At 44.5% G+C, this 72,089-nt stretch overlaps 2 protein-coding genes across 6 annotated transcripts; both read left to right on the top strand.

The window, feature by feature from the left end:
* Positions 1–15,187: 15,187 nt before the first annotated feature.
* LOC130198459 (sal-like protein 3) lies at positions 15,188–24,899 on the top strand. 2 transcript variants are annotated; one of them, XM_056421637.1, is made up of 5 exons: positions 15,188–15,429; positions 17,439–17,491; positions 19,602–22,418; positions 22,513–22,853; positions 24,097–24,899. In XM_056421637.1, the coding sequence occupies exons 1-5, from the start codon at positions 15,296–15,298 to the stop codon at positions 24,487–24,489; spliced, it is 3,738 nt and encodes a 1,245-aa protein (XP_056277612.1). In that variant the 5' UTR covers positions 15,188–15,295; the 3' UTR covers positions 24,490–24,899. The 2 variants fall into 2 exon arrangements, with proteins under 2 accessions (XP_056277612.1, XP_056277616.1); XM_056421641.1 differs by lacking the exon at positions 17,439–17,491.
* A 1,126-nt stretch (positions 24,900–26,025) lies between these two features.
* On the top strand, positions 26,026–70,682 carry atp9b (ATPase phospholipid transporting 9B). Of its 4 annotated transcripts, XR_008833026.1 has the most exons (31): positions 26,026–26,120; positions 30,735–30,908; positions 33,693–33,843; positions 35,034–35,147; positions 35,699–35,807; positions 36,386–36,444; positions 38,049–38,100; positions 40,936–41,030; positions 43,213–43,293; positions 44,781–44,856; positions 47,033–47,109; positions 50,149–50,309; positions 50,587–50,729; positions 52,902–53,014; positions 55,556–55,810; positions 59,296–59,457; positions 59,662–59,754; positions 61,674–61,757; positions 62,027–62,197; positions 62,305–62,403; positions 62,528–62,617; positions 63,302–63,446; positions 64,066–64,130; positions 64,263–64,418; positions 64,518–64,582; positions 64,785–64,893; positions 65,001–65,058; positions 67,534–67,737; positions 68,770–68,802; positions 69,002–69,201; positions 70,458–70,682. XR_008833026.1 is itself a non-coding variant. In XM_056424782.1 (30 exons), the coding sequence occupies exons 1-30, from the start codon at positions 26,041–26,043 to the stop codon at positions 69,136–69,138; spliced, it is 3,411 nt and encodes a 1,136-aa protein (XP_056280757.1). In that variant the 5' UTR covers positions 26,026–26,040; the 3' UTR covers positions 69,139–70,431. The 4 variants fall into 4 exon arrangements, 3 of the variants coding, with proteins under 3 accessions (XP_056280757.1, XP_056280883.1, XP_056280960.1); XM_056424782.1 differs by lacking the exon at positions 70,458–70,682 and having other exon boundaries at positions 69,002–70,431; XM_056424985.1 differs by lacking the exons at positions 26,026–26,120; positions 70,458–70,682 and adding an exon at positions 26,476–26,616 and having other exon boundaries at positions 69,002–70,431.
* Positions 70,683–72,089: the final 1,407 nt, after the last annotated feature.

The raw sequence follows: 72,089 nt of genomic DNA, 5'->3' as shown, positions 1-72,089 counted from the left end.
TACCCTTGAGGTCAATATGACCCCAGCTATTAAAATCTCCAGAAAATTATTAGAATTAATATTGTTTTCCCAGTTTAAGTGTGAGGTACTTTATGTTTGTTTGTTGACTCCCGAAAGAACACCGACATTAAACATTGAATCGGGTCAAATTGACCCGAAGGCGACAGGAGGGTGTAATATTGAATCGGGTCAAAATGACCCGAAGGCAACACAAGGGTTAAGAACATTTTACTGGTAATAACATATTTGACTGAATTGTATTTCACATTTATGTGTTGGTACTTTTACGAGAGTTAACAACCCGAGAAAAATAACTTTAACATTTGGTCTCCTACAAAACATTTATATATACATATACAGGACTGTCTCAGAAAATTAGAATATTGTGATGAAGTTCTTTATTTTCTGTAATGCAATTAAAAAAAACAAAAATGTCATGCATTCTGGATTCATTACAAATCAACTGAAATATTGCAAGCCTTTTATTCTGATTTATTGCTGATTATGGCTTACAGCTTAAGAAAACTCAAATATCCTATCTCTAAATATTAGAATATCATGAAAAAGTATACTAGTAATGTATTAAACAAATCACTTGAATTGTCTAATTAACTCGAAACACCTGCAAGGGTTTCCTGAGCCTTGACAAACACTCAGCTGTTATAAATCTTTTTTTTTACTTGGTCTGAGGAAATATTAAAATTTTATGAGATAGGATTTTAGAGTTTTCTTAAGCTGTAAGCCATAATCAGCAATATTAAAAGAATAAAAGGCTTGCAATATTTCAGTTGATTTGTAATGAATCCAGAATGCATGACATTTTGTTTTTAATTGCATTACAGAAAATAAAGAACTTTATCACAATATTCTAATTTTCTGAGACAGTCCTGTATATACATATATATATATAAATATACATGTATATAGAGACACAAATATATATATATACATATATATATACACACACATATATATATACATATATACTGTATATATACACACATATATAAATATACACACATATATATATAAATATACACACATATATACACACATTTATAAATATATATATAAATATACACATATATATATAAATATACACATACACACACACATATATATTTATATATAAATATACACACATATATTTATAAATCTACACACATATATATATACACATTTATGAATATATATATATATAAATATACACATATATATATACATTTATAGATAAACATATATTTATATATATATATATATAATATACACATACATATATATATATACATATTTAAATATATACACGCACATATATAAATATATTTAAAAATATACACATATACAGGACTGTCTCAGAAAATTAGAATATTGTGATGAAGTTCTTTATTTTCTGTAATGCAATTAAAAAAACAAAAATGTCATGCATTCTGGATTCATTACAAATCAACTGAAATATTGCAAGCCTTTTATTCTTTTAATATTGCTGATTATGGCTTACAGCTTAAGAAAACTCAAATATCCTATCTCTAAATATTAGAATATCATGAAAAGTATACTAGTAGGGTATTAAACAAATCACTTGAATTGTCTAATTAACTCGAAACACCTGCAAGGGTTTCCTGAGCCTTGACAAACACTCAGCTGTTATAAATCTTTTTTTTACTTGGTCTGAGGAAATATTAAAATTTTATCAGATAGGATTTTAGAGTTTTCTTAAGCTGTAAGCCATAATCAGCAATATTAAAAGAATAAAAGGCTTGCAATATTTCAGTTGATTTGTAATGAATCCAGAATGCATGACATTTTTGTTTTTTTGATTGCATTACAGAAAATAAAGAACTTTATCACAATATTCTAATTTTCTGAGACAGTCCTGTATATATATATATAAAGGTTATTCTTTCCTCTTGTTCCACCTCCTGATCCACCTCCTGTTCCACCTGAGCCCCGAAGTGGCCGCCGCTGATGATGTGAGTAAATCAATGGCGGTCACTCCGAAGGCTCTTTGAATCTTTGATTCTTTGATTCTTTGATTCCGTTTCCTTTGGCAGAACCGAGCCGACAAGCGACTCGAGGCGGCCTCCAGCTCACCGTCTGCACCGTGAAGGAGCTTGTGTGTGTGTGTGTGTGTGTGTGTGTGATCATTCAGACTCGAGGTTCACAGGCGTTCAGACGCATCTCATTGCTCGCCATGTGTTCTTTTGAGGTTTGGGTGGAATTTCTTAAGAAGTTTTTAGATTCCTGGCTTTTCCTGTTCAGAATTTTGTGCTGCAGGTTTTTTTTCCTTTTGGAAATCTAAGAACTTTAGGGAATGCAAAATCTTGAAAGGTATTTCTTTCAATGTTTTGATGTATTTTAGGATTTTCATGATTTAAGTTTTTTCAAAAGTTTGTTTGTTTCAGTCAACACAGGTGTGACAGTATCAGTCTAGACTCCCAATGTTCTCCTCCTCGTGGGCAGTGACCCCTGACCCTTCAGGAGGAGTCCTCTCCATCGTGGTCATCTCCGTGGCGACGCGCCGGCACAGACACGCCCACCGAGCGCCGCTCCGCCTCGGCTCGTCTAGACAACAGGAAACGCAAGATTGCATTTTGTTTACAGCCTCGTGGAGCTCAGGGCGGGCGGCGGTTTCAAACGCTGGAGAGCCGAGGAGGAGGAGGAAGAGGAAGAGGAAGAGGAAGAGGAGGAGGAGGATGCCGCTAGTGAGAGTGACGACAGGCGGCCGGCTCGGCCCCCGGATGTGCATAAAAAAGCTGATTGGACTGTTTTCTGTTTGCATGCTCTCTCTCTCTCCCTCTCTCTCTCCCTCTCTCTCTCTCTCCCTCTCCCTCTCTCTCTCCCTCTCTCTCCCTCTCTCTCTCCTTTGACACACACACACATCTGTGTGGCGGTGTGAACCAGGTTTAATGGAGGCTGCGGTGGTCTCCCTCTTCCTCTCTCCGTAAACACCAGGCTCAGTCAAGAGGTGTCAACGAGGCCTCTGCGGCTTCAGGGTATCACAGACACACAGAGCTACAGACACACAGAGCTACAGACACACAGAGCTACAGACACACAGAGCTATAGACACACAGGGCTACAGAGCTACAGACACACAGGGCTACAGACATACAGAGCTACAGACACACAGACATACAGACACCCAGACACACAGAGCTACAGACACACAGAGCTACAGACACACAGAGCTACAGACATACAGACACACAGAGCTACAGACACACAGAGCTACAGACATACAGACACACAGAGCTACAGACACACAGAGCTACAGACACACAGAGCTACAGACACACATACACACAGAGCTACAGACACACAGACCTACAGACACACAGAGCTACAGACATACAGACACACAGACACCCATGGCTACAGACACCCAGACATACAGACACACAGAGCTACAGACAGACAGCTACAGACATACATACACACAGACATAGCTACAGACACACAGAGCTACAGACACACATACACACAGACATACATAGCGACATACACACATACACACAGACAGACAGAGCTACAGACATACAGGGCTACAGACACACATAGCTACACACACATACACACAGACATACATAGCGACAGACACACATACAGACGGAGCTACAGACACACAGACAGACGGAGCTACAGACACACAGACAGACATAGCTACAGACATAACATCGTCCTGATGACAGATCGTGTCAGTTGTCCAGCTCTTGATGGTCCTCCAGCAGCTCGTGATGGCCTGCTCCTCTGGCTGAGAACACGTCCTCACCATGTGACCTGCACCATGTGACCTGCACCATGTGACCTGCACCATGTGACCTGTGGCTGCAGGTTCATCAGATGAACCCGATGCCGCGTGACCTTTGCAATTATCCGTTACCCCGAACCTCCCGCGCCGCCTCTCTTTATTGCATCATCAATACGCGGCTCGCCCGCCGGGTGTCGGTTGACTTCCAGAGGATCTCATAAGAGACAAAGTCACGGGGACCGGCTCACCCTGAACATCAGGACTCAACATCTGGTGACACCTCGTCTTCACCTGAACTGTCTCACTCTACATCTGCAATTATTAACAACCATGAATCTCGTCTCCGTGAATTAGTTGCTCCGGATTTCAGCTTCAACAAGCAAACACCGTGAGTCACGAGTCTGATTAACCCTCCCGGAGCCCTTCAGGTCGGATCAACCGACCACGAGGTCACAAACACACTCGTCATTCGTCTCTCGAGCAGAAATCGATCTCACCTGCAAGTTCGACCTTCACATCCTGGTATTTTCGGGGTCGGCCCAACGAAGCAGCGGCAGCCTGCGGGAGGCCGGAGCCCGACTGAGAGCGGCGGCGGCGCCGTAGCCCTGGGAATGTGTGCCATCCTGCGTGATACATATCAGGGATGTGCTCCAGGCCTCAGACTGTTACTCACAGGAAGTCCCTGTTTGAGTGGTTTACACAGATGGAGACCATTCTTAGTCAACATTCACATAAAAATCAGTCTGGGCCCTTTTTTTCTTCTTCTTCTTCTTTCTTTCTTCTTTGCTGGCCTCCTTTTCTCTGTGTGTAGACAGTGGCGGAGACTTTGCTGTTTTACTGGGCGGGAGACGACACCTTTATTTGTTCGAGAGCTTTAAACAACTTCACACGGACACGAGGAGGTTCGGCCTTCACGTTCTCACAAAAGGCTCGAGACCTTTTTGTTTCTACGCGTCTGGGAGTTCTCTAAGCCGACGCTCGTGTACGACGGACGACCGGTCCGCCTGTCTTCGGTGAGCCGGAGCCCTGAGAGGTGAGTGAGCAGGACTACGACGTGTCTACTGGGTTTATCTCCTGGATTAGGACTTTAATTCAGGGGGAAAGCAAAAAGAAGTGTCTCTCTCTCTCTCCGTCTCTCTCTCTCTCTCTCTGGCCAAAGATCCCAGCCCACCATTCCAGTGATGATCTCTCATCCCTCAAACTGACCCAAATCTCCACTGTGTGGTGTTTACAGTCCACCGTGTGCCAAAAAAAGAAGAAGAAGAGGTTCTTCTTCTTCTTCATTGTGCTATATATCTGTAGAAACAGGATATGTTTAGATGACTTTAAAAAAAAGGTTTTGGCTCTATTTTTAAACTTTTATCCCGATTCTTTGTTTTTGTAATACTATTTAGACGTTACAGTGGTGCACGTCAGTATATTGTGGCTAAAATGAGTATTACAACAATAAACATTTATTAAAATGAACCTCTTCAAAAACCTTTTTTTTTCCACCTGTTTTCACTCATTGAAAAAATATTGTACAAAGAAAAATTATCCTGGCCAAACTTTTTTTTTTTCCCTGCAACCATTGAAGTCATAAACACAGGACAGAGAATAACTTGCAGCAGGCTCAGAAGAGGGATGACCAGATTTTGGCCTCCCAGGGCTTCCATACGGAACGTAGCCCGTGGCTCGGCGGCGTTATTGGCCTTCTGGTCTCGGTTAAGAGGAAACTGAGTTTCACCTGATGAGCTTCAGGATGAGTTTCCTCATCACTGCTCCGCTGTAATGAGAGCCACGCCGGACCGGGAGGCCGGACCGGCCTCACATGTCGCTTTAGCCTGCAGGCCTCGCTCTGTGTCCTACGCTGGTGATCCAGGGTCTCTCAGTTAGGCCGTTTTCATTCATAGCAATGACACGTTCTGCCCTGAGTTGATATTATAGGTTATATTCAAAATGTTTGTCTGCTCAATAATAAGTAAAAAGTACAGTTACCATGAATGTTATCAGGTTAGAGGAAATAGTAATGCTATGCATAATTATAGTAAAAAAATTTAGGAATTAATGCAGCATTTAAGGGATTTTCAAAGGTTTTTAAAAACAGATTTTTAGGATATTTACATTTTTAAGGAACTATTTTTAAATGCTGTTTGGTGTCAAATGTAAAGTCTTGAACTTGTTGACTTCTTTGTGACAGCGTTTGTGATATTTCATTTGACCTACTCCTGTCTGACTCTTTAGACTTCACTAAGAGAGAACAACACGTGTTAGCATTTAAACTCAATCTGTGTATCATTTCAACTCATTTCTAAATGTTTTACTCCAGTAAAGTATAAGTACCTGAACAGTGTACTTCGATAGAGCACTTGAGTCCTCGTACGTAAAAACAGATTTTTAGGATATTTACATTTTTAAGGAACTATTTTCAAGGATTTTTAAAATGCTGTTTGGTGTCAAATTAAAGTTCTGAACTTGTTGACTTCATCGTGACAGCGTTTCAACATATTTCATTTGACCTGAACAAGAACAACACGTGTTAGTATTTAAACTAAATCTTTTACATCATTTCAACTAATTTCTAAATGTTTTACTCCAGTAAAGTATAAGGACCTGAACAGGGTACTTCGATAGAGCACTTGAGTCCTCGCACTTAATGTGTCACAAGGACACTTTTTTAGGATATTTGCATTTTTAATGAACTATTTTCAAGGATTTTGTTTAATGTTTAAACTTCTTGACTTCTTTTGTGACAGAGTTTGAACATATTTCATTTTACCTACTTCTTTCTGATCACTAAAGGAGAATGAGAACAACACGTGTTAGCATTTAAACAAAATATTTTACATCATTTGAACTCATTTCTTAAAGTTTTACTCCAGTAACGTATAAGTACCTGAACAGTGTTGAGTCCTCATACTTAACTTGCGTCACACGGTACAAAAAACATCATCCGTTGTTTTTTTTAAACAGATTTTTAGGATATTTACATTTTTAAGGAACTATTTTAAAGGATTTTTAAAATTCTGTTAGCTGTCATATGTAAAGTCTTGAACTTGTTGACTTCTTTTGTGACAGCGTTTGATCAACTTAGTGAGCAAGAGAAATTTATTTGACTTACTTTTCAGTGGACTTCACTAAAAGAGAGCGAGAACAGCACGTGTTAGCATTTAAACTAAATTTGTACATCAATTCTACTCATTTCTTAACGTTTTACTCCAGTAAAGTATAACAACCTGAACAGGGTACTTCGATAAAGCACTTGAGTCCTTGTACTTAATCTGTGTCACACAAGATTTAAAGTCCTTAACTTGATGACTTCTTTTGTGACAGCGCTTGAACATATTTCATTTGCCCTGAACGGGAACAACACGTGTTAGTATTTAAACTAAATCTTTTACATCATTTCAACTAATTTCTAGACGTTTTACTCCAGTAAAGTACAAGTACCTGAACAGTGTTGAGTCTTCGTACTGAACCTGCGTGACACGGAGCTGCTGCAAGGTAAAAAAAAAATCCGTAATTTAAAAAAATGACGATTTTTAAGGATATTTATATTTTACGGGACTATTTTAAAGGATTTTTAAATGCTGTTAGCTGTCAAATGTACATCTTGAACTTGTTGACTTCTTTTGTGACAGCGTTTGATCAACTTAGTGAGAAAGAGAAATGTATTTGACCTACTTTTCAGTGGACTTCACTAGAGGAGAACGAAAACAACACGTGTTGGCATTTAAACTAAATGTTTTACATCATTTCAACTAATTTCTAGCCGTTTTACTCCAGTGAAGTATTAGTACCTGAACAGGGTACTTGATACCTCGTACTTAACCTGCGTGACACGGAGCTGCTGCAAGAAACAAAACCAAACTTATCATCCGTTGTTAGCGGAGTTCTACCTTTAAATATAAAAAGCATTTTGTTTTCCAGATTAAGCGAAATGCAAAACAGCTAGTTTGTGGGAGTTGATATGAAATGCTGTTTCCAGCTAACGCTGGAGCTGAAACAAAGAGCTACCTGTGGCTCGCCCGCTTTGTTAGTCGGCCCTGAAAAGACCTCATCCCTCCACTTTGATCTGGAAACACCTTTTCTTATTCGAGACATTCGCGCTGTCTAATTGTCTGAGGGAGAGGCGTCCTGCTGGCGCATTCAAGGCGATCTCCTCTTTTGTTTTAAGTAAATCTATTGGCCTGAAAAATTCCCACTGCATTTGAAACGAGACGCTTTTGTGCCCAAATGCCATCAGTAAATCTGGTGAAAAGTGTCACAACAGACTGGTGTATTTCATATGATTGTTGTTTTTTTACCTCCACCGGCCTCAGATGTTACACTCGCTCAAAGGTTGTAATAAACAGTTTTATTACAGCCATTGTTGTAATTGGCACGCAAGTTTTGTAAGAAGGAATCATTTCCTCCCGGCCCCCCTCGACATTTGCAGCTTTTTTTCCTTCTTTTTTCGCCGTTAGCTTGGTTGTCATGTGAGCTCGCACGTCAACAAAGTCCCAAACACATCATTACGGAGCTTTTATGTGTCAGAGAAACAGCAGCGGAAGAGGTGTTTTTAATCTGCGGCCCCGGTTCTCCCAAAACTGCATCTAAATGGAGAGATTATCTCAACACCTTCACCACAGGTTTCCTCAAACAACAAAAAAAAATTACCCGGGGAGGCAAAATATTCTCCTTTTTTACGAAATAAGTTTAATTTACACCCATTTCTTACAGCCCCCCCCCCCCCCCTCCATTTCCTGATCCCAGTCCAGGCCGGTATCATTCAGCTTTTTTGCTCATTTACGGCTTGAAGGCCGATCCTGACACCCGGGACGTGTCACGTGACTCCATGAAGGACAGGAGGCAATAAGTCGGGAGAATAGCGGCAATCTTTCGGGGGGAAAAGTTCTCCATTCACTCTCCGTAGTTCTCTGTTCCTCTTATCCAGCCTTGAAGATAAAGAAAGAAGAAGAAAAAAATCAATACAGAAACACAGTGTGAGATAAAAGCGGAGAGGTTTTGTTGGGGGGGGGCGAGCCGAGTCGGGTCGAGTGAATTAAAGCGATCAGAAATTTCCCGGCCACTCAGCCCTCGGTCTACATAACCGAACAGGCCTGTCTCGAGGCTGTCGATCACTCCCAATCCCCCTTTGTTCACTTTTGATTTATTTTCGGTGTGTTCCCCGTTGGCTTTGTGTTTTGGGATGAAGGCCCCGCTCCCCATTCAGCGGCAATAACTGCTGAGTGAAGGTTTTGGATATTGCGACGGGGGCCCGTCTGAGCCTCCATCGCGGCGTCGGCGATTACCTCTCAGGAGGGACGTGAAGCCGCACCGGAGTGACCGGGCCCATTTGGGTTTAGCTCTGTGGACGTGTCGGTCGGTCCAGGCTGAACCTTCTCAACGTCTGGTGGAGATTTGTTTGTGCAGACATTCTTTTGACGTCGCACAAAGTAGTTTTTAAGTGAACTGAAGTGAATCCATCTTACCTTCCTGATCTAGAGGTTCAGGTTTGAGTGGAACGTCCCGACCACCAGGCCGATTGAAGAGGTTAGCATGACAACGCTCATGTTCCATTGGGGATGATCGGAAGCTGGATGGTGATCCAAAAATATTTAGCACCATTGTCTGGTCAAAACACTTGACATTCCCATCAGGTGTCGAAAGCTAGATAACATTACCTTTAACATGTATAAGTCTTTGACCAAGTCTATGGCTGATTGGAAGATGGCGGTCCAAATTAAATTCCTATCGTACCACATTTTAAAGTAAATTTTTACTTATAGTGAAACCTCAAGCTGGAATATGAACCAGAACCGGGACTGGCCATAGCAGAACCTGCTGCAGTGTAAAAAGAGTTTTTTTAAACGGACTCTGGTGCTTGAGGAACACTACCACTTCTGACCACCAGGGTCGCCAAAGTCACCACACAATGAAAGTACCTTATCCTAACTTTTGAGCGTCTTGGTGTTGTCTTATACATCTTAATGCGTTTGAGTGAATTATAAGTATTTACAAGTATCTGTAAAGGAAAACATTTACGATCGAAACAATACTTTAACTTTGCGTGTTGTTATTGCCCTGAACATTAGCGTGTAGCCCAAACACCGCCGCACAGCGCTGCTCGCTCGAGCGTCTTTGTCTTGTTTTACCTGCAGGGTTCGTACGCTTATGGAAAACCTGGAAAAGTCCTGGAATTTGTAAACAATTTTTTTTTTGAAAAGTCATGGAAATGTGATATATTCATATGTTCATTTTCACATTGAGTTTTAAATAATGGATATGCTTTTAAAAGAATGACAACAAAATATAAGCCGGCAAGTGAACGCACCTTACCTGAAAAGACAGAAATGTTTATTCCTTTAATTAAACTATTGTCTCACATTCATTTGGGTCATTTAAGCTTATATACTGTATGCTTTGGAATTCTCATTATTAGTTTAAATACCAAATGTTATCACTTTTTCATGTATACACTGAGATTTCACAAAATGTTTGGTCATGGAAATTTGGTTTAAAGTCCTGTAAACCCATTAGTCAACGTGTGTGACCCCTGTATCTGCTTCTTCTTCTTCATATATATATCCACCCTCGTCTCTCAGTCTCAGGTCCTCCAGCTCCATCACACTGACGTCTGATGAGCTGTAAAAGACATCGGGGTCATGTGACGCTCTGCAGGACGTATTTCAAAAGGGGTCGAGGTCATATTTCACCGTTCCCGGTCATGTATTAATTAAAATCCAAATGCCCTGTATTGATCGTGTTATCAGCCTAGTGCAGCCTGGGCACGGCATATTGATCCGGCCTGTGATTTATGATCATTTTCGAGGGAAAAAATCATTTTGTGTGACTATAAGAGGAAACAGAGCTTGAGTGAGTGTAATTCTTTTAGATCTCAGTAGCGCGGGGATGATGGCGGTGTGTGAGACAGACTGCCACCCTGAAGCACAACGCAAGAGACATATTTTTCAACGAAACAATAGTTATGATCCAGATGGTTTCATTGAAACGTGAATCAAAGGAGGCGGTGGGCTCGTGTTACAGAGGGAGGCTGAACTTCTTACTGTTGGACACTTCTAATCATCGGATTTGAATACATTCCCTCCCTGAATACACTTTTAAAAAGGATCATTCAATTCTCAGGAGGCATATTTGTCTCTCATTGATAAGATCATCATATTTATATATTTCTAAACGTTACGTGACACGTTTTTTTGCGGAATGTCTACAGAGTAAGATATGCAGAATCCACCAATATTTAAGGTAGCAAAGTATAAGTACGTATATAATATGTATTATAACGAGTAGAACATTCAAGGTGGGAGGGATGACACATGGGTCAAACAAACTCAGGACTTTCACCAGGAGACCTCTGATTATGTCCCATGCTTTGCTCGCGTGAGTTTAGTCGCTTGATAAGTTGTGGTTTATTCGCTTCAATCGCGCCTTAGAGGAGGCGGGGCTTATCTCTGTGGCTTATCTCCGTGGAAACAGTTATCGTTTCCTTCATCCACCAAGAAGAACTAACCACTAGTTCTGCTTCATACTTGTTGAGGACATCCCACAAACGTCTCAACATGTAACGCCCTTGTGTTCATCACATTAATATTATATATATACAGTATACTATATATATATATTCATGACATCACCTGTAGGCTCACACAGCTCGAGGACTTTCACCTCTAGTCTGAATGTCTCTTCCAGCTCCACTAGAGCAGCAGTTAGATTCAACGGCGGAGCAGCTCAACTCTGATTGGCTTTCGCAACTCAGTATCAAGCGAATATTTCGCTAAAGTTTAAATACTTGAGGCGAATGACGTGAATTTTTTACTTTGCTCAATTCGCGTCATTCGCGCGCCGGGGAAAATTCACGTCAATCACATCCACTCGCGTCTGTGTGTGGACTTTAGTTATGGGATCTATACTCACACGAAAAAATGTGCAACACTTTTGTTGTGAACGCAGCTTTAGGATGTTGTGTTATGTAAGAATAAATGAGCTAACGGTCTGGATTACATTGGAGAGAAAAGATACTATATCCCAAGATCTTTTTTGTATCTGAGTGCGCTATGGTAACGTATAGGGAGTGTGTGTGGCTTCTTCTTTTTAAAGCAAACACTCTCATGCCCATCCACACCCGTTCATTCTGCCTCGAGTAGGACACAACACCGCCTCACACGGTGACACCGTCGGCACGTTTTCCAACGTGAACATCATTTCCACAGATACTCGGTTGCCTCAAAGTACTAAAAAAATGGCCGCCAACAAAGTGTCTTTCCTGAACAGACCGGATGAGACCGGTTTTGTTTTTTTTCAACTGTGTAACACAACCAATGTGCTTAGCTGGTCTCTTTTTATCCCCCCTCAAAGTTTCCTCAGAATTCGAAAACTGGTTTGACTCCATGTTGTCTGATAATGTCACAAATATTCTGTCCCGGGCTGACGGAATATTCTAGAAAATATCTCACATATTTGTTTAGGGTCTCCACTAGAATTTAAAATAATATTCCTGGGGTGTGAACAACCTTTGGGCCGTGAGCTCGTCACATCTGGATTCATACCGCGCGGAATATTCTTTATTCTGCGGAATGAAAATCGTCACTTTTATGGACAAAACTTCCTTCTTGGAGCTTAAATTAAAACTTAAACTAAATACATTCTCAACCTCAAGACAAATTAAATGAAACATATTTGTATGAATTGCTGTAATTCTCCATGAAGCCCATGTGTGCAACCCCCATTTAATAATCATATTTCATGTGTACTTGATTTGTGTGACAGTTACGTGTTCAGTGGAAATAGTTCGCCACGGATAATAAAAACTTACATCAACATTTATTTAAGAAATGTAGCCTCGTGATGTCAGATGATGTCATATACTGCATGGAATATTCCAAAATAGTCTTTGTGGTTTATTTATAATTATTTGTAAATAAATAAATGAATTAAAATGAACTGTTTACTTCCTCTTGAACATAAGAGATGTCACTTAGTCTGGATATGATTACACGGCTGGAAGGCTTATGGTCCGTCATGTCCAAAACAAAGCAGCCACATTCCTTCCTGTAAAAGCCTCCTGACGGAGTCACGACCTCCGTATGTCGGAGTTCCTGGACATGACCCGGTGTGTGTGTGTGTGTGTGTGTGTGTGTGTGTGTGTGTGCAACGGCTACAACGGCCTCACAATTAACTGTGGAGTTAAACCATCTAACACTTTGAGCGTGGCAGCGGCGCTCCTAGTTCTGCCGTTCGTGTAACTTGATGCTTTAATTTAAACTTCCTGCAACACTTTGATGAACTGAAGCGTTCTTCAGTCTGAATGTGTCGTAGTGGAATGGAGGAAGGTTCATCTGGTTGTGGGTGTGTTTTTTAACTGAGGGACGTGGAGCTGTGTGAACTGGGGTATGATGACCGTGGGTGACGGTGGGTCAGTGGTTAGGTCTGTCTTTCAATCAGAGGGTTGTTGGTTCAAATCCCGCCCTAGTCGATGTGTCCTTGAGCAAGACACTTAACCCTGAGTTGCTCGTGTGTGTATGAATGTAACATGATTGTAAGTCTCTTTGGATAAAAGAGTCAGCTAAATGACACATATTATAGATGGTAGATAGATAGATAGATATATACTTTATTAATCCCCAAGGGGAAATTTGTCGTATAGGAATGTAATATGACATTAGTTTTGGTTTAACTCATGCTGTGATCTAAAAAAAAAGATTTAAAAAAAAAAAGTTGTCTGTCACTGTTTAATGTGCTACTGCTGTCTCGGCCAGAGATTTTTTAAAATCTCAACGAGGCTTTTCCTCCCCTCAGATACAAATCTGTCGCTCGTCGCACTAAAAACACACAAATTGCTCGACAGTTGTTCCTCTTAACTGATGATGACACTCAAGAGGTGCTCTCTCTCCTGCAGGCCGAGTTAGAGTCGGGAAGAGATCACGGTCAAGTAGTTGCTAGTTTGATTTTTGGTGTGTGCCGACGCCGGTTACAGAGAATCAATATCGAATCAAGGGTGTGGTGGTGGTGGTGGTGGGGGGGGGGGGGAGTTTCCAGATAAGCCCTCTCTTGGCCACTCTGGCTATTCATCATAAGTCTGTAGCAACCTGATAGGTCAGGAGAAATGATATTCCAGCCGCAGCAGCGGGGCCTCCTTATCTCTCCGGAGCAGGGGAGCGGCGGACACGCCGATCAATACCAGGCTGTTGTGTAGTACTTGCAATTATCAACAGCTGATTCTGTCCTTCCCCCAGCTGCATCTTTTAATACCACATCATTACACGTTCTGGGACAATGCCCGGTGAAAAGGAGGATTACGTCTCCGGTGAAGTATCCGCTGCGTTCCTCTCTCGTCGTTTGATACAGTCCGAGGAAGAGACGGCGGATCATAAAGTGATTTCATTATGAGCTTCGCACGCTGGTATTTTTGGCGCCATTCACCGCTCTGGTCTGCCGGTGAAAGCTGCCATGACAGTTTTAGCTGAGAGCTGTGACCTGTGGTCGGAGGTCTGAATGGCAACAAACAACCCCGAAAAAGTTCAACAAAAGAAACGACAAAAATGAAGGTCTCGTTTCACCCCTCTCTTATGAAAAGGACTTGAGTGCCGGTCGGTTCGCCCTCCTCGCATCTCTGATCATCTCAAAGAAAGGACTTCTTTTTTTTCCAATTTCGAGACTTTTTTCTTCTTCATTCCATTTATGGCGCCAAAATTGTGGGAGGTCGTAACAAATGAAGCAAGGGCTCCAACACCTCCTGTGGTATCCTGGCAGTAGCCTATCGCAGGCGGCTGAAGGACATCTAATGATGGACCGGAGGCGGAGGCGGAGGCAACGGGCAGAGCGCCGGTGCCTCGGATGAACCGGGGGAGTCTCACTTCCGACAGCCACCGGTTTCAGATCGGACCTGCGCGAGACTGCCTGACGCACAAAGTTTTGACTTTTACGCACGTATTTATACTCCGGTCTTTTGCGCAAGAACTGGACTTTACGCATCTTTTTGGGGACTCCGCATAGAGACTATATCCTCCTGTGGAGGGTCACCGGCTCCGTGACGTCTCCCGCTTGTGTGTTGCTCAGCTGTCTTGAGTGTGTGTGTGTGTTGCAACCGGGACGTCCATCCACATCCACAGCGTGACAAGTCTGATTTACTCATCCAAGAGCGCGCAGAGGAAACTCTCAAAACCCCCAAAACGGACCACACCGCCATGGCAACGAACCAAGCCGCCCACAGTGACTTCATGTCGGACTGAACCATGCCGGAGATGCTCGGAGAGTTGTGCGTAAAAAAAAAAAAAGGAGAAAAAAAGAAAAGAAGCCGCAGCGCATCAGACAGGAAGTGAACTAATTATTATTAAACCCCATCCCTCATTTCCATATCTAGCGTGAGTTGGCTGGACCACAGCCAACACCCCACCCCCTCCCCCCCCTCCCTGAAGTCGTAAAAGCATTATCCTTCCTCTCCCATCACAATCACACTGACATGCGCAATCTGCGCGCGGGCATCGACAGCAGCAGCAGCCGCCGCGGTCCGCTCATCGCCGCCGCGGCCCCCCGCTCCCTCCGAAGGGTCCCGCCGGCCGCTCGTGGATGAGCAGGCGGACGGAGAGAGAGAGAAGAGAGAGAGAGGAGGGAGAGCAACATGTCCCGCCGCAAGCAAGCCAAGCCGCAGCACCTCCGGGCAGAGGACGAGGCGACGCGGAGCGGACTCCTCCGCGCCAGTGGTAGGCTTTAAAGCACTTTCACCGGGTCTCGTCCCGCCGCGGCTCCGGGGCAGCTGCTCCGGTTGTTCACCGGGAGGAGGGCGGCGGGTCCGGAGCGACTGAAGGAGTTGAACTAAAGTGTCTCGCGAATTAAGTAAACGGGATTCAGGTTTCTTTACTTCCTGTTTTCTTTTACCCGACTCTTAGATTATTATTGTGATTATTTGTAACATTATTTCACGTTTTGAAGTAGAACATAAAAATATATATATATTAGGCCTATTATTGTTTATTTGTTTTAATGTTACGGTCACAAGAAGATAATTAAATAGAATTGGAAATCGTTTTTAATGTTTGTTAAAAAAAGAAGAAGAAAAAAGATCCAAATCCAAATGTTTTGGCTTAAATGCTGCACAAAACTATTTAATTAAATTTGTTTTAATTGTTTATAGAAACAGGGCCTTTTGTACATTTTTGCTAAACCCATCAAAAGACAGAATAAACCCACCGGGCCAATAATGACTTGTCAAAGGGTTATTATTTATTATTTGTTCACGTTATTCTGGCTCGAGGCCTTCCTGTCAACTTTTTTATTGAGGAGAAAACCATCTGAAATAAAACTGGCTTTGATGAAATTACTAATTTATTTATGACCATGATAATGTATTCAACACAACATTTGTGTACAGTCTCTAACTGTTCCCTATAAAACAACCAACAGAGATCAGATTAAATACTTCTGTTTCTGGATTAAAAGAAACAGTAACAATCTTCACCAGATTTAACTTTATCATATTCCCAGCCTTTGTTACCAGAAGCCTCAACTAATTTCTAATTTTTTCATATTCAATGAAACAATTACATTTTCTCCTCATGTATGTAAAGAAGCCTTTTAATCAACACTAACAGCTGAGGAGCGACTCACACTAGCTCCATTCATTTTAATAATTACATTAACCTTTACTCTGTCCGTTCTGAAAGTGACAGTATTTTAAATTGAGTTTGGCCTACGCTCCTTAAACGCAGCGCTTTGAGAGCATGGCTCACCTGGCTTTGACTGTCCCAAATTAAATGAAACCAAATGTTAAACAGATCATTTTGATTCATTTGTTGTATTTATATAATTATCCACCTTGTTCCTTATTTACAGCAAAACTATCTAAAGCGAAAAAGGCCTGAAAACCAAATCCAGGCATCCATTTAAATCACCGCCACCGCATCACTTACTCATATGGACTTGCCTCAATTTATTAAGAATAACTATTGTTGTTATTATTAATATTATTATTTGTGGCTGTGAGAAGGTGTTGAGTGAAGAGGCCCTCCTTTTCTCGGGCCCTCCCACAGCCCTGTAGTGTATGTGTGTGTGTGTGTGTGTGGGGGGTCTCCGCCATTGGGAGATGGGCTTTGATTGAGCCTGCTGACTTAACCTCTGTGAGCCTCACCCTGCGAGGGGCAAGTGCTCCGTGTCTGGATCATAATACAATTAGTACATGCGAACCGCTGACCTCCGCGGCCTCGGAGGTCACACACTGAGAGGCCGAGACTGAGCAGAGTCTGTTCGCTTTTCAAGCTGCAGACCCCCCCCCCCCCTCCCTAACCTCCCCCTCCCTCTCTCCTCTCATCTCCAAACCACACAGCAAGAAAACAAGACATAAATCTGTTTTCGGATCCCCGTCGTTGGACGGATTCTGAGCGCCGGTGACATTTCCTGTCGGCGTTATTGTATTTGGAAATATATCCTCGGAGCTTTAAATCAAAGCCGATCTTTGCTTTGCTTTTCCTGGAAGTAAATGTAAAAGAAAAGAAGAAAAAAACCCAGAGCAAAGACAGTGAGAGTGTTTTGGCTCCCGTGTTTGCTGAATCGCCTCGGTGATCCTCGGACCACCCACACGGAGAGCCGCCGCTCTGATTATTTACCTTTTATACGAGTTTGACTTTCAGGCCGATTCCCCCGCTCGGCCGTGATCTCTCTCTTTTCGTGGTCTCTCTCTCTTTTGAACACTTTTCTTTATTCTTTATTCTTTAAGGTCTCAGATACCAGACAGTTGTGAGCTAAAGCCTGTGATGTGTTACACGACAGGTGAGCAAAATAGTTCATGACATCGCCAGAACACTTCCCCGTTCATGACAAGTTTTATGGCTAAATATGCAAATTAGTTTATTTTATATTAATTATCTTAGGTGCTTATTCTCAGAATCTTCCTGAACAGAAATCTGGACACTTTCTAAAGACCAGGTTCAGAATTATACTTTAATTATGTTGTATTAGAATTAAAAGGTTTTTACAGAGGGAAGTTTTATATTTATTAAATTATATTTTTTAAATATGTATTTATATTTTATTTTGTAATAAACTGTATAAATCCGTCTCTTGATGATATGAGAACACACTCCTCTGGGATAACACTCAGAGTGTAGAGAGGAAGGAGTGTGTACAGCAGGTGATGTAAGAGCTGCTGAAGTGGAGGAAGAAACAAATTTAAAGAAAACGGCCTTTATTATCTTTAAAGGCCGTTTTCTCTAAAATTAGTTAATTGTTAAATAATATATATTATAAAAACACAACAGGTGAATAGGGTAATAATAAATATATAGTAGATATCATCATGAAATCTCCCCAGTTCGTGACGCAAACTAAGATAATTGTTTTAAAAGTTTTACTGAGAAGTTATGTTTAATATGTAATGAGTTGTTATCTCTAGCTCACTTTGGGTGAATTTTGGGAGAAATCTAAAGGAAAATAGACAAAGTATAAAAGTTCTCTTTCCCCTGATCTGATGTAATGAAAGTAAAACACTGACAACCGGAGTGTATTGACTGCTTTGGAAACTCTCACACACACACACACACACACACACACACACACACACACACACACACACACACACACACACACACACACACACACACACACACACACGTATTCATATTAAATTCCGCACAAAGACGTGCTCGTTAAAATTGTCCTACAGCGTATTTAAGAACAAAGGTGCAGCAATGTGTTGGCACACACACACACACACATACACACACACACACACACACACACACACACACACACACACACACACACACACACACTAGATGTAATTATGTAGTGGAGAGAAAATGACTTTTCATGAAAACACAGTAAAGTATTTTTCACATTGCAAACAAAAAGATGTTGAATGAAAAATAAATCTAATTGCATATTCAGACTTCAGACCTCACAATATCTTTGCACTTCTGGTCCTTTTTTAATAATATTGTTAATGTCATTGAGTTTGTTGAGGGGAAGCCCGAGTGTATGCAACAATAATGCACTATTGATTCCCGAAATCTTTCCATCTGCTATTGCTGTCTGTTTCCTAATGGGCCGCAGCCCCAGCAGATGAACGGGGACTCTGAGTGTCAGACACACCAGATTTATAAGTGTGTTAGGCATGTCAGGTGGTGGAGAGACACTTTGTTTCTTTCACCGTTTTAACCAATAATTTGATTTAAAACACAACAGTTGATTAATTTCCCAAAGCCACGATCCATGTGTTATACATCCACTTCAAATCTCCTCCTTCTTGGTTGATTCCAGTTTGATGACAAAGTAAAGTTGGCAAAGCGTGTCAATTAGGTTTCTACCGTAATAGAAACACTAAATACACCTTCGATGGCCCGGAGTTATGTAATATGAACACGAGCTTGATCAGTAATAATCAGGAATAATAATAATCAATTTACAGCACGTGTTTCGAACTAAATTAACTTTTCAACATGTCTTCTTTTTTCAAACAAAATGTGGAAAGCGACACATTTTTGTGCATAAAGATGAGACGCATTACTGAAATGTATGAATGCACAGGGGGGGGGGGGGATCAATGTACAGTACGGGCTTTCATTATCCGTCTGAATGCACAATCGAGAGGCCAGATAACTTTGTTGAACTCTATAGATTTTTTCTCGGGGAGATTATTAACATCTGCAAATGGGGGGGGGGCGAGGTTGAAACCTCGTTATGTTGTTGCGGGGCACGAATGTTTTCTTTAACATCAAATGGTTTGTTTCTAGATGCATAACCGCTTTGTAAATCAAGCTCGACATTTTGGGCTCCGCGTGTCGGGCAGTAATTACAATGTAATGAAGGGAAATGCGTCCCTGTGGTGAAATATCAGCACGATAAACAATCAATTAAAATGTGTATTCTCTTTTGCTTTCAGGCATCATAGAGGGCACCGCCGGCGGCGAGGACACGTACGTCTGTGACAAGTGCTGCGCCGAGTTCTTCACTCGGACTGAACTGAGCGGGCATCGGAACCTCTGCACCGAGGAGCCTCTGGTGCTGATAGTGAAGGGCGACGGCGGGATGCCAGATCCAGAGGAATCTCCCGTCGGACCCTCTCCGGTTCCCAGCGCGGCGTTCAGCAACTCGTCCGGCTTTGAGACGCTGACGGTCGGCGTGGAGGACGAAGAGGACGGCGTGGAGCGCCACGCGGCCATGGAGGTCGAGCGGGACGAATGCGCGGCGACCTCCGGCCCTCGGCCTCCGGTCGCGGCCGAGTCCGGCGGCCTCGGCGCGCCGAGCACCAATGTGACGCTGGAGATCCTCCGCGGCACCCGCGTGGCCGTCGCCCAGTTCTCCCAGGGGATCGGCGGCGCTGCCGGGGGGAAGGCGGCCACGGCGGCGATCCCGCTGATCCTGGAGCACCTGCTGGCTCTGCAGCAGCAGCAGGTCCACCAGCTGCAGCTCATCGAGCAGATCTGCAGCCGGGTCGCCGTCATGAACCGACAGCCGACCCAGGTGGCGCTGAACCCGGCCTCCAGGCCTCTGTCTCTGGCCCCGAACCCTTTCCCTCCTCAAGCCCCGCCTCCCATCCTGCCGCTGTCGGGGACGATGCCCTCCGCCGCCAACGGGCAGGCCGCCGCCGCGGTGTCTCTGTCCTCCGTGCTCCGGAGCTCCTACGGCCTGCCCTCGCCCACCGCCTGCGGCCGGTCCACCTTTAGAGACGCGACGCGCACCTCGGCGCCGTCGGAAAACTCGGCCCCGCCTCTCTCCGGCCGCGGGAGCGGCGCGTTGCTGCCTCCTGACGCTGGCTCGCACAGCGGCAGCACGAGCTCCTCCAGCCCGCTGCGCCTCCTCGGCTCGTCCTCCAGCTTCCCGTTTCTACCTCACAGCCCCCCCAACGGCGTCATTTCCCCAAACCCCTTAGCGAGCATCGCCGCCACCGCCAACGCACTTGACCCCCTCGCTGCCCTGATGAGGCACAGGAAGGGCAAGCTGCCCGGCGTCGCCTTGTTCCAAACCGAGCCCGGCCCGGAGGAGCCCTTCTTCAAGCATAAATGCCGGTTCTGTGCCAAAGTGTTTGGCAGCGACAGCGCCCTGCAGATCCACCTGCGCTCCCACACCGGGGAGCGGCCCTTCAAGTGCAACATCTGCGGGAATCGCTTCTCCACCAAGGGGAACTTAAAGGTGCACTTCCAGAGGCATAAAGAGAAGTATCCCCACGTTCAGATGAACCTGTACCCCGTGCCAGAGTATCTGGACAACGTGCCAACGAGTTCTGGGATTCCCTACGGAATGTCCTTCCCCGCGGAAAAACCTGCCTCTTCATGGCTGGAGAGCAAACCCGTTGTGGCCACTCTGCCGGCCACCGCGGGCCTTCCGCTTCCCTCCACGATTACCAGCGGCGGCGGCTCAAATGACCCTCTAAGCGTAACACCATCCGTTAAATCTCCCTGCCAGCCGGCTCTCGGTGAATGTGCATCTTTGTCGCCCAGCCACCGGGGCAGCGAGGCTCATCTCTCTCCCGTTTCACCGTCTCCACAGTCCCACCGTCAGACAGAAGCGTCCAATATGCTGCAAACGGAGGGGGTGCACCTGCCCCAGAACTGCTCCCGGAGGCCGAGAGCCGACCCAGGAACGGAAGCGACCGGCACTACGATCCCGCCCTCGGCCGCCACGCCTGAACCCGTCCCCTCGGCGTCCCCCGCCTCCCGCTCCCCGGCCCTCTCGTTCAGCTCCGACGAAGCTACATTCCCAACCGGCGGCTTCCTGGACTTTATGCAAACGTCCGAAACCTCGAAGCTCCAGCAGCTGGTGGAGAACATCGACAGAAAGATCGCCGATCCCAACCAGTGCGTCCTGTGCCACCGCGTCCTCAGCTGCCAGAGCGCGCTGAAGATGCACTCCCGCATCCACACCGGCGAGAGGCCCTACAAGTGCAGGGCGTGCGGCCGGGCGTTCACCACCAAGGGCAACCTGAAGACGCACGTCAGCGTGCACCGGGAAGACGCCCCGGTGCAGGTGCAACACTCGTGTCCCATTTGCCAGAAGAGGTTCACCAACGCCGTCGTCCTCCAGCAGCACATCCGCATGCACATGGCGGGCCAGATTCCGGACTCCACCCTGGTGGACGGGCTCCGGGAGGCGGGCGGCGATGCCGCCCTCGACGAGAGGAGCTTCGACAGCCTCAGCAGCAACGGCAACGACCTGGTCGACGACGTCTCGATGGAGGACGAGGACGAGGAGGTGGAGAGCATGGAGGAGGTGGTAAACCCATCCAAACCCTTGATCTTCGAATGTAATTTCCCTCCTAAGTCCCCCAGCGTTGTTTCGAGTATCGCCGCGCTGGAGAACCAGATGAGGATGATTGACTCCACGCTGAGCCTGAGCCACGCCTTCGGCATAAAACCCCTGAGAAACGGTTTCAATGGCGGCGGCCAGCACTACATTAAATGCTCGCTCTCGGAGAAAAGGCCGGAGTACTGCAGCCCGAATCTCTCAGAGTCCTCCCGTTCGCCTCGCGTTTCGGGGTCCGCAGTGCAAAGCAGCTCCGAGGGCGGGACCATGAAATCCCCTCCGGTGAGCAGCAACGGGCCGGAGCCCCGAGAGCCTTCGGCGGCATCGGTGAAGAGAGAGCAGTCGGAGTCTCCGACCTCTGCAGCGGCCCGAGAGCCGAGAGGAATACCGGCCGGCAAGCCGTGTGTGAAAGAGGAGACTCCTTCCAGCATGTCGTTCCAGCTGAGCAGAGACAGAGGTACTTCATGATGTCATTATTACGGTCGGCACTGAGCGTCCTTCAATGTGTTGGTTTGAGGATGATGTCACAACACTTTTCTTTTCACCTGCAGGTCACAGCGTTCCCAGCCTGGTGTCCAGCACGTCGTCCGGCCTCATCAAAGCCGAGGCCGACTGTCACGGTCGCCAGCACCACCCGTCCGAAGGGCGGCGCCCGCCGCCATTCGGCGTGCACGTGCCCCCGGCCTACGCGTCAGCCGGCAGCCCGGGCATGGCCTCCCTGCTCGGCCCCGCCCCTCCCCGGCGAACGCCGAAGCAGCACAACTGCAACGCCTGCGGGAAGAACTTCTCGTCGGCCAGCGCGCTGCAGATCCACGAGCGCACGCACACCGGAGAGAAGCCGTTCGTGTGCTCCGTCTGCGGCAGAGCGTTCACCACGAAGGGCAATCTGAAGGTAGATAAAGATGGTGTTGTCTGGAGGAAGTCAAGCTGATGGATGTATTTAGTGGTAAATAATACATGGATCGTTAATAGGTTTAGTGGGTCTATCTCTGGGTTGCGATTGGACCACACCTCCTGGGAATGTGCTTCACTCACATGTTGTCTTCCCAGGGATGAAAGTCCAGAAGGGAAAGAGAAAGTAAAGCACGTTTGTGAATTTAAACTGCTGGTAAACGTCCTTTTTGAAACACAGGACAATCCCTTTTCATCAGAAATTTACATATTTTACATTTCAACTTATTTATTCGCACAAGAATTTGTTTACCTTTGAGCAAACGGAAGAAAATTAGGAACTCGGAAATGTTAGGTTTCCCCTTTCACAATAAAAGTCTGGGCTAAATCCACATAATAGGGATTTTTAATGCCCTGGTCATAATGTATTGCCACATCTGCCCCATGATGTGTGATTCTCGGACAAAAAAAACAAAAGAAATATATTTAAAGTTGTTGTTGTGTATTTTATTGAGTCAATAATTGCAATACAATATTATTCTATATAATATACAAAACAGAAAAAGTATCGGCAGAAGCATAAATGCTTATATATTCCTATCCTAAATTATTATCAAATAAATTAGAAAATTAACAAAAACTAACATAAAAGTAAAGAAAAATAATAAAGAAAATAAAAAATCATATATATTTATATATATATATATATATATTTACATAAAGCAAACCCGAAAAAGTCTTTTCAAATCTACATAATTATTTCCCCCACATCTTTAGTGTCTCAGCTGCAATTTACAACTATTTCCTCTCATTGATTACTCTGCTGGTTATTTTCCTCTATTAAATAATTAATTGTTTTATCATCATCAGATGTCAGAAAATTATTTAAAAGGTAATTTCTCAAAGTGACATTTTTAAATTGTTTGTTTTATTGAACCGTCAGGACAAAACCCGACGCATTTATAATAATATAATAAGAAAAAGAATAATAGAACATCTTGACCTTTGAGAAGATGGAAACCTAGAAATATTTGACATTTTTACTTGGAAACTCACGAGAAAAAAGTCTCGCTAACTAATTTTCTTTTGTTTAATGAATCGTATGCCGTTGAAAGATCGATCAAACAAATGGATCTGAAGTTCTTTCAAATTCAGTTTGACTTTTTGTAATTATTCTAATTAATATTTACTGGCACCTCCCAAAAGCATCCACCAAATCTAAAGTCTGTGGCGTCCATTTTCAGGTCCATATGGGAACTCACATGTGGAACAACGCGCCGGCCAGGCGAGGCCGGCGGCTGTCGGTGGAGAACCCCATGGCCCTGCTGAGCGGGGAGGCGGCCAAGTTCGGAGAGATGTTTCAGAAGGACCTGGCGGCTCGGGCGATGGACGTAGACCCCGGATTTTGGAACCGCTACGCCACGGCCATCGCCAACAGCCTGGCCGCCAAGAACAACGAGATCTCGGTGATCCAGAACAGAGGCATCTCTCAGCTGCACCCTCTGACTGCGGGCATGAACAGAATGAGCGCCGCGGGAGGTCCAATGACCGGTCTCACCAAGACGGGCCTGGACCTGGGGAACAATCGGCATTTTTCTATGCTCGTCGATGACAGCAAAGAGATCGGAATCAATTGAGAAGATGAATGGAGACTTGATACTTATGCAATCTATTATGGACATTAAAATATTTGTAAATCATCTCGTTTGTTCTTATGTATTATATATAGACTTAAAAAAATAAACTTTTTATGAATTGACAAGAGAATTGTAGGGGATTCACATTTGACTCTTTTACTTTGCCGTCATTTGTGAATTCTTTTTTTTCTCGTTAAATAACTTGTACCTGAAAATTCCAACGGTGCTGAGACGTGTGGTTGCTCTGGAGAAGGGGACATATGTTCAAATCAATAATGCAAAGAGTCTGTTATCTCCTCCGGACCGCTGCCCAATGCTGCTAGCGGGTGCAAAGCACAAAACATGCTCGTACATGCCCACAATTACCAGTTGTGAATGTTGGACCCGAATAAAAACTAGAACAAAGCGTCTGTATGTTCAATTCACTTCCTCACTCGGTTTAAACACGTGTCTCAATGTTGTTTCAGTCGATTGTTATTGCATTCGAAGATCTGTCGAATCGAAAGTATAGGTAAGGTCTGATTTTGCCAACTTTACTTTATTATGTTTTCTGCAAAAAGTTAAACAGGAGCGGTCAGACATGTGCAAACATGCAGTCGGAGACAAAGTGCATTTGTTAATATGTTTTTTTGTGTGTCTTTGTTGTATTGTATGTTGTTGTAGGCCAGCAGCAATAGTACTAGCCTACTACTTTTAATTATAATAATAAGTTTGGGTGCCATCGGTTTTCAGTTCGCAAAAGCAGGAATCCATTGTTTTATTTTAATTGTTTTTATATTTCTTTGATGATATAAACACATGCACATCCTGCTGTTCATCTCCACTTAGAGTGAAGGAATACTCATCAGAAAGTGGACGTTATTCAAGTTAGAAAGGAAATTGCAGTTTCTGCACCGATGAAAAACTAAATAAAGCCGAATTTATTTTTAATATTATCTGTTACTAAATGAAAAATAAACAGCTTTAGACTTCTTGGTAATACTAAGGGTGGGTCTAGGGATGGCCTAACTTGTTTTTCTAACTTATCAACTTTCACTCATAGGTCTACGGGGCGCTTCACTGCAGGCCACTGTTCCTTAATTAATTACGAAGGATGGGTTACATGCAGAGAATAATTTCCCCACTGTGGGATTAATAAAGGATAGATTATTTTATTACCTTTCGTGGAGCTTTCAACCGCATTTCGGGGTGTTAATCAGCATTCAGCAAATAGGTTATCTTCTCTAAATTAGTTGTCAACGGGTAATATATGCTGCATTCGTCGACTCTCGAAAAGCGGAAACTCCCAGCGTGACATTAAATTAAGCAAACATTTGCAGATTATTTGGTTTGTTTCAAATTCGTTGCACCCACTAAATTGTGCTTTGGTGATATAGCAACAGAGAGAACATTTAAATACGCCCTTCAAGCTATTTAATCTTCGCGTAACAGTACTTTTCAGAGCGACATTCATAGTTACGACATTTCGGCACAGTAAGTGAACGCATCATAAGTCCGAAACGATATTTTTTTTTTTTTACGCGACGTCAGGATGTGTACTGCCCAGCCAAGATGGCTGACAGCATCCCGTTAAATCCAGTACGGACGAACGCGAAGCGAATACTGTATTACAACTCAGCCAGGTTTTCAAGGTATGGAGGGGCGCAGTCGGGCGGTTCTCTTCGCTTGTGTACTAATTAGCCGTTTCACCCAAATGTTCACATTTCGCCGCCCGCCCGCTCGCTCGCTCCCGCGGGAGAGGGGGTCGCTCGCGTGTTTGTGTAGGGGTCGCGGCTGTTAGCTTGTGTTGCTAGGGCCGTTGCTAACCTCTACTTCCTGCTTGACAGCCGGCCGGCTCGCGCACACCACCGCCCGTAGAGCTCAACGTTACTCTGCTTCTTCTCGTGAACGCCACACACTCCGTCAACCGCTCAGTGCGCGTTATCGTGGCTGATATCCGTTGAGCTCCCCCCCCTCTCCTCCTGTCATTAAACTCGCAGTCACATGACAGCTCGTCGGGGTTCAGCAAGTTCGTCACATGCTACACGAAGTGTTTGTTGCGTACTGTAGTCGTCATTCACCGGCTTGGTCGTTCTTTCAGACCGGACGAGGATGAGCTAATAAAGCCCTCAGGGTCAGGATTGGAAAGTAAGTGGATTAGTTGCATGACCAGGTACTTTTAGACCAAGTAGCGAGCAGCTGTGTTCCCAGTTGACTACAAAGTGTAGCTAAGTGTACAGGCAAGTGTGTCTACTGCGCGGGACTCGGCTCTGACTATGAGCAGGTCCATTTACCATGCCACCTTCTCAACCTGCAGACCCGCATAGCAGCTGCGTTTCTGTATCCAGACTGTTTACATGTCCTGGCTCCTCAGTGGTGGAACGAGCTCCCCACTGACATCAGGACAGCAGAAAGTCTACATCTTCCGCCGGAGACTGAAAACACACCTTTTCCGACTATATCTGGATTAAAAGACAGATTTTCACTTCAGTGGCACTTAAATAGCTCTTATTATGGTACTTTTGTAGTTCGACTATGTTGAGGAAATGTTACTTCCTGTATTCTTGTAGTTCTTAGTTTGTACTCTAGGTTGATGCACTTATTGTAAGTCGCTTTGGATAAAAGCGTCTGCTAAATGTCATGTAATGTAATGTATCTCTTGGTCTCTAATGAGATTCCTGTGACAGTTAATTGGGCCCAGGAGGTAGTCTGACCCCACCACGGTGGAGGTCCTTCCTGCAGACTGCTGGGTCAGCTGCAGTGAGTGGTGCTGATGCTGGTAAAGCCACGCGGATGAAGCTTTTGTAACGCAGGAGAGAATTGTTGCCCACGAGAGAGCCAGCTAACCTTTCTGTTTATTTATTTATATTACAAACCAGCCCACGTCTCCACTGGATTTAGAGTTGTGTTGTGTAACCCGGCGTGGGAGCCCTATAGTAAGAGTGCGTCAACAAAACGGTGATAAAAAGTTGCTGGTTGCCTCGAACACAGCGGTTGATTTGTCGGTTTTGAATAAAATCCAGTCCGCTTTTAGCTTACATTTTGTTTCGTCATCCCTTCGACAGTTTCTGGCTTAAAAACTAATCTTCCACTTGTTGTGTAAACCCTTTTTTTTTTTCTTCACACGTTCACGTACATTTCTTTGCAAACAGTCTAGTTATCCTCTCGTTTGTCGTGAGGCCTGCTCCGTATTTTAGTTTGATGAAAGACAGACTCCCTATCTTTCAGATTTTATGTGGTGACGACGTTAACCCTCTCTCGACGTCGCACACCTTTATTAGACCAGCAGAAGTAAAGGTGCGTTCACACCTAAAGCGATTTTTCGCGTCGCCCAAAACGCGTGAGTTTCCTCGCTCGACCGTTCAACGTGTTCTCGCCATTAGCGTCGAGACGCTCCGCGAGGGGCGGGGCTTATCTCTGTGTCTCGTCTCCGTAAAGACGGTTATCATCTCCTTCATCCACCAGAATAACTCACCACTAGTTCTGCTTTATACTTGTTGTGGACGTCCAACACACTAACACCCTCGTGTTTGGGTTCATGACATTAATATCATATATATATATATATATATATATATATATATTTATACATGACATCACCCGTAGGCTCACACAGCTCGGTCACTTTCACCGATGAAGTTACTGAAAGACTTCCGCTTCCAGCGCGACGAGAGCGGAACATCTAAACGCTGTTATTGTATATATAATATAATATATATGTTATTGTGTTCATAACATTATAATATCTAATATATGTTACTGTGTTTATAACATTATAATATATAATATATGTTATTGTGTTCATAACATTATAATATATAATATATGTTATTGTGTTCATAACATTATAATATATAATATATGTTATTGTGTTCATAACATTATAATATCTAATATATGTTATTGTGTTCATAACATTATAACATATAATATATGTTATTGTGTTCATAACATTATAATATCTAATATATGTTATTGTGTTCATAACATTATTATATATAATATATGTTATTGTGTTCATAACATTATAACATATAATATATGTTATTGTGTTCATAACATTATAATATATGTTATTGTGTTCATAACATTATTATATATAATATATGTTATTGTGTTCATAACGTTATAATATATAATATTTGTTCTTGTGTTCATAACATTATAATATATAATATTTGTTCTTGTGTTCATACCATTATATATATACTATATGTTATTGTGTTCATAACATATATATAATATATGTTACTGTGTTCATAACATTATATATATACTATATGTTATTGTGTTCATAACATTATATATATAATATATGTTCTTGTGTTCATAACATTATATATATACTATATGTTATTGTGTTCATAACATTATATATATACTATATGTTATTGTGTTCATCACGTTATTGTCCTTCTTGTTCTGATTCGACAGCGGCGGGACCGCGATGACGCTCGGAGCAACTCAAGAGCTGATTGGCCCGAGTTACGAGATGACCGCCTCAAAGTTGAAATATTTCAACTGGGGGCGAAAATTGCGCCGCCCACATCGCGTCGCCCCAAACGCGCCGTCCGGAAAAATATCGCGTCTATCGCAGCCACACGCGTCTGTACGCTGACTTTTCATGGGATTCGGTCGCGCGAAAAAAGTCCGTCTCTCTCGGTGAGGTACAGTGATGTCATGGTGGAAGGGTACACAGTGAATAATGATCCGGTTATAGAGACGTCCTCTTCCTGTCCGCTAGAACGCGGCTGCTCTATAAGGTGAAGTCAACCTTAATACCGGGAGACGAGCAGCTCTGAAGGGACGCATCGGGTCGATCTTTAGCTCACATTCCCGCTGATGCAGATTTCTGTAGGGACACTATTTCATGTACGCCCGAGTGATCTTTCAGCACGCTTATATTCCAGAGTTTTCAAAGTTTTAGATTTTCTTTTTAATATATCAGGTATGAACATGGATGTTTTCACAGCGCCGCATCGGTGTGACCAACTTTAAACCAGACGGCTTCCTTTTCCTCCCATGAACGATCAGACGTGGGTTTAATATACAATTCATATTTCTCAAACGGCGGCTGTATTCTCCTTGTTTGAAAACCCAAACAAACTGTCCCACAAACCAACGACATGACGGAAACACACTTCACTGCAGCTTCAGGCTCAGAGAAAACAACAATAACAACTCTGTTTCAGGGTTCGTACGCTCATGGAAAAGTCATGACATTTTAAAATGGTCATTTCCAGGCCTGGAAAAGACCTGGAAAAAACTTAAATCATAACATTTTGGAAAAAGTCATGGAAATTTGTTATAATCACGTGTTCATTTACGCCGAGTTTGAAATAATTAATATGTTTTTTAAAGAAAGACGCTCAAAATATAAGCCGGCGTACGCTGTCAATACGCAACATGTTCTACATTTTTCATGTTTATACCGAGATTTCAGTTTGGTCATGGACATTTGGTTTAAAGTCCTGGAAAAGTCCTGGAAATCCACTGGTCAAAATGTGTAAGAACCCTGTGTCTGTATGGAGACCCGCTCGCCTTTTGTGCCTCTTGAGTGGGAAGTGTTTAGCATGGTTAATATTTCCGGGCGTGGATATGGCTGCTGGGGTTTTAAACGCTCAGCTACCCGACAGCGGGAGGGGAAGTGGGCGGGGCTTAAGCGTAACCAAGAGCGCCGTTCTTCTTCTCCTGACATCCACTTTGCTCCTCGATGCTCGCTGCCGCCGCTGAACGGCCTCACGTCTCATTCCTCAGTGTTCCAATAGATTCACTCATTGAAAGATCCACGTGTTACACATACGAGATTACTTTAACTCTTTTGGTTCGTCTTTGCTTTTCAATATAAGTTGGCTGTGGTTTGATGAATAGGGTCAGTGTGTGTGTGTGCTTTGCAGGTCCTCGTTGCAGCGTGTTGTAAAGTGTTTATCTCAGGATTTACTTGTAGATTCAATTCAAGTTTTCTCTCCATAATTCTTCTTTTTTTAACCTTAAATTCTCCGCCTTTGACTGGAGAATTTACTCTTTTTTTTGTTTTTGTTCTTGTAATCTTTTTACTAAAGTGTGTGTGTGGGTGTGTGTGTGTGTGTTCAGTTTGTCCATTGCATCACCATGTAGGTTTTTATTGTCTGTCTACAGACTGCCTGGTTTGGAGTTTATTGTAATGAGAGTGCAGGTAAAGCTCTGGTCCTATTGGACAAAAAGTTAAATTCAATGTGCATTTTTCCGCGTTGTGTCTCTGTGTCTGACGCGCTCTGTCCTCACAGGTACTCCGTAGAAGATGAGTCCTCCAACCTGGACGAGATACCTCTGATGATGTCGGAGGACGGCTTCGAGAACGACGAGAGCGACTACCAGACGCTGCCGCGGGGCCGAGTCCACCAGAGGCGGAGAGGCCTCGGCTGGTTCCTCCTCGGCGGATGGAAAGTCCTCTGCGGCAGGTACTTCTGCGCCATCGCTGCGATCCTATTGTGGTGTTTCTAAGGGCGCATATCGACTCAAGGAAATGATGGGCGACTCTCAGCCTCGTGTAGCGGGACCCTTGCTCCCTTGTTCCCTAGTTCCTTGTCCAGTCCAAGTCTAAAAAGAAACTGTATAACAATTTCATCTGTTTCATCTACTAACTATAGTCCGGGTGACCTTGGGTATTTTCTATTTAAAGTTTGAAATAATACTCTTACTAATACATTTATTGTTGTTTGAGATTTGTATATTTCAAAGATCTCTAAACATAGATGCCAGAGTATTGGTTCACGTTTTATTGCATGAATGATGTTAAACATTCATGCTCCATGAATGGTTGCGAGGTCACGGAGTTTCCAAGAAACTGACTATATATCTATAAATATATAAAAATACATTCCTGTGCTGCAAAGTCACAGTTATTGTTCTCCCAGTTGTGTGTTTGTGGTTCTCTGTATGTATGCGTGTATACTGCCAGTCGGTGTGTGAGTTTGGCTTTAGCTGTGCGTGAAGTGCAGAGAGGATGAAGCCGTGTTTTTTTTGGTCGAGTTCCTCGATGCGCACCGTCAGCCCAAAAAGATGTTCAGCTCCAACACAACGCTGCGGTTTATTTATTATCCAGCTAATGATTCATTTGACAGGTTTTGCCCTCTAAAGATGCGTGTGTGTGTGTGTGTTTTCATGGCTGAACAATAACGTGTGATATTTATAATCAGATTCAAATGTTTGCGCAACTCCACCAAACCCAAAACAGAAACATTTACCAATGGATGAATTTCATAAAATATTCTGTTTCCTTCGCGCCCGGTCGTTAGTGGTGCGTCTCTGGTTGAAGCTGCATATTGATTTTGCCCCCCCCCCCCCCACACACACACGACCCACTAATGAACAAATCGGATTTTTCACAGCTGACCAGTTTGATGCTTTCCAGTAATTTTCTGTGTGCGTAGTGTGGGATTATAAAACACAAATAATTCACGCTGAATAAGCCCCGACTGTTCAAATGTCATATCATTTGAATAGTATTCATTTGCTCAAATAAATGTCTCTTATGAAACTGAACCGGCGGTGCAGAGGCAGAGACCGTCGACGCCAACGCAAACAATGACTTTATTCAGTTTTTTTTCTACCAGAGTTGATTTATTGAGCTTTGTGTTTTGCCAACTTGCTTAAAAAGTGGAAAAGCCAAGTCGATCAGCATGACGGAATACACTGACACTCTGCCCCCCCCCCCAGGTCACGCTCACAGCTGCTCTCATTGTAATTTACACTCACCTCTGTTTGCGTTTGATACCAGAGATGCTCGATAAGCCCCCATGCAGTCATTAGCAGGTTGATGGAAAGTCGAATACTTTTTTCCCCAAAAAAGTGAAAGTCGACCCACAATCCACCTCTTCTCTCCAATCTCTTCGTAGGACTTTTGATAATTTCCCAAGAATAACACTGGTGTTGTTTGCATGTTGGAGTCGACATGAGGGGAATTCCCTCAAAAGAAGCCTCGAAGATCTCATTAACACTCACAAGAAAAGATCATCTATAATCGTATTAAACATAAAATAATGTTTTCCAGTGAAACCTTTTTTCATTTTAAATTTCGATGACATTTTTTATTTCTTTAGGTCCCATGAATAGTTTATTTTGCTTCACCTTCCCTACTTTTAATTATGTCATCAGGTGACAGCTACACTGAAAAAAACACTACCTGAAGACTTCAGGCTGTGTTTTATTCACTCGGTGAGCGTGTGGGACAAAAACTGAGACGATTGGTCCATTTAGGGGATGAGTTGATGAAATGCCAAAAGGTTTCCCAGCTTCTGGCTGTCACAGCTTCCTGCTTTTCTTTGTCTTTGTCGTGGTGCTGCGAGGCCCATTTGTTCACCTCGGGGACTCGAGCACGAGCAGAATCATTCGTGTTCATATGCGTCACTCACGCAAGTTGAGGGACTCCGAGTCTAGACCAACAACATCAACCGCGGTCCAAATAACATCCCAATGCATGTAAAACTAGAACGGGCTCTCGGTAGAGAGCATACCTTCGCATATCACAAGATTGGGCATTGAATTATGAACATTTTGGCATTAGTTGCATGCCAATTGGATAGAAATTGACCGTGCTATGGTAAAAAGAAGATTTGACCTTTTCACGACCTTGACCTTTGACCCGATCGATCCCAAAATCTAATCAATTGGTCCCCGGATAATAACCAATCATCTCACCAAATTTCATGCGATTCGGTTTAATATTTTTTTAGTTATGCGAGTAACACGCATACAAATAAATAAATACACGGTGATCAAAACATAACCTTTTCGCATTTTCAATGCGAAGGTAACAACCAAAAGGCCTCCCGAGTGCATTGAGTTCACTACAGCGGTACTGAACCCCAAACAAACCCATTTAAATGTGATTTCTTAGCAATAAACATATCAAAAGCAATTTAAATATCCCCCTACATGAGGATTTAGTGACTGGCGTTTGCATGGATCGCAGCGGCGCTAAGCTAACGTTGTAGCTGCTCCACCGAAACTCTGTGTGTGTGTGTACACAGAACGAGACACTTAAAGTTGTCGCCAAAGCTTTTGTTGAATTCTATTTATTTTCGTAACGTGTCTGGACTTGTTCCATCAATCCAGAACGTAACCGGCGGATTAATTGAAGATTCGGCCGCATGGCTAACCGCTCGTTTAGCTCCGTGCCGATGCATCTGGCAGCGTGTGGTCGGCGCCGTGTTTCCACTGACTCGGCGACGTCTTCCCCTCAGCTGCTGCGGCTGCCTCGCCCGGGTCTGCCGGAGGAAGAAGGAGCTGAAGGCCCGGACGGTGTGGCTCGGCTGCCCGGAGAAATGCGAGGAGAAGTTCCCCAGAAACGCCATCAAAAACCAGAAGTACAACATCTTCACCTTTGTGCCTGGGGTGAGTCGGACTACGAAACTTTTAATTAAAGAATAAAGTCACTAAACATGCCGTCAAAGCCCAAATAATACAGTCCCGTGTTCCGCAGCTCAGAGAGTAAGAACAATACTCACGAACATCTTTTCCTTCAGTACTCCTAGCTAACGAACTTTTTGCAAAGTCATGTAACGATATGTACATCTACTTCCGGTCTCCCCGGAAGAACTTCAAAATAAAAGGACCCAAAACATACAAAGTCACTTATAAAATTAAGTCACCACATTAACACAACCTTTTCAGAGTCCTTTAAATTAAAAATAAAATAAAATTAATAAATATATAATATAATAATAATAAAATTACAATTAAATATTAAATATAAAATTTTAAATTAAACAGCCATAACTGTGGCTTTTATTTTTAATCTAAGTTCCCGCCGTTCTTCCCCTTTACAGTCCCCTCAGCGGCACGCCGTCCCTTCCAGTTGAAATGTGTCTCACGCTAACGGCGTGTGTCGCAGCGGGCGCCGCTTCTAATTGTTAACTGTTCTCATTCAGATTGAGGGTTCACCCCGTCGGGGACCTTACAGATCCATCACACCTACTTATTAGGAAATGGTTCCGTGATGAAGAGGAGCCGCCTTTAGACCCCGGGCCATGAAATGTCAACTGTCTGTCAGAGACGCAGATTTTCTCAACACGCCGGCTCTGTTTTCCGTCCCGCCGCCATGAATTATTAAACACACGCAAATTGAGTTCGGCAGTGGCCGTTTTTTTTTCTTCTTCTCCCCTAAAGGTCACGGGGGTTCATTAACCGCAGAGCGCCATCCATTGATCGCGTCGCCTCAGATAATCTGTGAGGAGATGCGAGGCTCTCATTATTGCAAACATTATTCAACATGTGACCTTAGCTGAATGGAAGAGGAAGGGGTCCGCGTTGATGGATGGCCCATTAGCAAAGAGCCCTCGCCACGTCGCAGCTAGCGCCGCTTCCAGGAAGTTGTCCGGTTCTCCTCCGCCATTCATCATCGCGGTTATCTGTTTATTCTGCAAAGCTCACGCGCCAACTGTACCAGGTCCTCGTGGGCTTCCATTAGGTTAATGTAAAGTTAACGGCATTAAGTCATTACACCAATGGAGCGGCGTGCAGTGACTCCACCCCGTCCTCTTTCGTCTTCCTCGCCAACATGTCCGCCGTCTTCTGCTCCCCAGGTTCTCTACCAGCAGTTCAAGTTCTTCCTCAATCTCTACTTCCTGGTGGTGGCCTGCTCACAGTTTGTGCCGTCTCTGAAAATCGGATACTTGTACACGTACTGGGCGCCGCTGGTAAAAATTAACTAAAAAAAAAAAAAAACTGAAGTGATAAGTTGATTTAATTGATTTGTGAATTGCCAATTTTTTGCTTTTCTGCTCGTCGTTTGTCAATGAAAATATGTCAATTATTTCTAGTTTTTTTTAATGTATCTATTTAATATCTTTGGGTTTTGTTTTAAGGACGTCCCCTTGGGCTCTGAGTGAATCAACATTCTTGACACTTTGTTGGCTAAACAAATAGATATTTCTACACTCTAACTCACTTTGACACAATATACGACTTTAGAAAGTCAGAGAATATTAAAGTTTTTATCTCAGGATTTCCTTGTAGATGCAATTCTAGTTTTCTCTCCATAATTCTTCTTTTTTTTTTTTTACCTTTAAATTCTTCGGCTTCGACCTGAGAATTTACTCTTTTTTTTGTTTGTTCTGGTAATCTTTTTACTTAAAGTTAATAAATTGAACCATGCGTCTGTGTCAAATTAGGCTTCCTATGTTAATGTCTTCTTGTCTCATAGAAGCTTTCTAAGTGATCATTGTGTGTGTGTGTGTGTGTCCCTCAGGGCTTCGTGTTAACCGTGACGATGGTGCGGGAGGCCGTGGACGAAGTGCGTCGGTACCAACGCGACAAAGAGATGAACTCTCAACTCTACAGCAAGCTCACAGTGCAAGGTGAGCGAGAGACGTCGTGACTGAGGCTCCTCTGACCTCAGGGGACGGCGCTCCACTCGACCCACACGCGTAACACAACTCTCGCTGCATCGATTCCCTCCTCTCTCGGTTCCTCCACGCCGTATGACCTGAGCTCTTCTTGTTGAATGTGTGGTGAGACCCTCCCCCGTGTGGTGAGACCCTCCCCCGTGGTGTCTGTGACCATGGCCTCGCTCTCTCTCTCCACGTGCTCCCGCGCATAGACGTCTATTGTGGTCGCGCCCAGTAAAGGAGGAGACGGTGGATATTGAGGCGATATATAATCGAGAGTGACCCTGTGTGCCGTTGTTGTCGCCCCGAGATGAAAACAGAGGGGTGTTACATTCTCATGCTGTGGGGGTAATCGATCCCTAAGAAGGGGGGGAGAGAGAGAGAGAGAGAGAGAACTGTGGTTTTCAGAGGCGGCGTCATTTTCAAGTGCCCGAAATCAATACCAATATTTAATTTCATAGCCGTTTAAAAATTCATAGCATATCTCAAACGACTCTGATGTGAAGCTGCTGTCATTCAACCGGCCTCTTCTTCTTTCCCCTTTTTAGGAAAAACTCAAGTGAAGAGTTCAGACATCCAAGTCGGGGACCTGATCATCGTTGAGAAGGTAACCCCAGGGTCCCTTAGAGCTATCAGAAGCATCAGTTTAGAAGAAGAATATACACTTTTATTAATCCCCAAGGGGAAATTAGTTCTCTGCATTTAACCCATCCTTAGTTATTAAGGAGCAGGGCGCGTGAAGCGCCGGGAAAGGGGGGGGGTTCAGTGCCTGCTCAAGAGACTTGCAGACAATGGGGAGGGGAGGGAGGGACACCCACAACCTTATTGGTGTTGCAGACTGCCCCCTACCCCACTGAGCTAAAGCCGCCCCAAAGCAGTTTCCTGAGACAATAATACTCTCCCAAATACTCTCCCAAATACTTGATTACGGGTGAATAGCAGAGCTTTGGTTTGCTGAGCTGCAGCTTTAGATGGTAGTTTGGCCTCCTGTCGTTCCACACTTCTGAAACTTGGAGTTCCTCCTCTTCAGTCGTCATTATCTGTCAGTATTCAGTTGTGAACAACGAGGTACTTTCATTGCATGCATCACAGGTAAAAAAATAAATAAACATTATTTGTCGCATACATGACATTCAAATAGCATTTTAAACATAGCATATTCATTCAATTAAGCATCGTAACAAATGTCTGCCCTGCTAAAAGTAGCAGCTTCAGCGTTTAGTGTTTCCTTTGGCTTCGTTGTAAGTGAAGATAATAGCTGGCGTGTCTGTATACGTGTGTATGTGTGTGCACTGCCTATGAAGTAGTTGTTGCAATAGCTTATTGTTCTGCAGTTTAGGTTTTTGATGACAGTAGTGTCATAACCAATGAGTCTTTAGCCTTGTTGTTACACGGTTATATTCAAAGAGAAAGTGTTTCCAGAGCGTTCTGCTTGAGAACTGCTTTAAACTTTAGACTAATAAGACTAATAAAGGAATATCTAATCTAATCTAATCTAAATTTAAACATCCGTTTGCATCACTGGTGGTAGAGTCGTCGTGACTGACTGCAGCTCGTTCTATGATCAGTTATGTGGCACAAAAAAAGCGAATGAGGGAATTACTCCGCCAGCTTCTCAGGTTTCAGTACATTTAAAGGGACAGTTGACCCCAGAATATATTATTTTCTTTCACCCGTTATGCTTTTATTGATCTAGATATCATACATTGTAGCATAGTTAAGAGGAAAACATTTATTTCTTTATTTTGGGGGTGCGGAACGGATTTCTCCTTCTCTAATATTTACATTTTTGTGAAAGTTTTCCGATTTTCTTCTCGCATTGTTTAAAATCTGTGTTTTTCTGCATCACTTCACATTCTCTCCACCTCCACAAGGAAAACGGTGATTTTGGAAAGCTGACTTCAAAACGTGATTTGAGGCAAAGTGTTGATCACAGTTCAGCTTGATAACCCGATAAAGCTCCTTTACGCCATAAAGCTCCGCTCGCATGTTCGCCGTGTGGTTCTTCGGTTTCAGCTCGGCCAACGTGAAATGTAGCCGCCGCTAAATGTCCATTACTGTGTGACTTTAAAAAACGGTTTCTGCTTCAGCCTCTGGTCAAGGTATTGACCTTGTTTAATTATTCAGGGAGATTCATGTGGCTCCGGTGCCGCTGCTCAGCCACACGGCCGCATTCACACGCCTGTCGCTCTGTTTTTCCTTTTTCCGTAGAACCAAAGGATTCCTGCAGACATGATATTCCTGAGAACATCGGAGAAAAATGGTGAGCAGCCGCAGTGCCGGAAAGACGTGTTATATTTACTATATCGCTATTTGAAATGTCCCCACTGTGGGACGAATAAAGGTATATCATATCATATATATATATCATATATTCTACCACACAGGAAGTGCTGGTCTTCAGTAGGGATGGCTATCGTTTGGGTTTATTCCGATACTGGTGCTAAACCGTTACTTTTAAAACGATACCGATGCCTGAACCGATACTTTAAAAAAAAATTAAGCAGAAAACGACGATTGACAATGACGACATTAAAAAGTCTTCGGCCGTATTCCCTGTAAAAGCCGTTCTCATGGAGCACTAAAATAAAACGGATATCAGACTGTCATGCTCGTAGCTCGTAGCTTGTAGCTTGTAGCTAGCTTAAACATGGTTATAATGGCTAATTTATTATTTGTGGGCCTACTTTTATGAATGTAAGACTTGCAATCAACGTTACGGTCCTACTCTGAGTTCAGGCTGCTCGTCGTCATCGGTCTCCCCATCGCGCCCAGCCTGACGCTGATGTCGGGACAGTCAAACACGGCGCACGCCTCCGCTTTCAAAATCTAATATGATAGGCTATCGTAACCTGCTGACAGGGCGGAGTCACCAGAGAAGTTCAAAATAATAGTTATTTTCAAATTCAATCCATATTGGCACCGCTTTTCGGTACCCAGCCCTCGCCATCAGTCGGTCATCGATGAAACGAAGCGTTTAAAACACCAAAGTCACACAATGACACCAACTAATCAACCGAGGCCGCGGCACACCGGCAGTATCCACGTTCTGTCACTTTAAATGTTTCCTCAATGGAGCCCGGTGGCTTCGAAGAGAGGCGACGGCTTCAGGTTCCTCTTCGAGAAGGCCTCTGTAAATATAGCGCACATTTAAACTGATATTGATTAGATTATCCGTGAGGAGGCGTGGATCTGTTTTCTGCTGCGGTGCATTGCTCTGCTCCTCGTTATGAAACAACACATGTAATATACAAAAAGTATTTTAAAAAATCCAAACTCCTCCTTTTTTATTTCAAAAAACATTGATGGATTCATCGCAATTAATAGTAATGCATAATTAAAATGCCTTAAACAGACAGAATTCCTTCCGCCTGAACTTTTTATGCCTCGCGGCACTTTAACCGACAGTCTGGAGATGAGAAATGTGGCGTTCCCCCCCGCCCACGCACTCCGACATCATCTCCACGGAGGCCCGTGATTCATATGATTTATGTCCCATTCTCCGGTGACCGATGATGCAAATTCCAATTAATCAATGAGGTGCGTCAGGTCCCGGCTCCTTTCTGAGGCAATGTTCTGAGGACTTCATTTCCATCCATCTTTGATGTGTCAATATGCTTGGCAGGGAGTTGTTGATGTCTTAATGCCACACACACACACACACACACACACACACACACCTTTTATCTTTCACAGATTCTGTCTTCCTCACACACACCTCAGCGTTGCGATGCGAGTGCCACCGCAGCCGAGGGAAGGCATGAATCTTCCTCCCGGTGTTGATGTTTCCCATCATAGTTCACCCTCCAGGGAGGCTGTACAGCCGCCCTCTGCCCCTCCGTCAGAGAGCTGCTCTCATCCATCACTTTCCTCTGTAATAATACCTCGGATCAATACGGGTCGCGCTCGCCGGACGCTCGCCGGACCTCGCGGCGGCCACAGCGGCCCCGGAGCGCGGTGCTGCTGGCGCTCGGCCGCGCTGGTTTATTAGAGTAACGTCAGTTTTACGAGCCCGATGTGTTGTGCTGTGTCATTGTGCGCTCTATTTAACACGCACGCACTCGTCTCTCCATCCGGCCCGACGTCTGTTGGTGGTGGATTGATGAAACCTTCAGGACCTTCTGGGTTCTCAACAGTGTCGACCTTTACCACTTGATGAACAGTGTGTGTGAAGCCACCGGTGTGGCGTCGGAACAAACCTCCAGTCCTCTGATTTAAAGTGAGAGTTCAAACTGTAGAGGACGAAAACATCGAGTCCCTTTTTAACAAATGAAAAGATCTGGAGCTGCAAACTTCTCTTCACTCGTCTGACCGCCATCTTACCGGAGCTCATGTTGGACAACCACCGAGGCAATGCACTGACTCCTCTTCTGCTTGTTCTTGTTCTTCTTGTTCTTGTGCTTCTTGTGCTTCTTCTTGTTCTTGTTCTTCTTGTGCTTCTTCTTGTTCCTGTTCTTCTTGTTCTTGTTCTTCTTGTGCTTCTTCTTGTTCTTGTGCTTCTTCTTGTTCTTGTTCTTCTTGTGCTTCTTCTTGTTCTTGTTCTTGTTCTTCTTGTGCTTGTTCTTGTGCTAGTGCTTTTTCTTCTTGTGCTTCTTCTTGTGCTTTTTCTTCTTCTTGTTCTTGTGCTTCTTCTTGTTCTTCTTGGGCTTCATCTTCTTCTTCTTGTACTTCTTCTGCTTCTTCTCCTTTTTCTCCTCCTTATTATTGTGCTTCTTTTTCTTCTTCTACTTGTTGTTGTTCTACTATTAGGCTGCGTGTGTAACATTTACTCCTCCGCTGCATTCCCAGCAGCCCATGAGGCGTGGTGCCGGTCGGGGCTGGTGTGGCAGCTCCACTCAGACGTCCCTCTGACCTCTGACCTCTGTACTGACCCGTTTGATCCGAGTGGCTCGTTGATCTCCGGTTAGGTGACTGGCCTCCGCTGCGTGATGTCCAGCTGCGTATCTCTAACACTTTATTATATTTCCCTCCAATAAACCCACATTTAAATGAGCGGACTGGCGGTTTGTTGTTGTTGTTGTTGTCATGTAATTGCAGCATGTGGCCAACACACCCTTCCACATCTTGATGGCATTTCTCCCCTTTTCTTCTTCTTCAGGTTCATGTTTCATCAGAACCGACCAGCTGGATGGGGAAACGGACTGGAAGCTGAAGGTCGCCGTCATCTGCACGCAGCGGCTCCCCGCCGTGGGGGTAGGGACGCCGACCGGCACCGCACAACCCGCGTTCTGTTATTACCGTCGCATTGAAAATGCGGAAGGTTATGTTTTGATCGCCGTGTATTTATTTATTTGTATGCGTGTTCCTCGCATAACTCAAAAAGTATTAAACTGAATCGCATGAAATTTAGTGGGATGATTGGTTATTATCCGGGGACCATTTGATTAGATTTTGGGATTGATCGGGTCAAAGGTCAAGGTCAACGTCATGAAAAGGTCAAAATCTTCTTTTTACCATAGCACGGTCAATTTTTATCCAATTGGCATGCAACTAATGCCAAAATGTTCATAATTCAATGCCCAATCTTGTGATATGCGAAGGTATGCGCTCTACCGAGTGCCCGTTCTAGTTATCACATGAAGTCGCCTGTGATGGAAACCTCACAGATCCACTCACCTTCTGTGAGGAGGCCGATCAGTTTGGTGCGATGGTTCTCGGGCAGATTGTTTCACAGTCTTCTTCTAAAAGGCAAATACACGTTTTAGTTTCCCCATGGTCTCTCTGAGCGTCCTTCAGGAGCGTTTCATTATTGCTTCAGTGGCTTTCAGCCCTATTTCTCACATTTTTGTGTCTTTTAAGGGAATATTTTATGACACCAGTCCAGTATTGAGTGAGAGCTGCAAACTGGCTGCAGCTCCTCACCGCCATGGACAGGCCTCTGGTCGTTGTCACAACATGAATGATTTATCGTCTCGCTGAGGGACACCTCGTATTCGGGGGAAAAAATAATCTCATCCACATTGTCAGAACCGTCTAAATATTCGACCGTAAATCGTCTCTTTCTGTACGGCCGTCGCATCGAACGCTCCGACTGTCCCCCACGTTTCCGCCGCTGGCGTCCAGACGCGAGACGTGCCGCTGAACGAGAGAGAGTCGGACACGCAAAGCACCGGGCCGGACCGAGCGGCCGCTCCGTTGCATGTGACGACATCGAAGTCGCCCGTAGGAGCCGCTAGTCGAGTCTGGGTCTTATACGAGTGTGGAGCAGAGCTCAGGTTGACCACATGTGGCAGGTAGTTCATACATGGGGCACAGGTGCAACTGACACGGGTAATGATGCGTGGGTGACGGGGAGAACGCACTTTCTTTAACGCAAGCGACACACACACAGCTGAATTAAACGGGAGCCTCAACCAGAGACACACACGGCATCTCAGGATCAAAGAACACGATCTCCTCCCGCGCCGAGGACAGAGGTCCGTCACGACGTCGCCCAAACCACCGACGACTTGAGAGCACCGACACGCTCGGAGGGGAGTGAGATCGTTCCTCTCACGAAATAATTCGGGTCTCTCTGGACGCCGCCGCCGCGCCTCTGGACGATGCCGGAGCAACTGGACTCTCCACCGGGGCGGCTCAGTGAAGTCATCTCCCCGGCTCGCCTCTTAACCGCGCTGCCCGTGTTCTCACCAGGAGAACACGATCTGAGCACGACGGAGGGCGGCCTGAATAATTTATTATTTACATTCAATGAAGAGTTCCACTCGGGGCTCAAAAGAGAAGAAAGTCGCCGGTGAGCGTCTGACGGTTCAGTCTTTACTTCTGAGTCTTCGGTTCTGCTTTTCAAGATGATATTTAAACTGCTTCCTGGTCATTTCTGTTCAGCTGCGGCCACAAATAAATATCCAAATATTTATTCTCGAATAAAAGAGTGCAGTACCATTTAGCACCAGAAGGGAGAAAATGTTGTATATTAATATCTGAAGGTCCACTTGACTTCTTGTTGAAGACCATGAGATGTTCCCGAAGTGAACTGCAACTATATTGATTATTTGATTAGTTTGAGCCATTTAAAAGAAAACAAATAGTCAAAAGTCTGATTCCAGCTTCCTAAATATGAACATGTTCTGGCTCCTTTGCTTCCTCTGTTACAGTAAACTGAACATATCTTGAGTTGTGGACACAACGGGACGTTTGAAGACGGCATCTTTTATCTTTTAGGAAACACTGATAGACACTTTTCACCTTATTTCTTCTATCCTGACATTTAACGGACCAAACGGAGACAAATATTTATCTAAATAATCGTAAGTTGCGGTCTTACTTAGACGGGACGAAGGGAAAATGTTTGTCGCTCCGACCGGAACAGAATCCCCAGCGCTGGTGACGGATGAGATGAGTCTGATGTGTGTTCTGTCATGCCTCCATGTCTCAGGACTTGTTCTCCATCAGCGCCCAGGTCTACGCCCAGAGGCCTCAGCTGGACATCCACAGCTTCGAGGGGAACTTCACACGGGTACAGTAACGCTCCCACAACCCGATAAACACACACACACACACTATCACTGTAGCTACTGGACCTGTGTGTGTGTGTGTGTGGTCGCCCTGTCGCTATCTCAGGCGGCCATTCCTCTTCCATCCCTGGCAGGTTCTCTCCATCCATCCTGCCTGTTGCTCGGTGAATTTGTTCTTCTTCTCTTTTTTTTCCGTCCTATTTTTTTATTAATAGCAGATTAGCGCAGCCCCCACGGAGAGCCGAGCGCCGGGACAAAGGGAGTCTTTGTGGCCCGTCTTCACTCTTGGCCACACACCAGGCTTAGTGAGCGAGCACTTCCTCCGCTCATTCATCCTCCGCGGCCTTCCTTTGCATAGCGTGTGCTTTTAGTCCGAGCAGGATGGGGGAAGAGGAGGAGGAGGAGGAGAAGAAAAAGAAAAAAAGAGGGTTCCCACAGACCCCGCAGCAAGTGAACTCACCTATTTATGAGTTTTTTTTCTTCTTCCCCCCCCCCCCCCCCTTGAGATGGATATGGTGGGTTTTATTTCCGCAGTCTTTATGGAGACGGGACCCCTCCGCAATGTCAGCGCGGTCCAGAGCGCCGCAACCGTATTTTTCACGCACCTCTTCCCACGTCCGAGTGGATTGACAGGATGTGGCTGCTTGGGTATCATAATTATCATATCGGGGAGGCAATGTGAGACGGAACTGGAGCCTCGACTCTTGCTCTCCTGACTCTGGCCAGCTCTCCAGCGTTCGTCTTTATTTAAGAGAGAGGGGTCAAACACAGGAGGTGGGGGGGTGAAACAAGAGGCTCTCCGGGGACTTTTTATCACTGAAATCTCATCTAGGTGTACTCTATGCTGTTTTTTCTTTTTTAAAGGAGCCTCCATCGCCATGCCAGTGCGAGAGTATTGATAAAGGGAGCACTGTATTGCTGCACTGTGTGAACATGAATGTCACGAGGAGCCGGTGGCTCAATTCTAGACGGCCGACATTTTTATTTTCCGGCACAATGTGGTTTGCCTTGAAAACGAAGAATACAAATGGCAAAAAAAAGATCCGTGGAAGATGCGATTTTAGTGCTTTTATGTGAAATGTGGTTTTTCAAAACCAACAACTACGGTATCATCACACAGCTGAATGCATCGGTGCATTTAAAAGCAGCTTGACCGTAAGACTTCTGTTTCTTAACGTGAGCCAAGGTTGGAAATATTTTACCACTTTTATAATAAATATAATATTGTAATTGTGAAAGTCGAAATCTGTCGGCTTCTGTTTTTCTTTTCTTTTTAATCCACATCAAAGGCTTTTTTACTGTCTCAAAGCTCAATGTATTTTCTAATTTCTGAATACAATGACATTTCTTGAAGCAGGCGTCGCTCCTCCGCCCCTCTTCTGTGTTTCACTGAGTGACCTTTCTAAGACAAACTTGTTTACTCGTTAATTTGAGGTGAAACATGTCGTACGAGCATAAACAAACCCGTCTTCTCGTCTTCCCCCTGCAGGAAGACGCGGACCCGCAGGTGGTCGAGAGTCTGAGCATCGAGAACACGCTGTGGGCCAGCACCGTCGTGGCATCCGGTAAGCGAACGATGACGACTCGGATCGCACGTTTCTTATCTCGAAATTTAGATTGAGAGATTCCCTGCAGCCGCAGTGCGTGTTAATAATAATAATAATTCAAACTTATATAGCGCTTGTGTTGGTTTCTCAATAACATTTTATTTATGACCTTATTTATTATTTATTTATTTATGACTCATTGAATCTACCGAACATACCGTGTTTGTCAGGAGGTCCTTTCAAAATCTTTTAGACAACATTAAAGCTACTACGACTACGAAGTTTTGTGTTGAGTTTGGCGTACCCTGTGGACGAAGTCGGTACTGCTACCGAGCGTCGGAGTCTCGGCAGTCGACCACGTAGTTTTATAATATATATTTAATTAAAAAAAGACCTTAAAGTGCATTAAATGGAGAGAAAAAAGGAAGAAAAAATAGATCACAAAAACATTTCATGTAGAAACCACCGAGTCCCGCCTCTCTAATTCAAGTCATTCTGGGACCATTACTGGCAGCCACAAAGAGTCGGGGTGCTGGGAGCGTATGTAACCTCACCGACCCCGGTTCAAGTCTAGACAGCCCCCCCCCCACACACACACACACACACAGCAGGCTGAACATGGATCACAGGAGACACATTTCTATTCACATGAACCAGCCGATGGCTCTAAACCCTCTTCCCTCCTCGTCATCGTGCCCGATGAGTCACGTGATCCCGTCAGAGTCGTGGCGTTGGGTTTGATACGGCGCGGTGAAGGCGTTGAGGTAATCCTCCCTCGATTCCCCACAGCAGCGCCGTGTCAGCTGAGAGCGCTGGTGACGCTCGCGGCGACGGCCACAGCATTGATCTGCGGTGTCGCTCTGCCCTCTGGCCTGACCTTGACCAGGAGAACACACACACACACACACACACACACACTAGAAAGCCTGACTTGGACCCCTTACATCATCTCTGCTCGGGAATGTCATTGTCCTCCAGAAGCCTCCTTAACAGACTCTTCACAGCATTCCGGGCACTTGAGTCGGTCATTTCCCTCTTTCCCTCTCTCCCTCTCTCCCTCTCTTCCCCTCTCCCTCTTTCCCTCTCTTCCTCTCCTCCTCTTTCCCCATTTCCCTCTCTCCCTCTCTTTCCTCTCCTCTTCTCCTCCTCTCTTCCTCTCCTCTTTTATTCTCTTCCCTCTCCTCTCTTCCTCTCCTCCTCTCTTCCCTCTCCTCCTCTCTCCTCTCTTCCCTCTTCCCTCTCCCCTCTCTTCCCTCTCTTCCCGCTCCTCCTCTCTTCCCTCTTCCCTCTTCCCTCCTCCTCTCCCCCTCTCTTCCTCTCCTCCTCTATTATTCTCTTTCCCTCTCCTCCTCTCCCCCTCTCTTCCCTCTCCTCCTCTATTCCCTCTCTTCCCTCTCCTCCTCTCTTCCTCTCTTCAGGCCCCTGTGCAGCTGTGACCAGAGCATTGGTTGTTTCAGATTGAAGCTCCAGAACATTCGTCTCACACTCGTGTTTCTGAATGTAGAAGTCAACGAGAGCAATTTATCACCTTTGTCCTCACGACTCGTCTCTTCCTCTTCTTCTCTCTCTGCCTGCTCTCTTTCCATCTTCTTCTTACTCTCTTCTACCTGGTCTCTTTCCATAGTCCTCTTCCTCACTCTCTACATGTTCTCTTTCTATCTTCCTCTTCCTCTCTCTACATGTTCTCTTTCTATCTTCCTCTTCCTCTCTCTAACTGGTCTCTTTCATCTTACTCTTCCTCTCTCTCTACATGGTCTCTTTACACCTTCCTCTCTCTCTGCCTGCTCTGCTCTTTCCTCATTTATGTTTTTTATTTATTTTTTATAGTTTGGGGATTCCAGGAGGTGTATTTCGTTTATTTTATTTTATTGCCTCTTCCCCATTAAGCTCATTTAATATTAATGACCCATTAATCCTGTGTAATAAGGCCACCGTAATGAATTGGCAAATAAAGATGGCAGCGTATTGATCGGGCTTTATGAGCTGAAGGCCCCGAGACTCTGAGCATATTAAAATGCTGTCGGATGGCTTGAGTGGCAACGAGACGAAACGGCCTCAGCTCGGCCTTATTGTGTTTCCTTTCATGCAGTTTATCTTGCTCCACCAAGGTGTGTGTGTGTGTGTGTGTGTGTGTGGGGGGGGGGGGGGTGCAGTTAATGAGCAGCATTACTTTCCTTGTCTCTGTCCTTGGCAGGCACGGTGATCGGGGTGGTGATCTACACCGGCAAGGAGACCAGAAGCGTACTGAACACGTCCAATGCCAAGAACAAGGTGAACACTTTGTTTTCAATGTCCTGATGGGTTTCAGGTTTTGGTCGCAGATGGATCACATTTAAGTTTTTTTTTTCTATCTTTATTTTAAATGATGTCCAAGATGACCTCTTCAAACCGCTTGTTTTTTCTATAACAGCCCAAAACCCCAACATATTCTATTATATCCTCCCATTCTACCACGTAAGACAAAGACCGGAAGTACATCTCATGGTTTTAGACAAAAATGAAAATTTTTCAAGTGACCGATTTCCACAGATTTTTGGGGGATAAATATTCAACATACATTTTTTTTAATGGCATTTTCCAAAGCAACGGCTTGTCAGGTGACCCCGGCATGAATACAGATGTTTTGTACGAGCTTCAGAGGGTGAGACACCTCACAACGTAAAGAGATCCTATATCTGCCTGATGGATCGCCTGGGTCATGGAATTCCTGCTCATGACGCCGCCTACTGTCCTGTTGAGACCTGCTCTCCTCCTCCCTCCCCATCTGCCTGATGGCCTGAGTCGAGTCTCATGGAATATGCCTACTATACTACTAACTATTCTCTGTCATATTCATTGAATGTATTTATTACTCTAAATCTGTCCTCTGTACACATTACACTCTATTGCATCTGTCCATCCATCTGTCCCCCTCCTCAGGATCCTCCCTCCTTTTCTTCCCTTTTCTTTTCTTTTTCCCCTGAAGAGTTTTTTTTTTTTTCTGTGTCCTGTTTTGTTTTGGGGCAGATGTCTGTATGTAGATTATTGTAAGCACAGGAGAAGATTTTGTAATTTGTGAAATTGGGCTATACAAATAAACTGAATTGAATTGAATCTGTTCCAAGCCCCTCCCCCCCTCCCGGCCTCTAATCACTAATCAATCATTGTGCCGAGGTGGTTGTCTAACCTTGACTTTCTAGATAAAGTTGGACCTGTCAATGCAAAAAGGTCAACGCCCCGGCTGCTAATTAACCAAAAGGGAAATTAACTAACCGAAGATTTAAATGACATTTTCGGTGAGAAAGTTAATCCCCCGGAATCCCCACCGAGTGTTTTTGTCCCCCGATTGGAGATTAATGAAAATCTGATTCCAAATATAAGATTTTATCTGGTAGATAGCGGAGCCGGGTGGACGCGGGTCGGCTGTGACTTTTCCTCACAAAGTTATCAGCTCCCCCCCCACTGCGGCACAGTTTTGACACCGTTGTCTTTTATTAGGAACGCTGATGTGGCTGGTCGAAAGCAGCGGTGTGGGGGGGGGGGCGGCCCACTGTTTTGTGTAAGCCCCCCGACAGTTGAGAGGAATTCAATATCTCAAGAAGATGATGTCAGAGGTGTCAATACGGCGGCTGGAGATCGGGGATGGAAAGTCGATGCGGCGCGTGGGCGAAGAGTCTCGGGGAACGTTTTGGCCTCATATAATCTGTTGTGACACCGGCCGGGGACGACGGCTGCTCCGGATCAATCTGACGGGGCCATGGATCGGCTCTTTGTGCGCCGGGCGCCGTGAGACGGACCTCTCCGGCAGAACGGTGTCACGTGACGAGAGGCGTCTGGTCAATAAGGAGCGTTTTGTTTGAAGTACATATCCAAGGAGCCAATATCGGGCTCTCTTCACACGTCTCTCAAAGTGTTTGAAAAATATATATATATATATATATACAAAAAATCAATTTGTGTTTATTTTCTTGACCTCCTGAACAACACCCGCTGACTGAAGTCCTGATATCCTTCGGCTTTGACTCGATGAATATTCATGCGTCGGCGGTTCCTCACCAGAAACACACCCGGGCCGATCGACTCCTTCCTTTCACTGTAATGGCTTCAGAGATGAATGGAGGAAAAGAAGAAAGAAGAAAACTTCTTTTTCCCCCCTTAAATCATTGATAGCATCTTTAGGTTGAGGTAATTGAGTCCTTTCCCCCTCCCCTCCACTGAATGAATAATGACTGCATCTGATCCCGGGCAAGGCTCGGAGAATTCCGACTCGCCATTGTTGAGGAGGGGATCCTTTGCTTTTCAGGCTCTGTGCTCCGTCTTAATTTTTACTCTATTTTAATCCACCTTAAACTCCCTATTTCTTTCTCAACCGCTCAAACATGAAGCATGTAGCGAGGCGGTGGGTATTGGGGGGGGGGGGGTATGGGTGCCCACCCACCCGCTCGCTGCCCTCACCCCTCTCTACAGCGCACCCTGCTACTGGGACTTTAACAGCAACTGATAAATCAGTCACACTGGTCTCCCAGCTCTCCCAGTCCTCAGGGGAATGGGCCTGGTGGGGGTTTGGGGCGGCGGAGGAATTCCGCTGCTTTTTTATATGCGCTTATCCCCCCCCCCCCCCCTGCCGCCCCCCTCCCTCCCCTCCCTTTCAGAGCCAGTTCCTTTTATTTGAGGGAGGAGAGATGTTATGTTCTGCTGTTTTTGTAAGCGTGGTGCGTCAGAAGAAAGCCCTCTGTGTACAGGGCTTCGCTGTGAGCGCTGCCAGAAAAGGGGAAGGGCACTTCTTTATTTGACATCTTTTTCCCACATGCTTCATTGGCTGGGAGATACACTCGAAAAATAAAGGACAACTCTGACCCCCCCCCCCCTCCCTTTTTTCTTTTTTTTCTTCCTCCAGAAAGCCATTTCAATATGGGAACTTTATCTTATTTATCTGAGACCCTTTGACCCTCGGTTGCATTCAAGGACAATACTTCAGCCAGACAATAATGCAGCTTGTGGTTTACCACCAATAAACTTATTTCGGCGGTACACATGGTTTGCATGATAAAAGCCGGCAGCTAAGAATGTCTTTCTTTCGGCTCTCTGTGTAGCATATTGTACGGCTTCGGGAGCAGATGGGAACGTTACAAAAAGTCTTGTGTCAGAAAAGGGAGCAGACGTTTACACGGAGTCTCCATTCGAATGATCTGATTCCTATTGAAGGAAAACATCCCCGTCCTCCAAGCACAGGAGTGTAACCTGGACCAAACCTAATAGTTGATTCCACGCTAACCTGATGAGAGGTCATTGGGCCTTGATGGTGTAACGTCTGACCTCTGGTCCCCACAGGTCGGCTTACTGGACCTGGAGCTGAACCGCCTCACCAAGGCCTTGTTCCTGGCCCAGGTGGTTCTGTCCATCGTCATGGTGGCGGTGCAGGGGTTCGTGGGTCCTTGGTTCCGCAACCTCTTCCGATTCGTCGTGCTTTTCTCTTACATCATCCCCATCAGGTACTTTTGTGATTCTTTAAAGATTTTGTTTGTTATTTTTGGAAACGCACCCAAATAAATACGTCCGTACGTCGCTTTCCCGAGCAGAACATTTTGGTCTGGAAGTATAAAAAAATAAACGCGTGAATTAGAATATATTCCACCCGTGCTTTGAAACCATAGCTCCCATCTTGGTTTCTTTAGTTCACTATTTGTGGTTGTTAAATATAACATGACCTCATGTTGTATAGTGTATTAGCTGTGAGATGCATGACAGCTGTGCTCTTCACATGTGTAGTCTGCGTGTGAACCTGGACATGGGGAAGTCGGCCTACGGCTGGATGATCATGAAGGACGAACACATCCCCGGGACGGTTGTGAGGACCAGCACCATCCCCGAAGAACTGGGCCGGCTGGTCTATCTGCTCACAGACAAGACGGGTAGGCGTCCGGTTACTCAATACATGTTACGTCTACTGGAGATTTTAAATGGTGCTTAAATTAAAAGCCAAACTCTTCAAGAGGGCGACTGGTTGACGACACGTTCTGATGGCAGAATGACGGTTTAAAGGTTTTTATATTCTGTAACTCGTAGACTCCGGCCTTACCACAAACTGTAGCACACAGACTTTAATTTAAGATGGACAATGCGTCTCCACGTCCTCCTACTGTACAAACAGGAAGCCAAAGGGATACAGGCTGTGCCGTCTTGTGCTGGTGACATCATTTGGAGCCAGAGGCGTATCAGTAGTGTTCAGAAAGCGGAGCAAGCAACTATGACCTCTCAATCCCTTGTTATGGCATCAAATAACTCATTAAAACCTAAGTTATCAGAACATTTAACATGTTGACGTACATCGGCTTGATAAGAACCTAAAATCACAAACATCTTAATTGTTTAAGTTTGGCCCGTGTCCCATCCGCTAACGTGTTCGGGGCGGGGCTTATTGCTCTACTGCAGCCGGCCACCAGGGGGCAGTCACTGTTTTAGAGCTGTAACGTCGGCCATCTTTGTTTACCTTTTTTCGGTAGCGCACAGGGTTCGTACGTTCATGGAAAACCTGGAAAAGTCATGGAATTTTAAAATGGTTATTTCCAGGCCTGGATAAGTCATGGAAAAAACTTAAATCATAAAAGTTTTGGAAAAGTCATGGAAATGTGTTATAATCACATGTTCATTTACGGCGAGTTTGAAATTATTAATACGTTTTTTTAAAGAAAGATGCTCAAAATTTTCATGTTTATACTGAGATTTCAGTTTGGTCATGGACATTTGGTTTAAAGTCATGGAAAAGTCCTGGAAATCCACTGGTCAACATGTGTAAGAACCCTGAGTGCACATTCTGTGTTATCACGCAAAAAACACGTGACCCCGTTTTTTTGAACACAATAACACTAAAAAAATCTGTTTTGTGATAATAGTGGAACCTAATTTATACAATGCATTAAAGAGAAGCACGAAAACAATAATATGTCGTAATGTCGATAAAATGCGAATTTCATCTAAATTAAAAAAACCTAATATTCATCATTTATTCACCTTTTTAAAATGAAGCCAAGCTCTTAATAGCAGTTGAACAATAAACTCTGAACACAATCTGATCCTAAACATTTCAATGTGGTGAGTTTAAGCCCCGAGGACCAAAAGTTTCACACAATGCTGTGAACCTGTGACGTTTACCCTCCCGCTTCATTTCACAATCACGGCCTGATTTACTCATAACAAATCGCTGCTCTTTGCTAACGCCAGCCGGTGTGCCGGAGTGATAAACTGGTGCTGTGGCCCCGACATGCTTCTTTGTCTTACCGCACTGATCTAGGTAGGAATACATTAGCCGTGGAGCCTATTCATCCAGGTTGATAGTTAAAGCACATGGAAAGAAGAACAAACAATCAATCCAATAGAATTGGTTAACCCCGTGGCCCTGATGTTTTTGGGAGGTAGATGCCCTCTAATCAGCTTTATGCTCTATCGGCACACATTCTGGCAACAGACATCCATTAAACGAGGCCACTGCCCTCGCTTTTTTTAACGTTTGTTTTTCATCCGCTCGGTCTTTTTTCGTATGCAGTGGTGTGTCTGTTGGTCAGAGAGGACATGCGGTCCATATTGGTAATGAGATTAGGTCAATGAGCAGGCAGTCGCACTCGCCTGCAGGCCCCATGATGCATTGGAGGCAGTCCTCTGGGGACAAATGGTGTGAGGGTGCACGCCTACTTTCAGAGATGTTGAGTAGCTTTGGATGTATTCTATGAAGCAGCGGCTCTGGGATTGAAATACCTCTGATGTCGTCTTTGTGCCAAGTTGCATAAAAACGCAGGTTGCCCTTACATTTTAATCCCAGGATTCCTTATAAAATAATGCATACATTCATCATAAGGATTTCATTTATGTGTTGCAAGAAGGTTTTTAATTAACATTTTCCTTTAAACTCTGAAGGGAGTCGCTCCACTCTGTTTGATGGACTGTGTGTAGGAATGGGATGGGACGTCCCCCGTCGGTTTGTGATGACTTTGAAGAGTTGGAAGTCGGTAGCGGAGGAGTGGCGTAAAGGTGATGTCATCTCTTTATGAGCGGTTGTAACCGTCTCAACGTGTCTTCTGTACATGCAGGCACTCTGACGCAGAACGAAATGGTGTTCAAGCGGCTGCACCTGGGAACCGTGTCCTACGGCACCGACACCATGGATGAGATACAGAACCACATAGTCCAGTCGTATGCACAGGTAAGATCAATTATTGACGTTCGATCCACTAATCCATCTCATATTTGGTTTCCTTTTGACTCTTTCAGTTGACCATGAACGCAACGAACATCCAGGACATCAACTTTCTCCTTTTTATTCCTTTTATCACTATGAAGCAATTCTCAATCAATATAAAATGATCCACAAGATCCTATGAAACACTGGATCAAGTGATCCGTTGTGTTTCAAGCCAAACGTGTCACTTTAGGATATTGAGGGGGCCGGACACATTGAAATGCATCGTTTTTGTTCTGCTTATCCACGCCTCTCCCTGTAGATCAGTTAAATCCATTTTAATATTTAGCTCAGGATCCGTTTTCCAGGAAAAGAAGCCCGTGTTGCTCATTCATCACGCGGCGTCCCCGAGCGACCGCACACACACTGTAAGCGAGTGTTTTCCTCGCCGCGCGGCTCAGATCTGGCCGACGCAGCCTCGACAGAACGATATTGTTCGTTCCCGGCCAGCTCCAAACAGCTGCTCGATACGGAAACCATCTGCCTCACTCCCGCATGTGTAATCTCAGCTAATGAAAAATGACTCGTCTTTTCAGAGCTGAGGCTGGGATGCCTCGGCACAGACAATTCTAATTTTTCAATTTTTTTACCATGTTGCTTTTTCTTTACTTGATCACAGGACGCTGTTCTTCTTTTAAACATTGTTCCATCCAGATTAGGGCAGCGACTAATAGTTAATGTCACTTTGTCCTTTTTATCAACAAAACGATTTACTGATAAATCTTGAAAAACGTCCGAAAAAATACTTTTTATTAAATGTACGATCACATATGACAAAGAAAAGCACCAACTCATATTTCCGGAGGCAGCAACCAGCGAATACTTAAAAAATAATAATATAATAGTTAATTAATTAATTAATAAAAAAAGTTCAGCTCCAATCCACATGAGGGCATTTTAACTCATCTGTCAGATCTCTAGGATTAATTAGAGTTTTGATAATAATTAGAGTTATGATAATGGTACACCAGAATATCGCAACCCCCTTCATGCATATGTTTTATATATACATAATGATACTTAAACATTAAGGTATTTAAAACATTGAGAACATTTTTAGTTATGTCCACTTTTTAGAATGTTGTTGGACTTGATTAACTCGTATAAAACTACCTAATCCAGTAATCTCATTAGCTGAGCTTGTCGTACACGTCTGATAGTCCTCCACTAACAACCCGAACATGGAGCTCAACACAACCCAATGATCTCTCCATTGATCTTCCGTCACTCTTGATGAAGGTTGTCATCTTTACTGTACTCCCCCTTTCCTTCATGGCAGAATGGAAGGTCAATAATAAGCCAACATGAAGCGCTTCAGTGGAGCCAAACGCAGCTGGGCTGTCTGCCCGCTCGCTAGTCATCGCCCACTTAAACTGATGGCTGATGTCAAAACGGCGGAACACATAAAACATCCTCAAATCAGATATGACACGATGGAGCCGGCGACACACCACTTATCCTCCGTGACGGCGAGTATCGGATCAGATCTAGTTCACTACGATCCACAGCTGATCGCCTGAAGAGATTTATAATGCATTTCATACGCGGCCTCTTCAACTTGGATGTATACTCATAGGACGTAAGGATGATTTATTGTCACCGTACAGTTGCAGCCCATTCGCTACACAAGAAGAACAACACAAAAAGACCATTTAATAAGTAGGCCGCTAATTTTATTCAGTTTTAGTTTGTAGTAATTTCTCTGGGTACCCTTTTGTAGTAATTTCTCTAGGTACTTTTTTGTAGTAATTTCTATGGGTACCTTTTTGAAGTAATTTCTCTGGGCATCTTTTTGAAGTAATTTCTCTGGGCATCTTTTTGAAGCCATTTCTCTGGGTACCTTTTTGTAGTAATCTCTCTGGGTACTTTTTTGTAGTAATTTCTCTACCTTTTTGAAGTAATTTCTCTGGGTACCTTTTTGTAGTAATCCCTCTGGGTACCTTTTTTTAGTAATTCCTCTGGGTACCTTTTTTTAGTAATTCCTCTGGGTACCTTTTTGTAGTAATTTCTCTGGGTACCTTTTTGTAGTAATCCCTCTGGGTACCTTTTTTTAGTAATTCCTCTGGGTACCTTTTTGTAGTAATTTCTCTGGGTACCTTTTTTTAGTAATTCCTCTGGGTACCTTTTTTTATTACGTTACATTTTATCTAGCTGATGCTTTTATCAAAAGCGACTTACAATCATGTTACATTCATACATAGCAGACACAGCTACAGCTGCAATTCAGGGTTAAGTGTCTTGCTCAAGGACACATCGACTAGGGTTGGGATTGAACCGCCAAACCCCTGATGGAAAGACAGACCTGCTGACCACTGACCCGCAGTCGCCCCAGAATGTAAAGACAATGAAAATGCACCGTCGGCCAACAGTTAGATGTTAACCGTTTGCTCCATCGGCTAAAGCTATCACTCAACTATATCCAGCTCAGACACGAGTCACACATAGATGCGACCGCCATGGCGTCATGTCGCTCCGTGGCTCACGTTGTGTTTCTCGTGACTCCAGGCGACCTCCCAGCCCTCCAAAGGCGGCGCCAGCGGCTCCACGCCGTCGCGGAAGACCCAGACGCCGGCGTGCCCGAAGGTCCGCAAGAGTGTCAGCAGCCGCATCCACGAGGCGGTGAAGGCCATCGCCTTGTGCCACAACGTCACGCCCGTCTACGAGTCGCACGCCATCGTGAACGGCGAGACGGAGTCCGCCGAAGCCGACCAGGACTTCAGCGACGAAAACCGCACCTACCAGGCCGCCAGCCCCGATGAGGTGAACATGAGATACACTTTGAGATTTATATATGTGTGTGTTTCAGAGGTTGCTCCTGAAGATGTGTTCCTTATTCTACTTTCAACTCATGATCAGCAGGTTGAAAGGTGTCCAAAAGGTCTAATTTAGTAATATTTCAAGCCATTTTCTTCCGCTTTGATTTAAAAGCACAAAGTTACTCTCTGAATGCTATTCTTCAGACCAGAGAAACGAACCATGACTAAACACGAAGCTCAACCTTTTGCAAGTCAACAGTTGTTACACGTTGACGAACGCTTCAACTGTCCAAGGCCTCGCTTCCACTTGTCTCACATGGGGATTAAACCCAGCTACGATTTCATACATGCTTTCCTCTCTGAAGAGGTGCTACCTAGCGTTTATATATATATATGTATATATATATATATACATATATATAGTGCTCTAATAGGGAACAATTTATCAATATAGATGATAGTTGAAAAACCGTGAAGACGGGCAAAGATTTTTGATCAGGAAAGGTTAGTCAGTATTTGTTTAAAGAGATGTTTAATGTGTATTGATGGGTAGTTAATCCCCCCCCCCCCGACACACATATACACACACACACACATTTCAGGAGAGTTGGCATGTTTATCGCCTGTGACACGGAGGCTTTGTGAAGCCTTTGTGAGACTTGCATACTCCACATCGAACCTTCAGTCTATATAAGTCTAGCGATCAAAATGAAGATAAAAAAGGTGTCGAAAGATAAATCTCAGTCCGTAATATACACACACACACACACACACACGACTTGATGTATATATTTATTTATCTCCCTGCCCACTCGGCTCAACCTTTCCTCTCCATTGTCTCACACGGCCTGGAATGATCGATATTTAATTTTCTCCCGGAGACGATGAGAGGTGGAGGAGGAGTGCTCCTCTCCCCTTCTACTCCATTCTTTGTTCTTCCTCCCGTCCTCCTTGTTCACGTCCATCCCTCTCTTCCTCCTCGTCTCTTTCGCTCTGGTCCACCGCAGCGTCAGGTCCTCAGTCGGCGGGGGTTTGTTTGGCCCCCGGCTCTCGGCCTCTCTAATGTAATGAGCCGTCATTAAGGAGATGAAGTGGGCAGGCCGCCGGGGGGACGGGGGGGACGGGGGGGGGGGGGGGTCATGTGAGCATAGTTCCCCTGTGACCTTTGACCCTTGTAATATCACACAAGACAGTTTAACTGTCACGTTTGATGGCCGCCGTGTGCGGGAAGCGGAGTGCTTTATCTTCCAATTGGGATGAGGGCGGAAGATGAAACCTTAAAGTAGCGTGTCCTCACACTTGGACATTTTTACAAGTTGTTCCCACGCGAGCAGCAAAGAATGAGTTGCTTGTTTTTAAATAAAGTAAAACCATAGATATCAATTATTTAATAGAGTGCATATTGTACACGGTTTGTCTTTCAACATGTCAGGTTTAGACTGTTTCACCCTTGGTTCTGATTGCAACACGGGGAGATGAAATCAAGCATTCTTATTGGTTAAGAGTGAGTCACGAGGTGTACTTTATTCAGCCATAATGTCTGTTTACATTTATCTGAGCGTTCCATATCCGTGCGCACTCAAAATAACAATAACAGAAGATTTTGCGCAACAGTTACAAACATGTTTTGTGTGAACTTTGATATTTTGGGGGGAATGACTTCAGGTGAGCGGTTAGCCGGAGAGGAAACTTCAGGTGGACGTCATGCTACCAAAAAGGGGTAACGGGTGACCACTAGGGGTCAGCAGGTACGTCTGAGCGTTGAGTCGCTGCTGGTGTTTCATGGAGCGCGTTCACGGCCGCAAACAATGTTTTTGTTGGCGTCGTAAAAACCCGTAGACGTCCGGGACACGACGCAACAACGCTCGTAAAGTTGGAAAGAAATTCACAGATTCGGATTTCCCGGGACTATTTTCTCTCGGCGACAGAAATGCGATACACAACGCTTGGTGGCGACAACTATTTTGTGCTGAAAGGCAGCTTACTATTTACTTACCATTTATAATGTCGCACACAACCGTATTATAAAAGCAATAAGGCGCTCGAGTCAATAATGTCCTGTTCAAGGCTTTGCCTAACACCCTTGAAGCGGACATTATTGAACTCGCACCTTATTGCTTATCATGAGTTAAATCTCTTAACCGACACCAGTACTGATCCTAACTGCAAGATATTTTAACATTTAAATAGTTGGAATTCTGAAAATGAATGTTTTAGTAGTGTGAGATATGTTGATGTTTGGTAACTGCATTGATAATAGGAGCATGTATTTAGGTAAACGTGAGGAAATGACTCAGTCTGGTTTAAATTGGCCACCGTCGGCCTCAGGATTAAGAAGCCTGATATATTATAACGCTGGCTGTGGGCTTCAATGGCGACTTTCAATGTCCGTATTTTTGATCCATAGTTGAACTCTCCGAGCTGACTTCAGCTTTCGAGTGTGAACCTCTTTTCTGTCGCCGCTGCAGGAAGAGAATTAAAGCGCTAATGGCCCATTTCCACCGCGACACGCTCGAGCTGCCGCTGGAGTCCGAAGGCGGAGCGCCGCCCCTGAGATTTGCATGATCACCGGAGCACAGTCGGAGCGATTGATCGGGTTGTTTAAGCCGGCCTGCCGTTGTCATAAAGTAGTCCTTTATGTTGCCCGCTGGAACACACCACGCACGCTTTTAAATAGTTCCTGTAGAGCTGAAAGAGCAGATTAAAGAGCCAGGTTTAGGGCCCTCCACACATGGTGTGCGTCTGTGTGTGTGTGTGTGTGTGTGTGTGTTAGTGTAGCCACACACACACACACAGGGATAATGACACACAGATGTGTGTTAAGTAAATATAGGCAGCTCCTTTTTTTTTTCACGGAGCTCAAAGGGGGCGGGGGGGGCGGGAAGAGATGATGGGGTATTAACAGGAAGTCCCAATTTGTAGGTCAGAGTATAATAACAACCTTTGAGTGAGCAAATTGAAAATGAACCCATTGAGGATTGAGTCGTGTGCAGCTGATCGCTCACTGGGGGGGGGGGCAGCAGTTCCTGCTGAGGAGAAAAAGAGAAACAGAAAAACACTTATGTGGAGCTGAATGAGGAGAGCTCAGCGGCTCCGGAGGACGCCGTAACTCTCGTGCCTCGTCTTCTTCAACCGCAGTGGGATTAGAGTCGCTCGGCTTTACGGTGTTTATTGAGATTCAAGATCAAGTCTCCAAAAAGTAATTTCCTTGTTGACCTGTTTTGTATTTGACAGCCAGGGGTCATACAAAAAAAAGTAAAAAACACAAGTTACGTTCACTTGTTCCTTTACTAAATCCTCTCGTGTCTGCAGCTGAATCGTTCCCCAGTGTTATGTAGTGAAGAAGAAGCCAGAGTGCTGTGTAGATAAATGTCTGGTGCTCCACCCGACATGCTCGTGTCGTTGGAGTGGGGGCGGTTGAAGCTTCACGCTCCTCCTGAAGCCGGTCCGTCGGAGCTTGAACCCGGCGCTCTGCGTTCCCTCCGTCAGGTGGAGCTGGTGCGCTGGACGCAGAGCGTGGGCCTGACGCTGGTCAACAGAGACCTGGCCTCGCTGCAGCTGAGGACTCCCTCCGGACAGACGCTCTCCTTCCACATCCTGCAGATCTTCCCCTTCACCTCCGAGAGCAAGAGGATGGGCATCATCGTCAGGGTGAGCGTACCGGTTTGAGACCACGTGGCGCGTCGGCGTTTGAGTCTCTTTCCCACGTTTCCCGTGCAGGACTTTTGAAAACGCGGTTTCTAAAGCGATCGCGCGCTGAGATCAGAGGTCGAGGACGTCGTCCCGCTGTTGACGTTCCTCTGCGCGCGGAGAGAACTCACCCGTTGTTTTGTTGTTTGTCGTCTTTTCCATCAGGAGGAGTCGACGGGAGACATCACATTCTACATGAAGGGGGCCGACGTTGTCATGGCGAGCATCGTCCAGTACAACGACTGGCTGGAGGAAGAGGTAAAGGCTGCGTCGGTAACCATCACTCCACACGCTGAGGGTGCGTTTGCACAACATGGATGAAAACGTCTTGCGTTCATATATTTACACGACTGTCACACAAAGACAATCAGGAGCTTTACAGCAAAGATCTCTTTTTTATTTTTTTATTTTTACATTCTGCTTCTTTTTTAACTGTCCAGTTGGACCCAGTAGCCACATGTAATTTGACTCCATTCAATGTTTAACGTTGGTGTTCTTTGAATATCAACTTTTTTATATATTTAAAGGGCTATTTAGGTAGTCAACAAACAAACACAAAGTACCTCACACTTAAACTTGGGAAGCAATATTAATTCTAATAATTTTCTGGAGGTTTTAATTGCTGGGGTCAAATTGACCCCGAGGGTAAAATATGTTAGTCAATGTGAAGGTAACAGGAGGGTTAAAGGGTCTTCATCTACTTGCTGGTAATGAGCCCTTCTGCATGAGATCATTAGCACACAGATAAAGATCTCCCAAACAAAGAGGAGTTAAAACCCTTTACTCTCTTTACAATCGATGTGGCGGAAAAGATAAACAAACAGCGGGGTTAATTCATCTCGTATTGTGCCTGATTTGAGTTGATGGTGACGCATCGGGTATGGAGTCAATGCTCCGATTCAACGTGAGTCCAAACGTCAGTTCGTTGAGCCGTGACAAACGCCAGAACCTGCCTAGCAACAGACGAGGTCGAGGCTTGTTTTTAGTCCAGCCGATTGCCGAAAAAGTTTCATGTGACTGAAGCTGTTGTTGAAAAGTCGGCAAAGTGAAGTGAGGAGCACCAACGACGAGGAAAAACAAACTGAATCATCGCAGACAGTCAACAAAATGCTCACATTTTGTTTGCCAGACAGAAACACACACCGTCCGCCTGGTTTAACGACATGTCCGTTGTTCTGAAATGTGAAAGTACGACAGAGGAACACACACGGGGCGTTTCTTTGCCTCCTGTAATCAGGACATTCAGTCTGGTGGTCGAAGGTCTTGTGTGCATATGTTCATAATTATATTGGCATTATTGAGTCATTTAGCACTGCGGGCGGCGTTTGATTTAATTAGTGACCTACATACAGTTGAAGTCATTACCGTCTGTCATATTCTCGAACAACGGCGTTGCAGACGCGGCTGTAATATCGTCACATCGGCTACGGTTAGTCTGCCTGTCGATAACCAACTGAGCATGTCATTGGTGTTTCATATTAAAGATGAAGCGCCATGCGTCCCGTTGTGTTACAGTGCCCTTTGAATCTCACCAGAGGCTGTTTATTCACTATTGATTCCTTTGGTAACAATGTGTATTGACCCTACAGTACGTGCTGTATTAATGCAGCGGCCGGCTCCAAGAGAGCGAATGATCTGCCCCAAGTAAAGCCACAACATTATTTCAGATGACTCTAATCTTTAAAAAAACTAGCTTAGATGAAAAATAAAATATAGTAAAAAAATATGTAAAATATAATTTAAACTAATTATATATATATATATATATATATATATATTTCATTTAAACTAATTATATATATATTTTACATATTTTTTTACTATTTTATTTTTCATCTTCATATACAAATTACCTTGGATTAAAAATAATTTTAAAAATATAGAAAATATAATTAAAACTAATTATATATATTATATATATAATTCAAACTAATTATATATATATATATTTATAATTTAAATTAATTATACATTTATATATATATAATTTAAACTAATTATATATATAATTTAAACTAATTATAAAATTAGTTTAAATTATATATATTTTTATTTTTCATCTAATGTGATTTTGTATATATAAATATATATATATATATATATAAATGAATGAATGAATGAATAAATAAATAAAAATGACCTCAGAATAGTTTCTAACATCTCCTCTCCTCTGTCAGTGTGGGAACATGGCCAGAGAAGGCCTGAGGACGCTGGTGGTGGCCAAGAAGTCTCTGTCTGAGGAGCAGTACCAGGACTTTGAGGTATGGATGGACCCTGCTAGTGTTTTACAGTCTCAATGTGGCTCATTTAGGTTCATGATCAGAGCTTAGTGTGTGTACTGCAGGGTTTGTACAGTCACGGAAAACCTGGAAAAGTCATAGAATTTAAATTTGTTTATTTTCAGGCCTGGAAAAATCCTTGAAAAAAAAAAGTAATTTCCAAAGGTTTGGGAAAAAAGTCATGGAAATGTGTTATATTCACATGTTCCTAACGCTGTGTCTCCTCTCCTCCTTCCTTCCTCTACGCGCAGAACCGCTACAACCAGGCGAAGCTGAGCCTCCACGACCGAGGCCTGAAGGTCGCGGCCGTGGTGGAGAGCCTGGAGCGGGAGATGGAGCTCCTGTGTCTGACGGGCGTGGAGGACCAGCTGCAGGCCGACGTCAGGCCCACGCTGGAGCTGCTGAGGAACGCCGGCATCAAGGTCAGCGCGGGGAACCGACACTCATGAACAAACATAAACCCAGACATGTCGACAGTGAGTCAGGGCCGCAACGCTCATCTTTAAATGTCGAGTTAATTCCACGTCAGATCTGGATGCTGACGGGGGACAAGCTGGAGACGGCGACGTGCATCGCCAAGAGCTCCCACCTGGTGTCCAGGACGCAGGACATCCACGTCTTCAAACCGGTACGCTCGCTCTGCTTTCCCCCGGCGCTTCGCTGAGATCACAAGGCGCCTACGCGACGGGAGAAGGGGGCGGGATTAAAACCCGAAAGGTCCTCACGTCTTCTCTCGTGTGGTTCTCGAGCAGATCTCGAGCAGAGGAGAGGCCCATCTGGAGCTCAACGCCTTCAGAAGGAAACATGACTGTGCTCTGGTCATCTCCGGAGACTCCTTAGAGGTACTGCAGCAGCACACAGTGACATGTCCTCGCAGACGATGCTGAGGGCGCAGCTAACGCACAATGAGAGAGGAAATAAAAAGCACTTCACGAGCCAAAAATAATAGATTGGAGTTCACCCAAGGACTTGAGAATATGAAGAGCAAAAGTAATCACTAGAAGATGTTGCTCTTTTGTTTTTTACGAGGCGAAACAATTGGAACTTTTAATAAAAATTTGTAACAAATTTAAGCAGAAGTTTATATATTCGGAAGCCTTGAAGAAAAATCTAATCCGGATGATCCGTTTTCTAAGTCTGGTCTGAATAACATCTTTACGGTAAAAGTTATTTTTATTCACCTGGGGGGAAAAAAGTGTTGTCTTCATGCATTTTTAACAAAAAGGTGCATATGTTACGTAAGTTATGGAAGTGAAAACTCATCCTGACGAAGCCAAATCGCATGCCACAGCATTTAATCAACTTTTAAAGATGATCCTGTCAAAGCATTGTTTATAAACGCAAGAGAGAAGCACACGCACCAGACTCTCACTTGCCTCTCAGGCTTCCGTACTTTTACATTTCGTTGTAAAAGAAGCAGATCGGTGTTTCATGCTTTGGCGGTGGCCTCCAGGTCCAACCAATGAATCCGCTGAATGAAATACTAATGTAAACGCATCCTGAGCTCTGCCTCTCCGTCTCTGCAGGTGTGCCTGCGGTACTACGAGCACGAGTTTGTGGAGCTGGCGTGTCAGTGTCCGGCGGTGGTCTGCTGCCGCTGCTCCCCGACCCAGAAGGCCGAGATCGTCACGCTGCTCAAGCAGCACACGGACAACCGGACCTGCGCCATAGGCGAGTGTTGACGGATGGCTGTTGGCACCGGGCCACGGAGCAGCCTGGGAACAGTTCTGCCAGGGGGGGGGGGGGATACGAATGTCTGTGGAGATTAACTTCGGTCCCTTAGGGAGGAAAGTGCAGGACGGATTAATTAAACACAAAGTCCTGTTTTATACCGGGTTTGAAGATCGGGAGGCGAGTCCGTGTCTGTTCACTAGAGCTGCCACATCCCAGTTGTGACTACATAACCGCACTGATGTTGACTAAGGTGCTGACTATATATATATTTTTATTTTATTATTTTTTATTATTATTTCTTTATATATATATAATATATTTTCTATATAAATATATATATCTTTTTTAATTCATATTATTTATTTATATAGATATATATATGATATATTTTCTATATATATATATATATTATATATATGTATGTATATATATATTATATATATATAATTTATATATATATGACCGTATCACACACCACGACACCAGAGAGAACATTACTCTGTTTGGCCACTAGATGGCAGTCACAGTTCACCCAGCAGAAGCTGCTGCTTCTCCAGGCATTCTCAAGCATACGTTGTCAAATAACGTGTTTTTTTACCTTTTTATCTCTTGCCAGGAGACGGAGGAAACGACGTCAGTATGATCCAGGCTGCAGACTGCGGCATCGGTATTGAAGGAAAGGTAAAAGTTAAACTAGAGCTTTTCATTTTCAAGAGTTATTCTGGGTTCAGGTCCGTAACTAAATTCAGACTGAGACTTCTCTAATGAACTGTGTGTGTGTGGTTTTGTGTGTGTGTGTGTGTGTGTGTACAGGAAGGGAAGCAGGCGTCTCTTGCCGCAGACTTCTCCATCACCCAGTTCAAGCACATCGGGCGCCTGCTCATGGTTCACGGCCGGAACAGCTACAAGCGCTCGGCGGCGCTGGGTCAGTTCGTGATGCACCGCGGCATGATCATCTCCACCATGCAGGTACAGCGGCCGCGAGGAGCAACGGCGAGCTCGGCTCCGGCTCTTCATTCGCCTTCTGTCCAATAAATAACGGACTCTGTGTTTCTGTGTTGTCCTCAGGCGGTCTTCTCCTCCGTGTTTTACTTTGCCTCGGTGCCGTTGTACCAGGGCTTCCTCATGGTCGGGTACGTACGCTCTGCAGATGAGTCACGTCAGGTTTGCTCCGAAAGGGCGGAGCTTATAAAAACCTCACATGATGTCACGCTACTTGGCGACATCACCAAACCCTGTCTTTTGTAGTTGTTTGGATTGAGACCCCCCCCTGTGGATGTTCATGATGATGTCATCATGTTCCTCCTCTCAACACGGCGGCGTTGCTCTGTGCAGGTATGCCACCATGTACACCATGTTCCCCGTGTTCTCCTTGGTTCTGGACCAGGATGTGAAGCCAGAGATGGCTCTCCTCTACCCGGAGCTCTATAAAGACCTCACCAAGGTTCAGTCGCACTCTTTAACAATTAGTCATGTTTAAAAAACACATTTTATAATTGTATCTGTTTTTCTTGTCATATGAACTCAATGCATCGTGTTTCTCTCTTTCAGGGACGTTCCTTATCTTTCAAGACTTTCCTCATCTGGGTTCTGGTCAGTGTGTATCAAGGTAAGACGCACACACACACACACACATCCATACACACAGACACACACACAGACACACAGAAACAGACACACACAAGCACACACACACAGACACACACACACGAACATTCATACACGGACACACACACACAGACACACGCACACAAACGTCCAGACACACACGCACAGACACACACACACAGACAGACACACAGAACGTCCATACACGGACACACAGACACACAGACAGACACGCACGCACCCAAACATCCATACATGGACACACACACACACACACACACATGAACATCCACACACGTAGACACACAGACACACGCACACAAACATCCATACACACACACACACACACATCCATACACGGACACACACACACGCAGACACACACACACACACGCACACAAACATCCATACACGGACACACACACACACACACAGACAGACACACACACACACACACACACATGAACATCCATACATGGACAAACACACATGAACATCCATACACGGACACACACACACACAGACACACATGAACATCCATACACGGACACACACACACACAGACACACGCACACAAACATCCATACATGGACACACACACACACACGCACACAAACATCCATACACGGACACACACACACACACACATGAACATCCATACACGGACAGACACACGCAGACACACACACTCACACAGACACACGCACACAAACATCCATACACGGACACACACACGCAGACACACACACACACACAGTTTAGGATCAGCAGTCACAAAGCGTGTGTTGTTACAGTCCGATGGCGGAGAGACGACTGCTTCACATTTTTTATTTGCCTTTCATGCTTTTAGTTTGAAGGTCTCTCGACTCATCGATGTTGTTCTGGTTCGGGGGGGTAAACGTTGCGCAATAGTTCACCGGACGATTGAAAGCCAAAAAACGTCTGAGGGGCAATAAGAATAGAAGAACTCCTGAGTCATTGGTAAAAAGATAAGAAACCCGGAAGTGCAGATTCAAACTACTTCCTGTTTGAGTGTTGAATAGGTAAAGTTTATTTTTATGACACTTATCAGAGACAAAGTGTCACAAAGTGCAGTCAGTAGTCAATTAAAACAATTTGTCAATAACAGGGACAAAACACGCTATAAGAGCAAAAGTGCAATACACTGTAAAAGATGGTGCAATAAAATAAATAAACAGAAGATTAAAATCCGTCCGTAGAATATTCAAACCAACCAGATGTGTGAACAGGAATGTTTTCTACTGACGAGCTGAAATATGAACAGGTGTGTTTCACCTTTGTGGGTCAACTCGCTACGAGGGGCCCGGTGTCCTGGAGGACGGTGGTCGGGCCCCGTGTGACACGGCGGGGGCCTCGGCCACCGGGTCCTCACGTCTGCGGTGCTTTAATGCACCGGCCCCTTCAGGCCCCCGCGCTCCGTTTCTCAGGGTCTCGGGTTCCGGACCCTTCAGCCGCGACACGCCGGCTTTTGTCCGCCCGGTAAATCTATATTTCTGTAATCGCTAAGCGGCGTGAGAAAGACCCGTGTTCCCGCTGGGGCGCGGCTTCCTGACAGCTCGCTGCCTTCTCATTAAAGGCCAAGAACAGGTCTGTTGGGGGGGGGGGGATGATATGAGAACGACTGCCGAGGGGGAAAATTAGGCGACATTATGATGATATTAAGATGATATCATGATAATATTGAGATGATATTATGATAATATTTAGATGATATGATGATATTATGATGATATTAAGATGATATTATGATAATATTAAGACGATAATATATTAAGATGATATTATGATAATATTAAGATGACATTAAGATGATATTATGATGATATTAAGATGATATTATGATGATATTAAGACGATATTATGATAATATTAAGATGATTTTATGATAATATTAAGACGATAATATGATATTAAGATGATATTATGATAATATTAAGATGATATCAAGATGACATTAAGATAATATTAAGATGATATCAAGATGATTTTATGATATTAAAACGATATTATGATAATATTAAGATGATATTATTTTGATATTTTGATATTTCCGCGCTGCAAGTGGACGCACCTTAACTGAAAAGACATTAAATGTTTTATTCTTTTATTAAACTATTGTCTCATTAATTTGAGTAATTTAAGGTTAAACTGTATGCTTTGGGGTTCTCATTGTTAGTTTGAATACAACGTTTTATCACTTTTTAATGTCGGCACCGAGATTTAAAAAATGTTTTGTTCACGGACATTTGGTTTGAAGTCCTGGACCCCCTGGTCACCATGAGAATGAGCCCTAAATAATGTTATTGAATCATCTGCAGACGCCTTGATCTTCAATGCAACGTCCAGCTGGTTGGGGATCAGACCTGAAGGGAACATCATCCACTGACCCGTGAACTGATTCTGGTCCCCCCCCCCCTCCTCCTCCTCTCTTACCTCTTCTTCAAAACCGTCCCAGGTGGCATCCTCATGTACAGCGCGCTGGTGCTGTTCGAGGCGGAGTTCGTGCACGTGGTGGCCATCTCCTTCACGGCGCTCATCCTCACCGAGCTGCTCATGGTGGCGCTGACCATCCGGACCTGGCACTGGCTCATGGTGGTGGCCGAGTTCTTCAGCCTGGGCTGCTACCTGGCCTCGCTCGCCTTCCTCAACGAGTACTTCGGTGAGTCGCCGTTATTCACGTCGAGAACAGTTTGATGAAGACGAGTTTTAGGGCTAAACAACGGTTGATTAGGTTTTTGTTGTCCAATAATCTTCAGATTAAATGCATATAATATTTAACCTTCTTTCTATAAACACTACGGGTCAAAAGTTTGAAACCTGTGAAATAACATTTAACCTTTGTTAAAAAAATAATAAATATACTTAATTAGGCTTAATTAGGATATAAACAATTTTCATAAAGATGGCAATAATAAGACTATTAGTCAATAATAACACTATTAGGCAATAATAACACTATTAGGCAATAATAAGACTATTAGGCAGTAGTCTACAGATTCAAAGTTTTTTCTTAGATTTTTTTAACAAAAATTGTATTCTTATTTCTTTGTGGTTATATATTGTTACATGTTTTAAACATCTATTAACAACTATAACTTATTTTTTTATAATTCAAAATGATATTGATTGATATTTTTGTGTGTACATACCTCGTACAGACAGAACACACAACAAAGACCAACAACAAACCGTTAACTAATTATCATTATTATTAGAGAAGTTACGTGGGGCCCCTCTGGTGACATCAGGGGCCACATTATGTTTCTTAGGGGCGGTTTTGTGTGTTTCTGACCCTGATTTTGTTGAATCTGAACTGACCTCAAAGTCACAAGAACTCAAACCAACCGACCGAGTCTGGACCAGGAGCTCTCGTCTCAGGACGAACCCCCCCCCCCCTCCAGAAAGTCCAACCCCGAATCCCCCTTTTTAATGTCCCTGTTGGATGAGGGTCCTATCTTCTCCTATGAAGAACACAACGCCCCCCTCCTCCTCTTTGGTTGAAGAACCGTCTGCGTTGCCCTGACGATCCCCGACACACCGAGTGTTGGTGCACCAGTTTCTCTTCTCTCTTCTCTCTCTCCTCCTGCGCCTCCTTGTATCCTCTGTTCACTGCTGACCCGTTGTGCCCTCTCACTCTCTCTGTCTCCTCCTCCTGCGTTTCCTTTTCGCATCCGTGTGCCGGCGGCGGCAGGCATAGGCCGGGTGTCCTTGGGAGCGTTCCTCGGTAGGTGTGCAGCCTCTCCTCTTGCCCCCCCCACGTGTCCCCGTCGTCATGTTGTCCATTTCACTGCCCTGGTCGAGGTGTCCCGTGTCGTGCTGTGACGTCGTGTTCATCAACGCACCTGTTCGTTTTGCACGCTCGTGTTTCCCCCGAGCGCCGTCGGCTGGAGTCCGTGACGCGCTCCTCCTCTCTGTTCCCCCAGACTTGTCGTTCATCACCACCTGGCCTTTCCTGTGGAAGGTGTCCGCCATCACGCTGGTCAGCTGTCTTCCTCTCTACATCATCAAATACCTGAAGCGCAAGTTCTCCCCGCCGAGCTACTCCAAACTGTCGTCGTGAGCCCCGCGTGGCGCCCGGGGGACACGGCCTCTTCTTCTTCGCGGTTTGATGCTCGGGAGGAGGGTAAGCAACCACTGGACCGATCGCACACGAGGACGTTTAATTGTCCTTTGGATTATGTCACTGAGACTTGGGATTACTTGAAAATAAAGCAGAGCACATGGAAAAGAGAGAACCGACGATCAGAGGATGAAGTCGCTCGCCAGGAGGGGGGCGGGGTCAATCTGCCTTCTCTTTGTTTTTAAGCGTTTTAAACCAATCGGCTTCAGACGTCATTTTATGCCGTTCGGATGCATTTCACCGTTTAGATTTCGGAGGGTAAAAAAAATGTCAAGTGTTATTTTTATGACTGCAGGTATTATAATCATTACAGCGGCCGGCCGGAGTCGAGTTTCTGTGACGGGTTTGAAAAGAAAAATCCTCGACTTGAATGTTTCCCCGTGTTCCCGTGCGTGAATCCTTCACATGCGGCGGCAGGCGAAGCCTCGCTGCGCCTCACTTCTTCAAATCAGAACATTTGGGACTCGTTCAGACCTCAAACGTTTCCGCGCGCTGACGTCTCGCACATTTTTGAGACGGCCAATGACATCCCCGGAGTTCGCGACCACACTCCATCGTCGTCCGTCGGTCTCCGCTCCTCCCGGCAGCTCGCCGTGTGCCTCGCTAGGATGATTCACGTCTCTGTCGATGTGCCGACGCTCTTTGTCGTGGCCACATCTCAACTTCCGGGAGCATTAAAACATTTTTAGAGAAGGTTAAAAGTACTTTAGGAAGTGACCACGCAGGAGCCTGAATCACAGATGCGATTATTTCGACTCCCTCTGGGTTTCTGTCGTCGTGACGTTCAGCTCTTCTCTTTAAGGAGGAATGAGTTTTATCATTTACTCCATGTTTTGATGGACCAAAGTTAAACGGATCCGTTGGCCGTCCAGGAGACGGGATGCAGGCCGTCTGTCTGTCATCGGTCATACGGGAGTCGATGGTTCCTCAACACCGCTGTGTCCTGTCAGATGTAGCTCGACTATGAGGAGAAATACCAGATGTGGTTATTTGGGTCGAGGGCGACACTTTAATGCAAAAACTGTGTATTGTTTTTAAAATTTCTGCAATTCCAAATGTTGATTCCTGTGTTTTCTGATGAGATCTCTGTTCTGTGTACGTGATGTTGTATAAACTTTGTTCTTTTCTCATCAACTTGCGTTCCGTGACTTACTTTCGATTTATAAAATTGTCTGTTTATTTATAATATTGTTATTGATTGATGAATAATAAAACAACAGATGCCAAGAAGTTCCCCTTTGTTTGTATTCACATAACAGACCAAAAGCAGTAGAGGATTTATTCAGCATGCAGTTCACCATGTGGCCGCTAGATGGCGGTAGAGACTGAAGAGGACGTGAAGGAGCATGACAGTAAAACTCACGCGTTATGGACCTTTAGATATTGATCCAAATTCAGTTTAGGAAAATACTACTGCTGAGATTATGAATCCCTCATGTGATATTGTTGATGTGCTCATAACTGAATAAATACGACGGCCGCTCTTCAGTGCAGTAACATGATTTGACAAATAGTTTTAATAAGTATTGCTTTTTACAGCTTTTTACACCCTTGAGTTAGTTTATACACATTTATAACTCACTTACTGACAGCGTTTTCAGTATTGGAAGTAACTAAGTACATTTAATGAAGTAAGGTACTTGAGTATTTCCATAAGTTACTTTATACTCCAAGCAAAGTTATAAGCTTTTATAAAATACAACATATATCTCACACACACACACACACACAACAGATTAGAGATAAATCAGAAATATCTGAAATGAACTAAACACTGGATGAAGCTTTCTTTGCATTCGGTTCACGAGAAGTTTCAGTAGATTTCATTCGGCAAACTCACTGCCAGATGCCACCAAATCCTACACACTGGACCTTTTTAAAGTGGAAGTACTTTGAACACCACTGAATAGTACCTCAAGGTACATGTCATACGTGTGTCTGCCAAGCAACACGCTGTGAAATAAGATATGGAACAGATCAAAAAACGTGATTCACCAAGCCTTTCTGATTTGACTCCTCCTCCTCTGTCACATGTAGGTTCATTAGAGTATACCGACCCCCCCCCCCCCCCCCATCGGAGTAGCTCCACCCACGGCTTGATTGTTCTGAGGTTCCTCGGCTGAAAGGGACCTCCATCGGAGGGTGAATACAGGAAGTCTTTCCTGTGGTCGCCTTCAAGCTCCGTCGACACCTGGTTGTATCGGGAGGATTTTGTGACATCACAAGTTAAGGAAGCCAATCAGGGGCCCAAGATGTCACTTACGCAACAAGTTGAACCAGTACTTTTAGAATGGAAAATATTTGTGTTGTACTTGCTATCAAGTCAATGTCTATAATACATTTTCATCATATTTATAATGTGTAATAAATCTCCTGATGTCACGGTGATCTTCTTTATGAGCATTCTTAAATATTCAAGGGTCTCATCTAGCAGCTACAGGTCTCATCTAGCTGCTACAGGTCTCATCTAGCGGCTACAGGTCTCATCTAGCGGCTACAGGTCTCATCTAGCTGCTACAGATCTCATCTAGCGGCTACAGGTCTCATCTAGCGGCTACAGGTCTCATCTAGCTGCTACAGGTCTCATCTAGCTGCTACAGGTCTCATCTAGCGGCTACAGGTCTCATCTAGCGGCTACTGGTCTCATCTAGCGGCTACAGGTCTCATCTAGCTGCTACAGATCTCATCTAGCTGCTACAGGTCTCATCTAGCTGCTACAGATCTCATCTAGCTGCTACAGGTCTCATCTAGCTGCTACAGGTCTCATCTAGCTGCTACAGGTCTCATCTAGCTGCAACAGGTCTCATCTAGCTGCTACAGGTCTCATCTAGCGGCTACAGGTCTCATCTAGCTGCTACAGGTCTCATCTAGCTGCTACAGGTCTCATCTAG

The sequence above is a fragment of the Pseudoliparis swirei genome, chromosome 1 (assembly GCF_029220125.1).
Source record: "Pseudoliparis swirei isolate HS2019 ecotype Mariana Trench chromosome 1, NWPU_hadal_v1, whole genome shotgun sequence".
NCBI lineage: Eukaryota > Metazoa > Chordata > Actinopteri > Perciformes > Liparidae > Pseudoliparis > Pseudoliparis swirei.
The sequence above is the reverse complement of the archived record's forward strand: the minus strand, read 5'-3'. Positions and strand labels throughout refer to the sequence as shown.

Bases quoted from the DNA above. Each gene is read 5' to 3' on its own strand.
- LOC130198459 (XM_056421637.1), top strand. From the start codon at position 15,296: ATGAGCAGGCGGACGGAGAGAGAGAGAAGAGAGAGAGAGGAGGGAGAG. The intron at 15,430-17,438 runs GTAGGCTTTAAA...TTATTCTTTAAG, and splicing joins CGGACTCCTCCGCGCCAGTG to GTCTCAGATACCAGACAGTT. The intron at 22,419-22,512 runs GTACTTCATGAT...TTTCACCTGCAG, and splicing joins CCAGCTGAGCAGAGACAGAG to GTCACAGCGTTCCCAGCCTG.
- atp9b (XM_056424782.1), top strand. From the start codon at position 26,041: ATGGCTGACAGCATCCCGTTAAATCCAGTACGGACGAACGCGAAGCGA. The intron at 26,121-30,734 runs GTATGGAGGGGC...CTGTCCTCACAG, and splicing joins AACTCAGCCAGGTTTTCAAG to GTACTCCGTAGAAGATGAGT. The intron at 43,294-44,780 runs GTACAGTAACGC...TTCCCCCTGCAG, and splicing joins TCGAGGGGAACTTCACACGG to GAAGACGCGGACCCGCAGGT.